This window comes from Ovis aries, chromosome 1 (assembly GCF_016772045.2).
Source record: "Ovis aries strain OAR_USU_Benz2616 breed Rambouillet chromosome 1, ARS-UI_Ramb_v3.0, whole genome shotgun sequence".
NCBI classification, from domain to species: domain Eukaryota; kingdom Metazoa; phylum Chordata; class Mammalia; order Artiodactyla; family Bovidae; genus Ovis; species Ovis aries.
Window position 1 is genome coordinate 102,552,031 of NC_056054.1, and position 72,089 is coordinate 102,624,119.

General features: G+C 42.6%; 2 protein-coding genes across 2 annotated transcripts; both read right to left on the reverse strand.

Annotated features, from left to right (window-relative positions):
- Positions 1-37,228: 37,228 nt before the first annotated feature.
- On the reverse strand, positions 37,229-38,358 carry LOC114113200 (late cornified envelope protein 3B-like). The gene is made up of 2 exons (XM_027965058.2): positions 38,312-38,358; positions 37,229-37,798 (listed from the first exon to the last, which is right to left on the reverse strand). The coding sequence occupies exon 2, from the start codon at positions 37,775-37,777 to the stop codon at positions 37,514-37,516; it is 264 nt and encodes an 87-aa protein (XP_027820859.1). The 5' UTR covers positions 37,778-37,798; positions 38,312-38,358; the 3' UTR covers positions 37,229-37,513.
- Positions 38,359-63,585: 25,227 nt separating this feature from the next.
- LOC101121728 (late cornified envelope protein 3B-like) lies at positions 63,586-64,741 on the reverse strand. The gene is made up of 2 exons (XM_012181512.4): positions 64,695-64,741; positions 63,586-64,148 (listed from the first exon to the last, which is right to left on the reverse strand). Exon 2 carries the CDS (start codon positions 64,125-64,127, stop codon positions 63,864-63,866), a length of 264 nt encoding a protein of 87 aa, XP_012036902.3. The 5' UTR covers positions 64,128-64,148; positions 64,695-64,741; the 3' UTR covers positions 63,586-63,863.
- Between the last annotated feature and the right edge of the window lie 7,348 nt (positions 64,742-72,089).

Genomic DNA, 72,089 nt, shown 5'->3' on the forward strand with positions numbered 1-72,089 from the left:
AAATGGACAAATTCTTAGAAAGTACAATTTTCCAAAACTGAACCAGGAAGAAATAGAAAATCTTAACAGACCCATCACAAGCACGGAAATTGATACTGTAATCAGAAATCTTCCAGCAAACAAAAGCCCAGGTCCAGATGGCTTCACAGCTGAATTCTACCAAGAATTTTGAGAAGAGCTAACACCTATCCTACTCAAACTCTTCCAGAAAATTGCAGAGGAAGGTAAACTTCCAAACTCATTCTAATACCAAAACCAGACAAACATGCCACAAAAAAAGAAAACTACAGGCCAATATCACTGATGAACATAGATGCAAAAATCCTCAACAAAATTCTAGCAATCAGAATCCAACACATTAAAAAGATCATACACCATGACCAAGTGGGCTTTATCCCAGGGATGCAAGGATTCTTCAATATCCGCAAATCAATCAATGTAATTCACCACATTAACAAATTGAAAAATAAAAACCATATGATTATCTCAATAGATGCAGAGAAGGCCTTTGACAAAATTCAACATCCATTTATGATAAAAACTCTCCAGAAAGCAGGAATAGAAGGAACATACCTCAACATAATAAAAGCTATATATGACAAACCCACAGCAAACATTATCCTCAATGGTGAAAAATTGAAAGCATTTCCCCTAAAGTCAGGAACAAGACAAGGGTGTCCACTTTCACCACTACTATTCAACATAGTTCTGGAAGTTTTGGCCATAGCAATCAGAGCAGAAAAAGAAATAAAAGAAATCCAAATTGGAAAAGAAGTAAAACTTTCACTGTTTGCAGATGACATGATCCTCTACATAGAAAACCCTAAAGACTCCACCAGAAAATTACTAGAGCTAATCAATGAATATAGTAAAGTTGCAGGATATAAAATCAACACACAGAAATCCGTTGCATTCCTATACACGAATAATGAGAAAGTAGAAAAAGAAATTAAGGAAACAATCCCATTCACCATTGCAATGAAAAGAATAAAATACTTAGGAATATATCTACCTAAAGAAACTAAAGACCTGTATATAGAAAACTATAAGACACTGTTGAAAGAAATCAAAGAGGACACTAATAGATGGAGAAATATACCATGTTCATGGATTGGAAGAATCAATATAGTGAAAATGAGTATACTACCCAAAGCAATTTACAAATTCAATGCAATCCCTATCAAGCTACCAGCCATATTTTTCACAGAACTAGAACAAATAATTCCCAAGATTTGTATGGAAATACAAAATACCTCAAATAGCCAAAGCAATCTTGAGAAAGAAGAATGGAACTGGAGGAATCAACTTGCCTGACTTCAGGCTCTACTACAAAGCCACAGTCATCAAGACAGTATGGTACTGGCACAAAGACAGACATATAGATCAATGGAACAAAATAGAAAGCCCAGAGATAAATCCACACACATATGGACACCTTATCTTTGACAAAGGAGGCAAGAATATACAATGGAGTAAAGACAATCTCTTTAACAAGTGGTGCTGGGAAAAATGGTCAACCACTTGTAAAAGAATGAAACTAGATCACTTTCTAACACCACACACAAAAATAAACTCAAAATGGATTAAAGATCTAAATGTAAGACCAGAAACTATAAAACTCCTAGAGGAGAACATAGGCAAAACACTCTCCGACATAAATCACAGCAGGATCCTCTATGATCCACCTCCCAGAATTCTGGAAATAAAAGCAAAAATAAACAAATGGGATCTAATTAAAATTAAAAGCTTCTGCACAACAAAGGAAAATATAAGCAAGGTGAAAAGACAGCCTTCAGAATGGGAGAAAATAATAGCAAATGAAGCAACTGACAAACAACTAATCTCAAAAATATACAAGCAATTTATGCAGCTCAATTCCAGAAAAATAAACAACTCAATCAAAAAATGGGCCAAAGAACTAAATAGACATTTCTCCAAAGAAGACATACAGATGGTTAACAAACACATGAAAAGATGCTCAACATCACTCATTATCAGAGAAATGCAAATCAAAACCACAATGAGGTACCACTTCATACCAGTCAGAATGGCTGTAATCCAAAAATCTGCAAGCAATAAATGCTGGAGAGGGTGTGGAGAAAAGGGAACCCTCCTACACTGTTGGTGGGAATGCAAACTAGTACAGCCACTATGGAGAACAGTGTGGAGATTCCTTAAAAATTGCAAATAGAACTCCCTTATGATCCAGCAATCCCACTGCTGGGCATACACACCGAGGAAACCAGAATTGAAAGAGACACCTGTACCCCAATGTTCATCGCAGCACTGTTTATAATAGCCAGGACATGGAAACAACCTAGATGTCCATCAGCAGATGAATGGATAAGAAAGCAGTGGTACATATACACAATGGAGTATTACTCAGCCGATAAAAAGAATTCATTTGAATCAGTTCTGATGAGATGGATGAAACTGGAGCCGATTATACAGAGTGAAGTAAGCCAGAAAGAAAGACACCAATACAGTATACTAACACATATATATGGAATATAGAAAGATGGCAATGACGACCCTGCATGCAAGACAGCAGAAAAGACACAGAGGTGTATAACGGACTTTTGGACTCAGAGGGAGAGGGAGAGGGTGGGATGATTTGGGAGAATGGCATTCTAACATGTATACTATCATGTAAGAATCAAATCGCCAGTCTATGTCTGACGCAGGATACAGCATGCTTGGGGCTGGTGCATGGGGATGACCCAGAGAGATGTTATGGGGAGGGAGGTGGGAGTGGGGTTCATGTTTGGGAATGCATGTACACCCGTGGTGGATTCACGTCAATGTATGGCAAAACTAATACAGTATTGTAAAGTAAAATAAAGTAAAAATAAAAATTAAATAAATAAATAGGATTGAAAAAAAACCAACAAAACAAAACATAGAGTATAATTTACAATGTTGTGTTAGTCTTAGATGTAGCAAAGTCAATCAGTTACACACACACATGCATGTTGCTAAGTCACTTCAGTCATGTCCTACTCTTTGTGACACTATGGATTGTCACCCATCAGGCTCCTCTGTCCAGGGGATTTTCCAGGCAAGACTACTGGAGTGGGTTGCCCTAGCCTTCTCCAGGGCATCTTTCTGACCAAGGGAGTGAATCCATGTCTCTTTAAGTCTTGGTAGTTGGGCTCATTACCACTAGTGCCACTTGGGAAGCCCATTCATATACCCACTGTTTTTTGGATTCTTTTCACATACAGGCCATTACAGAGTCTTGAGTGGAGTTCCCTGTGCCTTACAATAGGTCCTTACTAGTTATCTATTTTTATAGAGTAGTGTGCATATGTCTTTCCTAGTTTCCAAATTTATTCCCACCAGCTGCGTAGCCCCTGGTTACCATAGTTTGCTTTATGCATCTGAAGAGCCACATCTTAATCCGCACACTGGGATAGTTGAATGTTACTGCTGTTTAGTCGCTAAGTTGTGTCCAACTCTTTTTCAATCCCATGGAATAGAGCCTGCCAGCCTCCTCTGTCCGTGAGATTCCCCAATGAAGAAGACTGAAGTGGGTTGCCATTTCCTTCTCCAGGGGATCTTCCTGACTCAGGGATTGAACCTATGTCTCCTGCGTTGACAAGTGAGTTCTTTACCACTGAGCCACCAGGGAATAATGGCACCCAATTAATTATTTAGAGACAATGTTTATTTATTGTTTATTTGTCATTGCATTCGTAGCATTTAAACTGTTCCAGGAACATATTAAAAGTTAATAAGTAAATGGATGTTAATTAGTGTATCACGTGTAAAATATTGAATGAAACACTTCTAGGAGATGCACAAATCTATGTCTTGACCACAAGGAGATTATAGTCTGATTTGAGAAACATGGTAAACAAACATACAAGATATGAATGATAATATCACATACAAGAAATAATGTCACAGATGGACACATATATTATATACAAATACAGGAAAATAAAAAACAGAACAGGACATAGATGAGCACTACAAGGGTTCAAATGAATTTAGATGAGAATTTTTTGTGTCCTTCATGACTGCTCAGTTGCTCTGTTGTGTCTGACTCTTTGCAACCCCACGGACTGTAGCCCACCAGGTTCCTCTATTCATAAAATTATACAGGCCAGAATAATTGAGTGGGTTGCCATTTCCTCTTCCAGAGGATCTTCCTGACCCAGGGATTGACTCTGGCTCTCCCACTTCTCCTGCATTGACAGGTGGATTCTTTACCTGCGAGCCATGGAAGCCCATATGCACACTACTCTGTGTGTGTGTGTGTGTGTGTGTGTGTGTGTATTAGATAAATAAAGGACCTATTAACTAGTACAAGGAACTCGACTCAATATTTTGTAATAACCTGTAAAGGACAGGAATCTGAAAAAGAATAGATAGATATGTAAAAAATATAAGTTGTGTAACTTCTCTGAAGCCTCAGTTTCTTCATTTGTAAAATTTAGCCTACTCTATACGGTGGCAAAAGAAATTAAATGAGATAATGTGTGTAAATCCACTTAGCACAATGAGTACCCAATAAACTGTAGCTGTTATTATTGTACTTGGCTGCAATCACCAAAATGACAGAACGATCTCTGTTCATTTCCAAGGCAAACCAATCGATATCATGGTATACATCCAAGCCTATGCTTTGACCAGTAATGCAGAAGCTGAAGTTGAATGGTTCTATGAAGACTTACAAGACCTTTTAGAACTAACACCCAAAAAAGATGTCCTTTTCATTATAGGGGACTGGAATGCAAAAGTAGGAAGTCAAGAAACACTTAGAGTAACAGGCAAATTTGGCCTGGGAGTACAGAATGAAGCAGGGCAAAGGCTAATAGAGTTTTGCCAAGAGAACACATTGGTCATAGCAAACACCCTCTTCCAAAAACACAAGAGAAGACTCTACACAAGGACATCACCAGATGGTCAACATCGAAATCAGATTGATTATATTCTTTGCAGCCAAAGATGGAGAGGCCCTATACAGTCAGCAAAAACAAGACCAGGAGCTGACTGTGGCTCAGATCATGAACTCCTTATTGCCAAATTCAGACTTAAATTGAAGAAAGTAGGGAAAACCACTAGACCATTTAGGTATGATCTAAATCAAATCCTTTATGATTATACAGTAGGAGTGAGAAATAGATTTAAGGGACTAGATCTGATAGAGTACCTTATAAAATATGGATGGAGGTTCATTACATTGTACAGGAGACAGGGATCAAGACCATCCCCACGGGAAAGAAATGCAAAAAAGCAAAACAGCTGTCTGAAGAGGCCTTACAAATAGTTGTGAAAAGAAGAGAAGTGAAAAGCAAAGGAGAAAAGGAAAGATGTACCCATTTGAATGCAGAGTTCCAAAGAATAGCAAGGAGATATAAGAAAGCCTTCTTCAGTGAACAATGCAAAGAAATAGAGGAAAACAATAGAATGGGAAAGACTAGAGATCTCTTCAAGAAAATTAGAGATACCAAGGGAACATTTCATGCAAAGATAGGCTCATTAAACGACAGAAATGGTATGGACCTAACAGAAGCAGAAGATATTAAGAAGAGGTGGCAAGAATACACAGAACTGTACAAAAAGATCTTCATGACCCAGATAATCACAATGGTGTGATCACTCACCTAGAGCCAGACATCCTGGAATGTGAAGTCAAGTGGGTCTTAGGAAGCTTCACTATGAACAAAGCTAGTGGAGGTGATAGAATTCCAGTTGAGCTGTTTCAAATTCTAAAAGAAAATGCTGTGAAAGTGCTGCACTCAACATGGCAGCACACTTGGGAAACTCAGCAGTGGCCACAGGACTGGAAAAGGTCAGTTTTCATTCCAATCCCAAAGAAAGGCAATGCCAAAGAATGCTCAAACTACCACACAATTGCACTCATCTCACATGCCAGTAAAGTAATGCTCAAAATTCTCTAAGCCAGGCTTCAGCAATACATGAACCGTAAACATCCAGATGTTCAAGCTGGATTTAGAAAAGGCAGAGGAACCAGAGATCAAATTGCCAACATCTGCTGGATCATGGAAAAAGCAAGAGAGTTCCAGAAAAACATCTATTTCTGCTTTATTGACTATGCCAAAGCCTTTGACTGTGTGGATCACAATAAACTGTGGAAAATTCTGAAAGATATGGGAATACCAGACCACTTGACCTGCCTCTTGAGAAATCTGTATGCAGGTCAGGAAGCAACAGTTAGAACTGGACATGGAACAGCAGACTGGTTCCAAATAGGAAAAGGAGTATGTCAAGGCTGTATACTGTCACCCTGCTTATTTAACTTATATGCAGAGTACATCATGAGAAAAGCTGGGCTGGAAGAAGCACAAGCTGGAATCAAGATTGCTGGGAGAAATGTCAGTAACCTCAGATATGCAGATGACACCAACCTTATGGCAGAAAGTGAAGAGGAACTAAAGAGTCTCTTGATGAAAGTGAAAGAGGAGAGTGAAAAAGTTGGCTTAAAGCTCAACATTCAGAAAACTAAGATCATGGCATCCAGTCCCATCACTTCATGGCAAACAGATGGGGAAACAGTGGGAACAGTGGCTGAACATTTTTTTGGGCTCCAAAATCACTGCAAATGGTGATTGCAGCCATGGAATTAAAAGACGCTTACTCCTTGGAAGGAAAGTCATGACCAACCTAAGCAGCATATTAAAAAGCAGAGACATTACTTTGTCATCAAAGGTCCATCTAGTCAATGCTATGGTTTTTCCAGTGGTCATGTATGCATGTGAGAGTTGGACCATAAAGAAAGCTGAGCACCGAAAAATTGATGCTTTTGAACTGTGGTGTTGGAGGACTCTTGCGAGTACCTTGGACTGCAAGGAGATCTAGGTGTTCATTGGAAGGAGTGATGTTGAAGCTGAAACTCCAGTTATTTGGCCACCTGGTATAAAGAGCTGACTCATTTGAAAAGACCCTGATGCTGGGAACGATTGAGGGCAGGAGGAAAAATGGATGACAGAGGATGAGATGGCTGGATGGCATCACCGACTTAATGGATATGAGTTTGGGTAAACTCTGGGAGTTGGTGATGGACAAGGAGGCCTGGCATGCTGTGGTTCATGGGCTCGCAAAGAGTCGGACACAACTGAGTGACTGAACTGAACTGAACCACTTATTAATATGAAAATTAGTTAAGTCAAACCCAAGTATAATTCTTGTAACAATTGGGTTACAAGTCCTTTAACCCAATTTGTTACAGGACTTCCAATGAAGGTAAGTGACTGTGGACTGAGTTATTCACAAAACGTCATGGAGAAGGGTTCTGTGTTTGTTCTGAAGGATGAAGACACTTGGAAGGCAGAAACTCACTTGTTTATGCAGTTACTCAACTTTGTCAGAAGCCTTTTGTGGTTCTGGGACAGGATGAAGAGTGAGACCACAACTCTGCCTGCGTGGACCTTAACTTTTAGGGCAAAGAAAGTCAACAAAGTGAGCAGGAAAGTCAGATTACTCACATAGTAAAACGTGTTGTGATGAAAATAAAGAAGATAGATGTTCAGATGTGAACTGAAGTTTTATGGAGATTTTAGATGGGGACCAGAGAAGGCCTGGCTGAGAAAACACTATTTGAGCAGAAAAGGTGGGAATCATCTCACAGAGCAGGAAGGCGTATGATTACGGGGTTCCTACCTCCCTGGCAGCCTGAGGCTATGATGTTTAAGGAGTGCTCACAGTTATGCTGGCCACATTAGAACCTGTTACTACTAGGAGTGAGTGAGTGAGTGAAAGTCGCTCAGTCGTGTCTGATTCTTTGTGACCCTGTGGACTCTACAGTCTGGGGGTAGTCTTTCCCTTCTCTAGGGGATCTTCCCAACCCAGGGATCAAACCCAGGTCTCCTGCATTGCAGGTGGACTCTTTACCAGCTGAGCCACATGTAGCTTGGAATTCCCATTGTTTGGCATACAGGTTTGATGGTGAGATAAATCAGATACTATGAGCTGGGCATTTTTTCACTTAATCCTCACAACTCTTCCATAAGCTAAGTTTTTTTTTCTCTCTCACATTTTTGGGATAAGAAAACTAAGATATCATTATATTATTTAGCCATCTCAAAGTTGTACAACTTGTAATTGGTAGAACATGATTTTGAACTATGTATGTCTGACTCCAAAACCAGTGTTCTGAACACTGAGCTCTAATATATGATTTTGGAGGAAAGGTGAGCAAAGAAGGGGAGTAGTTTTCATGCTTGAAGTGGGAGGAGAAAGAATATCCAAGGCGGAGGTGGTGGTGTGTAGAAACACCATGAGAACACATCCTTAGAGAAAAGAGATGTAACCAAATGATTGCTAAACCAAGGAGTTGAAACTGCATATAGCTGTGGCATATGATGATAGGAAAATAGTTTTGAAAGAAATTCTTTAGAAAGATAGCATGCATGCATGCTAAGTTGCTTCTGACCGTTTGCCACCCTATGGACTGTAGCCCACCAGGCTCCTCTGTCCATGAGATTCTCCAGGCAAGAATGCTGGAGTGGGTCGCCATGCTCTCCTCTTGGAAAGACAGAAGTTCGTCTACATAACACTGACAGTACTCTGACATGACCCTAAGATCAACTGCTGCCAAGTCGCTTCAGTCGTGTCTGACTCTGTGCAAGCCCATGGATGGCAGCCCACCAGGCTCCACCGTCCCTGGGATTCTCCAGGCAAGAACACTGGAGTGGGTTGCCATTTCCTTCTCCAATGCATGAAAGTGAAAAGTGAAAGTGAAGTTGCTCAGTTGTGTCTGACTCTTAGTGACCCCATGGCCTGCAGCCTACCAGGCTCCTCTGTCCATGGGATTTTCCAGGCAAGAGTACTGGAGTGGGGTGCCATTGCCTTCTCTGTAAGATTAACTAGGCAGTGGTAATTAGGATGCTCTGGAGGAGGAAGTGAATGGAAGAAATATGGCATACCATTGTGAGAAGGCACAGCGGCCCAGGCTAGAAGTGAGGATCTTAATTTCGTACATGGCAGTGGGTGAGAAAAGGAAATGGCAGATGTCAGAAGAATAGGGAGAGCTGGGTGATGCATTGGGACTACAGAAGAGGAGGCAGCTGGGGTTCCCTCAGGCTTTGTGGCTGATGACTGGAAAATGATGATACCATTGACAAAACAGAGAAGTCAGGAGAAAACATATGTGGGGAGGAAGAGGGTAAGTTCAATCTAGGAGAGGTTGAGTTTGAGGTGCTAGCAGCAGATGACCTTGAGGCAGGATGTGGGGCTGAAACTCCAGAAACAGAATCCCTGAAACACATAGAAATAAGTCATGTAGAGATGAAAGTCAATTACTTGAGAATGAATGTGTTCCCACCTCTTCAGTGACAGATACTGGGAGAACAGACCTGGTTTGCACCACAACAACCTCAGTATAAAGAATAGAGACTGGTCGCAGAAGGCACCCAGTCAGAATGTGTTGGGTGAATGAATGAATGAATGGGCTAACAGAAAACCATGAGTCGAACAGAGGGAGAAACTGAACTCTTAGTGGGGAAGGTGAGTTCCAAATGAAGAGGGCAAAGAAGAATTAGAGAAACTATTCAGAGATTTTGACTAGACAATTCATAGGACTATATTGAGGCCTTAGAGTCTAGAATTCCAAGGGAAGGAGAACCAGGACAGTGCAGAATTTCAGAAGCTAAAATGTTTCATCCAAATCGGGTTAATTACACAAGACCTTTCCTCCTATTGCATGATCCATCTTGGACTCTTTAAACCATAGAACAGTTATAGTAAGAGATTCCATTTGGAGGGATAGCAGTTTCATCTTAATTAAGAGGAACTGGTTGAACAGGAAAACTGGCATTCATACTAAGTGAGGAAAACATCCTCCCTAATGACACTGCAGAAGATCAGAATGATTTGGCCCTGATAAATCTGAAATATGTCGGTTTGCCTCAGGACATGCGATAGTCCACCCTAGAAAAGCAAATATCTCCTCTGCTCCATAGGCATTACATCAGAGCAAGAGCTATGGCTCCCAGTGTATCTCATTTAATGATGTATCTCATTCTTAAGAATGCATTAGATCTATTGCCAATAATGCAACTATATCAGCTCTGCATGCTTAGAAACTTAGCTTGCAGTGCTTAAAGGTCCATTCTTCTATGGGTATGAAGTGTGATTACATGTACTGAAAGTCTGGAATTAAACTTCTCCCTCTATGCCTTCCCTCCATCCAGAGATTTTCTGTTCATTTATAACTTCAATTTGTCATTCATTAAAGCCTTATTAATCACTTACTATATGCTAGGTGTTAGTCACTCAGTCACATTTGACTCTTTGAGACTCCATGGACAGTAGCCTGCCAGGCTCCTCTGTCCATGGAATTCCCCAGACAAGAATACTGGAGTGGGTAGACATTCCCTTCTCCAGAGGATCTTCCTGGCCCAGGGATCCAACCCAGATCTCTTGCATTGCATGCAGATTCTTTACCAGGTGCTGTTAGTGGTAAGAACCCACCTGCCAATGCAGAACACAAGAGAGATGCAGGTTTGATCCCTGGGTCTAGAAGATCTCCTGAAAGAGGGCATGGCAACCAATTTGAGTATAGTTGCCTAGAGAATCTCATGGACAGAGGAGCCTTGGAGGCTACAAACATGGTGTCGCAAACAGTTGAACATGACTGAAATGACAGCATGCATGCATATGCTAGATACTGTCTGATACAAGAAGTAACTCTTCTCTAGTGGTTCAGTGGTTCACACAGAAAGGGGACCACTTATCTTGCTGAGGGGTTAGCAAAACCTACTGGTTATACTTAGTCCTGAAGGATGTATAGGAATTGGCCAGGCTGAGAAGACAGAAAAAAAGGTTTAAGTTAAAGTAAATAGCTTTTAGTGCAAAGGCTGGCAAGGTGAGTACATGTTTTGTAGCTGACAGTTTTGTAGCTCAGGGAAGCCAGGGCAGGTGTGATTATACAGCTGGTCATGGAATAGATAAGGCCTGGCCTTATGAAACTACCCATAGCTCCTGAAACTTTATCCTGGAGGCCTAGTGAACCATGATATTTTGGGACTCAGCAGGTCTCTCTTCCATGTTTTCAATCATGCTAAAGTTACCTTAGCTTAAAAAATGAGAACATTAACTTAATCTCCAGCTACCATGCCCATCTACCATTTTTTTTCTCTTAATGTCTTCTTCCAGTTTCAAAGAGTGCCATTCATTGTTTTATCTTTTATCAAATCTTCCTTAATCCCATTGAATAATGTTTATTCCACCAATCATTATGCTAGATGATCTCACTCCAGGGTCACCAAGTCATCATTCAAACTCTACATCCAATAGTCTTCTCTCAGTCCCTAGGATCTTAACTGTTTGTGCCCAATTGACCACTGTTGACCAGCTTCTATACCTCCCTTTGTGACACTGCCATTTCCTCAGTGTTGGGACTTTTTAATGATTTCCACTCTGCTATTCTCTCTCTTAGCTCCACCTCCAAATCTGCACATTATATTTGGAACCTAAAACCTACGGTTCAGTCCATAGCCATCTGATTTTTATTTTTATAGAGAAATCTCATTCATTTACTCATTCTGATACTTTTCAGTTCAGTTGAGTTCAGTTCAGTCACTCAGTCATGTCCAACTCTTTTCAACCCCATGGACTGCCGCATGCCAGGCTTTCACATCTAACATCAACACCTGGATCTTGCTCAGACTCATGTCCATTGAGTCGGTGGTGCCATCCAACCATCTCATCCTCTGTCGTCCCCTTCTCCTCATGCCTTCAATCTTTCCCAGCATAAGAGTCTTTTCTAATGAGTCAGTTCTTTGCATCAGGTTGCCAAAGTATTGGAGCTTCAGCTTCAGTATCAGTCCTTCCAATGAATATTCAGGACTGACTTCCTTTAGGATTAACTGATTTGATGTCCTTGCTGTCCAAGGAACTCACAAGAGTCTTCTCCAACACCACAGTTCAAAAGCATCAATTCTTTGGTTCTCAGCTTTCTTTTTGGTCCAGCTTTCACATCCGTACATGACTACTGGAAAAATCATGGTCTTGTCTGCTGCTGCTGCTGCTGCTGCTGAGTCTAGACGGGCCTTTGTTAGTAATGTCTCTACTTTCTAATATGCTTCCTAGGTTTGTCATACTTTTGTTGAGGGTCTAAAACTAATAAGTACTAGGCTCTTGGTTAGGATTTCAGACAGAAAGACACAATCTGGGTGACTCCCTTATGTGAATGTCTCCAAAATCTGCATTTCCAACTATGACATTTCCTGCAAATTACAGGTTGAAAGCTTCTGATTATCATGTAATACTTTCATTTGAATTATCTCAGACTTATGCAAGTGTGCTAAGTCACTTCAATAGTGTCCAATTCTTTGTGACTCTCCTGGACTGCCAGTAGCCTGCCAGGCTCCTCTGTCTATGGAATTCTCCAGGCAAGAATACTTGAGTGGGTTGCCATGCCCTTCTCCAGGGGATCTTCCCAACCCAGGGATTGAACCCATGTCTCTTAAGTCTTCTGCATTGACAGGCAGGTTCTTTACCAGCGCCACCTGGGATGCCCATACTAAATATAACTACCTGTCAAATTACATTGTTGTTGTTTTTGTTTCTGATTTTTCTGCTTCAGATGGTGGGGCCCCTGTTACCATCCACACTGAAAACTGCAGTGACAGCTTTGAGTCTTCCCTTTTCATTTTTGTCATGCTGCACAGCATGTGAGGTCTAGTTCCCTGACCAGGGATCAAACCTATGTCCCCTGCATTGGGAGCATGGAGTCTTAACCACTAGAACACCAGGGAAATCCCCTCTTTTCCTTGCTTTTGTATCTGACTAATCACCAAGCTAGGTGGCTTCTTCCTCCCAAATAGCTCTCCCTTTTGCCCTTTTCTTTTTACTCTATCACCATCATCTTTTAATCCTCAACAAGAAATTGGGCAGTGGGTCAGGAAGTAAAGGATTTAGGAAAAGCACCTGCCATGTGGTGCCAGGGGAGGCTGAAGAATCTTAATCCTTGCCTACAAGGGAAAACGTGGAAACAACTAGCTGTAAAGGGGCTATCATAAGTCGATACCATAACTGCTAGATAGCTCTTTATGCTGACATGCCTGGGAGCACAGTAACCCTAATTGTCCTCTTCCTGCCTTACATTGTCTTGTTGGCCAATGCTATACCTTCATCTTCACACCCTCAAGTTAACCATCATCCCTTCTAGTATTTTATACTGTCAATGCTTGTTTATTTTAATCCTCATTTTCACCTCCACCCCACCCAATTGCTACGTCAAGTCATTCTTTCTGGATTCCATTTCCTTCTTCCTGAAGTAACTACTTTGCTAGTTGTTTTCGCTACTATCTGTGAGTGTCAAAACCAATCTTTATCTAAAGATATTTTAATTCGTTCTTCATCCTTCAGTGATATTTTAGCTGGATATAGAATTCCAGCTTGGCAAATGTTGTCTCAGTTTGCTTTCAAGATATTTTCCCCCACTGTTTTCTGACACTAATGTTCGAGAAGAGTGCTGTCAGACAAAATTTTGCTTTTTTTGGAGGTGATCTGTTTCATCTCTCTGGTGCTCTTCACAACTTCCCCTTGAGATTTGTGTTTCTGAGGATTCGTGACTTTCATTAATTCTCAAAAAAGTTAAGCCGTCTCTTCAAATATTTCCCCTCACTCATTCTTTCTTTTATGGAACTCTTATTAGGAACATGTAGGACATTTATATGCTCTATTCCAGAAAACACTGCATTCTATATCATTTCAACATATCTATTCCAGTTCATGATTTCTCTTTGTAGCTCTTCTTAATATATCATTTGCCACTTGTTAGTTTATTCCAATATTTATTCTCCCTTCCTTTCACAATATTTAAACTCCTACTTTTTAGTCAGGTTCATGGCTGTGCAGAGTAAATATCCCAGGCTCTCTTGCAGCTAAGCATGCCCATGTGACTCAGTTTTGGGCAACAAGGTGCTGGTGGAAGTATTGTCAGGATACTTTGTTAAAGGATAGGCCCATGCCCTTTGCTCCTTTCCTACTTTATCTCTTCTTTCCTCTCTCTGCTTGGACTGTGTATTAATGGCTGGAAGTACATGCTGAACTAAAAGAACAAGTTTCATCCCCTATGAGCTGTAAACAGGAAGATGGAAGATGTATCAGTCCAAGATGGCTGTGGGACCATAATGCCAGTGCTGGTGGCCACACTATGGAATTTTATGTGAGAAACAAAACTAATTTTAGGTGAGAAACTCATAACTTGTTAAACCACCATCTTTTTTTATCTTCTGCATGTGTGTGTGCTAAGCTGCTTCAGTTGTGTCTGACTCTTTGTGACCCTATGGACTGTACTCTGCCAGCTTCCTTTGTCCATGGGATTCTCCAGGCAAGAATATTGGAGTGAGTTGCCATGCCTTCCTCCAGAGGATCTGCCCAACACAAGGATTGAACTCAACTCTTTTATGTCTTCAGCATTGGCAGGCTAGTTCTTTACCACCAGCACCACCTGGGAAGTCCTTTTTGTCTTTTATTTTTAGCTAAATCTAATCACTGATTTTGAAAAATTATTTTTTTAAATCAAAGTATATTTGATTTAGAATGTTGTGTTAGTTTCTGGTGTACAACAAAATGATTCAGTTATACATATACACATATATATGTGTGTGTGTACATATATATATATATTATTTTTTTCATATTCTTTTCCATTTTGGCTTATTGCAAAACATTAAATACAGTTCCCTTGTGCTATACAGTAGGACCTTTTGTTTATCTATTTTATTTATTGTTGTTCAGTCGTTCAGTTGCATTTGACTCTTTGTGATCCTATGGACTGCAGCTTGCCAGGCTTCCCTGTCCTTCACTATTTTCCAGAGTTTGCTCATGTCCATTGACTCAAGATGGTTTTAGAAAAGGCAGAGGAACCAGAGATCAAATTGCCAACATTCACTGGATGATCGAAAAAGCAAGAGAGTTCCAGAAAACATCTATTTCTGCTTTATTGACTATGCCAAAGCCTTTGACACTGTGGATCACAATAAACTGTGGAAAATTCTGAAAGAGATGGGAATACCAGACCACCTGAACTGCCTCTTGAGAAACCTGAATGCAGGTCAGGAAGCAACAGTTAGAACTGGACATGGAACAACAGACTGGTTCCAAATAGGATCACCCTGCTTATTTCACTTATATGCAGTATACATCATGAGAAATTCTGGACTGGAAGAAGCACAAGCTGGAATCAAGATTGCCGGGAGAAATATCAATAACCTCAGATATGCAGATGATACCACCCTTATGACAGAAAGTGAAGAGGAACTAAGGAGCCTCTTGATGAAAGTGAAAGAGGAGAGTGAAAAAGTTGGCTTAAAGGTCAACATTCAGAAAACTAAGATCATCGCATCCAGTCCCATCACGTCATGAAAAATAAATAGAGAAACAATGGAAACAGTGGCTGACTTTATTTTTTTGGGCTCCAGAATCACTGCAGATGGTGATTGCAGCCATGAAATTAAAAGATGCTTACTCCTTGGAAGGAAAGTTATGACCAACCTAGATAGCATATTAAAAAGCAGAGACATTACTTTGCCAAAAAAGGTCCGTCTAGTCAAGGTTATGGTTTTTCCAGTAGTCATGTATGGATGTGAGAGTTGGACTATAAAGAAAGCTGAGCACCAAAGAATTGGTGCTTTTGAACTGTAGTATTGGAGAAGACTCTTGAGAGTCCCTTGGACTGCAAGGAGATCCAACCAGTCCATTCTAAAGGAGATCAGTCCTGAGTGTTCATTGGAAGGACTGATATTGAAGCTGAAACTCCAGTATTTTGGCCACCTGATGTGAAGAGCTGACTCATTTGAAAAGACCCTGATGTTGGGAAAGATTGAAGGCAGGATAAAGGGATAACAGAGGATGAGATGGTTGGATGGCATCACCGACTCAATGGACATGAGTTTGGGTAAACTCTGGGAGTTGGTGACGGACAGCAAGGCCTGGTATGCTGTGGTTCGTAGGGTTGCAAAGAGTCAGACATGACTGAGTGACTGAATTGAACTGAACTGATTGAGTCAATGATGCCATCCAACCATCTCATCCTCTGTTGCCCACTTCTCCTGCCTTCAATCTTTTCCAGCATTAAGATTTTTCCCAATGTGTTGTCTCTTTGCATTAGGTAGCCAAAGTATTGGAGCTTCAGCTTTAGCGTTCATCTTTCCATTGAATATTCAGGGTTGATTTTCTTTGTGATTTACTGGTTTGATCTCCTTGCTGTCCAAGAGACTGTCAAGAGTCTTCTCCAGCACCACAGTTCAAAAGCATCAATTCTTTTGCACTCAGCCTTATTTGTGGTCCAACTCTCACACCCATACATGACTACTGGAAAAACAATAGCTTTGACTATTTGTAGTAATTCATATCTGCTAATCCCCAAATCCTAATTTATCCCCCTCCTACTCCCTTTTTTCTTTGTTTTAAATTTCTTATTTACTGTTTTAAATAATTAGAAACATATTTATTTTTATAATAGTTAACAGATAGTTCTTTTTTTCAGATAGTTCTTTAATCTGAAATTTTTTGGCAGTCTAATTCTGTTGTTTATAGAATTATGATATAATGACTTTCACTGAAGGTGAACTCATAATTCAAAATTACAAAACACATAAGAAAACAATCCAGTGTGAGTTTTTTCTTCAGCAGGACTTTATTTGTGGGCATCTTATATAGTTTTTGTGAAGACAAGTCCCTCTAGGATAATTTTGGGTTGGTTTCTGTCAAACAACCCAGATCACCTTCCTGGGATGAATTTTTATTTTAATTCCTTAAATAAGGGATTTTTCAGACCACATGTGTGGTATACTATGGAAGAACAGCAAACCAATATGAAATACAGACCTGTGGTTGTAAATGATAACCATAATCCCAGACTAAGGTGGGGCTTCCTTGATGGCTTAGTGATAAAGAATCTGCCTGAAATGCAGGAGATTCAGGAGAGAGGCAGATTCGACCCCTGGATCTGGAAGATCCCCGGGAGGAGGGCATGGCAACCCACTTCAATATTTTTGCTTGGAGAATCCCATGCACAGAGCAGCCTGGCAGGTTACAGTCTATAGGGTCACACAGAGGCTGATATGACTGATGTGACTGAGTACTCACTCAGGCTAAGGTGGACGAGCTTCCTTGTGTCTGCGGTATCCTTTCTTCTAGTCCACCTTTTTTTTTTTTTTTTTTTTAAACTGAGGATGCCCTTTGTTTGGTTCCCAACAACATCTCTTTCTCTTCATGACCTTAAATCTCAACCCTCTAGAGAATGAATCTCCTTCCCCTCAGGCAGCTTCCATATCCATTTTGGATTTCCTATATTGGTTTGGTTTTAAATTCTCCCTTGAATTATGAACCTTGAGAATTTTTCTTCTACTTTCTTGCAAGCACAGATACACATTAAAAGAATATTTACGCTATTTTACCTAACACTTGAGATGGTTATAACAAAGGGTTTTAGAGTTTTCTAATAAGAAATATTACCACAATCAGTAGTTGGCTTTTTGAAAGTTCCAGATTATCTCAGCTATGCTACAGGAAATTAAAGTAACGAATTTCTGCTCTTCTTAGGAACAAGTATGCCTTGGGGACTGCTATGGAGGGATCACCAGTATTTGTTACAAGAGAAACTAAAAGTGGGGCCAAGATCCAAGGACCAGCTGTTGATACTTATTCCATTGTTTAATAAGGCAGATATCATACACAACTACTAGACTCTAGGTTTCTTGAGGACAGTGGTTGCATCTTACATGTCTTGGTGTTTCCCTGTCTGCTTAGTGCTATGATTTGTATATAGAAGATGCTCAAAAACAACTGTTGATTGATAGTTGACAGGATGAGCTCTATAATTTAATCCTCACTTTGTGCTTTGTATTCATCAGAAAATTACAGCAAGGTGTGGTACATTCTTAGTACAAAGCAGCGCATTAACCTTGCACTCCACCCAGGCCAGAAACATACAGAAAATGGCTGGGCTCATTTTTGACATTATATCCATTCCATAACTAAGAAGGGGGCGACAGAGGATAAGATGGTTGGATAACATTGTTGACTCAATGGACACAAGTTTGAGCAAATTCTGGGAGATAGTGAAGGACAAGGAAGCTAGGCATGGGGTCCATGGGGTTGCAAAAAGTTGGACACAACTGAGCGGCTGAACAACAACAAGAAAGTAGAAATTATTGCTGCATCACCTGTTTAGTTAAAAATGTCTTTTTAAATTTAAGGATTCAGTTCAGTTCAGTTCAGTCGCTCAGTCGTGTCCGACTCTTTGAGACCCCATGAACCGCAGCACACCAGGCCTCCCTGTCCATCACAATTTCCTGGAGTTCACTCAGACTCACGTCCATCGAGTCCATGATGCCATCCAGCCATCTCATCCTCGGTCGTCCCCTTCTCCTCCTGCCCTCAATCCCTCCCAGCATCAGAGTCTTTTCCAATGAGTCAACTCTTCGCATGAGGTGGCCAAAGTACTGGAGCTTCAGCTTTAGCATCATTCCTTCCAAAGAAATCCCAGGGCTGATCTCCTTCAGAATGGACTGGTTGGATCTCCTTGCAGTCCAAGGGACTCTCAAGAGTCTTCTCCAACACTACAGTTCAAAAGCATCAATTCTTCGGTGCTCAGCCTTCTTCACAGTCCAACTCCAAAATTCACAATATCTTTAAAGTTTGAAATGATTATTAGAGAACCACTCATTCAGTGCAGAAAAAAGTCCCTCTATAGTAACCTGGTTAATGCTTAAACATACTAGCCATAGCATGTTAACTCACTCCCCCCCAAGATAGCTTATTTCATTTTGAAAATTTTAATAAGTTAGATAATCTTTGTATTGTTTTCTATAATATAGCTTTTTTCTTATTATTTAATAATTCTCTTCATTGTAGAAAATACAAGCATAAATAAGTTATTTTAAGAAATAACTTAAAATTCTATCCTCCACAGAAAATCATTTCTACACCTGGTTGTGTATTTCCCCAGATCTTTATCTATGCAAACTTTTTTTCTTTTACCAAAACATATTCAGGTTGTGAGTGCTGTTTTTCCAGTTGAACTTTTCACTCAATAACATATTACAGCATGTTTTCATGAGCACACACACACAGTGCAATGCAATAAACACACACATGTGCCATGTTCTGTTTAGTTGCTCAGTTGTGTCTGACTCTTTGCGACCCCATGGACTGCAGCCTGCCAGGCTCCTCTGTCCATGGGGATTGTCCAGGCAAGAATACTGGAGTGGGTTGCCATATCTTCCTCCAGGGGATCTTCCCAACCCAGGGATGGAACTCAGGTCTCCTGCATTGCAGGTGGATTCTTTACCAGCTGAGCTACCAGGGAAGCCCACATGAGAATGAACGCTCATCCATAGCACACTTTTGATGTCGGAATAATTTTTCATTTTATGCATTGTCCCTCATTTATTTAACCAGTTCCTATTGCCAATACCCATTGTCTTGCCTCCAGTTTGTTGCTGTAGTTAAATATGTTGTAATATAATTTATTCATACAACAAATATTTATTAAGCATCTTAACCGTGTCTTGCACTATGCCAAGCAACTTATCCTCAGAAGGAAGGATAAGTTTCTGTTCTCCATGATAATCTTTGAAGGAGGGCGACAAAGATTTCAAGTAAACAGATCACAAATAAGACAGTCATAAATAGTAATAATTAATATGGAGACAGTAAAACAAGGTAATGAAATACAAAGTGACGGAGTTGAATCTGTGATTTAGGTACAGAATACACATTGTCACATAACCACTGCATAGCCTCAGGTGAATCTGTGGAAGTGGAATGACTATATTTGGCACTAAGCTATTCTCCTACCATGGTGTAAAGGGCCTGCTTCTTGGCATCCTTACTGATGCTGGGTTCTGCACTGAGTCTCACTCCTGCTCCTCGGCCATCATGGGTCAGCTCAGGAGCAGCCATCAGCTCTCTATTTGCCTCAGCAGTATTGTCCCTCAAAACCACAGACCTTCATGCTTTATGAAAAACTTTCACATGCAAATCTAATGTATTCATCATTTTGTTTTCTTTTATTATGGACAATTTCAAAACCTGCATAATATGAGACAGTATAGAATAATGAGCCCCTAATTACCAAGCTTTCAGATTTTAAGAGAAACAACATGCCAATAAGGTTTCAGCTACTATGCCCACTTTCCATAAACTTTTTTTCTGGATTATTTTAGGCAAAGGTAAGACATCACATTCTTTCCTACCCATAAACACTGCAGTATGTACCTCAAAACATAAGGGCATTTTCTTTTCCTATACAACTTCAAGGTTATCACTATTCATAATGGAATTAACAATACTTTAATGTCATGCAACACCTAGCTCACATTTACATTTCCCATGCCTAGTCACTCAGTCCTGTCCAACTCTGAGGCTCCGTGAAAAGTAGCCTGCTGGCTCCTCTGTCCATGGGATTTTTCAGGCAAGAATAATGGAGTGCATTGTCATTTCCCCCTCCCAGGGATCTTCCAGACCTAGAGATCAAACTGATGTCTCCTGCATTGCAGGAAGATCCTTTACCAGATGAGCCATTGGAGAAGTCCTCACATTTCCACAATTATCTTTTTTGAATCAAGTTGCAAACAAGGTCCACATGTTTTGGTGATATGTCTCTTAACTTTCTTCTCATCTGTAATAGTCCTGCTCCTCTTTCACATCATTCACTTTTAGAAGAAACACTTATAGAAGAAACATGAGTTTCTTCTAAAATACATGAAGAATTTCTCATGTCTTCAGTTCAGTTCAGTTCAGTTCAGTTCAGTTCAGTCGCTCAGTCATGTCTGACTCTTTGCGACGCCATGAATTGCAGCACTCCAGCCCTCCCGTCCATCACCAACTCCTGGAGTTCACTCAAACTCATGTGCATCGAGTCGGTGAGGACATCCAGCCATCTCATCCTCTGTCATCCCCTTCTCCTCCTGCCCTCAATCCCTCCCAGCATCAGGGTCTTTTCAAATGAGTCAACTCTTTGCATGAGGTGGCCAAAGTACTGGAGTTTCAGTCTCAGCATCAGTCCTTCCAGTGAACACCCAGGACTGATCTCCTTTAGGATGGAATGCTTGGATCTCCTTGCAGTCCAAGGGACTCTCAAGAGTCTTCTCCAACACCACACTTCAAGAGCATCAATTCTTCGGGGCTCAGCTTTCTTCACAGTCCAACTCTCACATCCGTACATGACCACTGGAAAAACCATAGCCTTGACTAGATGGACCTTTGTTGGCAAAGTAATGTCTCTGCTTTTTAATATGCTATCTAGGTTGGCCATAACTTTCCTTGCAAGGAATAAGTGTCTTAATTTCATGACTGCAATCACCATCTGCAGTGATTTTGGAGCCCCCCCAAAATAAAGTCTGACACTGTTTCCACTGTTTCCCCATCTATTTGCCATTAAGTGATGGGATCAGATGCCATGATCTTCATTTTCTGAATGTTGAGCTTCAAGCCAACCTTTTCACTCTCCTCTTTCAATTTCATCAAGAGGCTCTTTAGTTCCTCTTCACTTTCTGCCTTAAGGGTGGTGTTATCTTCATATCTGAGATTACTGATATTTCTCCCAGCTACCTTGATGCCAGCTTGTGCTTCTTCCAGCCCAGCTTTTCTCATAATGTACTCTGCATATAAGTTTAAGCAGGGTGACAATATACAGCCTTGACATACTCCTTTTCCTATTTGGAACCAGTCTGTTGTTCCATGTCCAGTTCTAACTGTTGCTTCCTGACCTGCATCTAGATTTCTCAAGAGGCAGGTCAGGCGGTCTGGTATTCCCATCTCTTTCAGAATTTTCCACAGTTTATTGTGATCCACACAGTCAAAGGCTTTGGCATAGTCAATAAAGCAGAAATAGATGTTTTTCTGGAACTCTCTTCCTTTTCCGATGATCCAACGGATGTTGGCAATTTGATCTCTAGTTCCTCTGCTTTTTCTAAAGCCAGCTTGAACATCTGAAAGTTCATGTCTTAATTTCAGCTGATTGTTCTTTGCTGGTTTCATTTAACGTTTTTTGTGATGTCCCTGTATTTCCAGGTATTTCTTACAAATTGAGAATTAGATCTAGAAGCTTAAATTAAAGTTTGTTTAGTTTGCTTATTTATTTATTTATGGCACACATACATCAAAGGTGATGTTATATGCTTTTTTTGTTGTTGTTATGTACTTCTTATTGCACAGTACAAGAGGCACACACTGTTTAGAGGTTCTACTTAGTGATACTGAGATTGATCTGTAGGTTCAGGTAATCTGTAGGATGTTAGCACCACCCATTCATTTATTTTAAACTTCTCCGTAAACCTTTCACCTAATGCTATAAGCACATATTGATGTTTATTGCTAAACCCATCATTTCTCTAGAGGTTGATAAATGGTCATTTTCTAATTCTATCATTCATTCTTCACGTTTTAACTGCAGTTATTTATCAAGAAGAACTTTTCTCATCAACTATATGGTAACCTGAAATACAGTTTAGACAAGAAAAACAGGACCAATGCTAAATTCTTTTTCTTGATATTTTCAGAATAATGAGTTGGTGGCCTAACAATTTCCAAAGATGATTATTTAAAAAAAACTATCATTATTGACTAAAAGATTTCTCTATTTTTGATGTGCTTTGATCAATTGCAGTGATTTTTTTTCCCATATTTTAGTTTCTTTTTAGTTTATAGCCCCAATGTCTACCACTGCTTCCTTGCTTTCTGGTACTCTAAGATGTCCTGTGATCATATTGAGCCTCAACTGCCAGAGATCTAGTCTCAGACATTTCTCCAAGGAGTCCCACCTCCTTTTAGTGAGCAGTGGTATTTAGAGACCTTAATATGGGCAGTATGGATGAAAAATGCTCCCAAGTTTTTATTGTAGCTAGATCTTTTTGCGAGCAACACTCGGACTTTTTTTTTTTCAAGAAAAATCATGAATAATGATATTTCTATTCAAAATAACATTTTATAATACTATTTCTTTCATATTATTCTTGTTGCTTTTTCCTCTTATGCTGAAAATTTTTATCTTTTTTGTTTTCTTCTAGAATTTAGCTACACTATTACTTAATGATAATGCCAACATTACTACTAAAGATAAGATCATTCAATGCTATGCAAGGTTTTTTTGAGATACTTTTCATCCTTGAAATAGAAGTGTAGAGTCAAAATATTGTGTTTTAAAGTTACTTGAAATAATTCTTTTGTCAGTGTACTGCATAACTATACTCATGCAGGTTTAAACACATTTCTCATAGCTTGGTTTCACTGTTTAGATATTTCTGAATTTAAAATATTGTTTTTAATCATGAATTAAACATTTATATTGTTCTGAACTCAAAATTACAAAACAAGGTACATTCATCAAAGCCCCATTTCCTTCCTTGACCCATTTATCTTCCCTATACATAATCATTTATATCCATTCTAGGTTTAGCCCACAGTTTCTTTAACTCTTTATCTTATTTTGACACGTGTATGTAGGCAGGAAACCGATGATTATTATCTCCATCATAGAAGAAGTCCTAATAGCATTTCCCACTTCCAAAATCCAAATACTGTGCACCTTCCCCATGCCCCATACTCCCCCTACAGGCACCCTCAGGAGTTGCATCATGGAGACTCAGCCATCTGGCCACCGGTAGGTTAGACAGCCGAATTAAACAGATTGCTTGTTTCGGTATTTCTCCTCCTACTCTAGAATTATGCAAAATAAGTGTGCCAGCTATTTTTGGACTCCAGATGTTGCTTGGTATCTGGAGGTAGAGAAACACGTCGGTAAATATGTGTTGAATAAGCGTCTGTTAATTTGTGTGTGTTGTTAGGAAACAAATTACCCCTGAAGTTGTCATTTTCTGTTAGTGACTATGGTGACGTGGCATTGAGGTAGAGCAATGGAATTATCCTTGGGATCACCTTTCAGGAAAGTGTGGGGACCATTTTACAAAAGGCAAGTAGTTTTGAAGTCAATGAGGAGAGCGATTCAGGAAACGTGGCGGAGCCTGTGATGTCCCAGATTGTCCCAAAATGTAGTTTGGGTATATTTAACAATAAAAACTCATAAAAATATTTCATGAATTTAAAAATGACTGCCAGTTTATTATTACTTTTTCTTTCCAATTCAGTTTAATTTTAAATTGTATTGACAACTAGAAAAACAACAGGGACTCTAACTTCCTGAAAGTGGTGAGTGCTGAAGTATGACAGAGTGAAAATCCTATTGTATTATTTTTCGCTGAAGGGTTCCCCTCTGCCTCCGTCCAGCCGCACTAGAGACCCGGGGAAGCCAGAGGAGTGGATGTAGCGCTGGGTGAGAGACGCGTGCAACTTTCTTTAAAGATGAACGTTCAAAGCCCACGGAAACTTCTCCGCTGCTTTGTTCTGCTTCTCAAGGTACTGAGAGGCATAAGTTTTGTAGAAGAGGGCTTGATGGAGGCTCAGAATAGAGCCCAAAAAATGAAGTGGCTCTCCCAGCATAGATTTTCTGCCTAGAAAAGATCCAAGGAAGAGTCCCTATAATGTTTGGATTTTTGTTAGCTTGAAATAAGGTTTCAATGGCAGAGCATTTTGATGTCATAGGTAGTTCACATGTATACAATAGAGTTAAGGTGCTTATTTTGTAAACAAGGACCAAAGTGATTGTCAGTAGGGAGTAGTGAGGTGGTACAGTGGTTAAGAATCCGCCTGCCATCTCAGGCAACGCGGGTTCGATCTCTGGGTCAGGAAGATCCGTGGAGAAGGAAATGGCAAACCACCCCAGTATTCTTGCCTGGGAAATCGCCATGGACAGAGGAGCCTGGAGGGCTACAGACCATGGGGTCATAAAGAATCGAACACAACTGAGCAATTGAGCACGTGCGCAGGAAGCCGTGAGAAGCAGTGCTGCGGTTGGGGCGGGAAAAGTAACTTTGAGGTTAAGAACAGCCAGAATCTTAATTTGTTGGAGTGGAATGGGCCAGTCCTGACAGCCACCAAGGATTTGGGGGCTAGTTGAGGGCTGGGGTCCTCCCAGGCTCAAGTCAAGACCCAGCGAGGCTGCTCCCAGGGGGAACAGTCCCCCTTCTCTTTCCTTCCAGTTAAGAGGCTGCCCTTTTCTGCACAGCAGCAGTCTGGAGAGGTGGTCACTGACTCTAGGTGACCAGAGACGAGCAGTGACATCTTGTTTTTTCATTTATGGAATGATACCTTAAGCCCTTTCTTCCTCTGGCCCAGGCAGCATCAGGACTCCAATTGTTAGGGTTTTCACCCTGCCTAATTGCTTTCTTTTAAAAATAAAGCTATTTTATTATAATTAAAGTCATATGTATTTGCTAGACTTTTGAAAACTTTGGAAATGTGAAAAATTTCACAAATGTGAGTGCAGATTTGACAACATGGGCATACCCTATATGCTACATTTTCATATTACATCATGATAATGTGTCCATCTTTGAAGGTGGTTTGAATGATGGAGCAATAGTTCATCCATCTTGTGATGCACAATATTTTCATTAACTACTCTTCTGTTGTTGAATGTTGAAGCAAGTTCTACTTTATTGCTCCTCTAAAGAATGGCACACATTAACAACAGCAACAACAAAATCCATTGATTTAAATAGCACACACAGCATACTGCATTTTTCTAGAAATAGTTACTATTTTGTTAAATCCAATGACTTCAAGTTTTGGGTGACACCAGTTAGAATGGCTACTACCACTGGTGTGTGTATGTCCATTTTTTCACAACCTCAAGTGTCTAGAAACTGGTAATTACAAAAAGACAGGTGGAAAGTACTTTTTTGTTTATCAAAGCAAGTTGAACATATTGGCCATTTACAATTCTTTTGTTAATTGCCTTTGTTCTTTCTCGATTTTTCAAAATTGAGAAATAATTTTTATTCCTTAATATGTTATTGCTTGCATGCTAAGTTGTCTCAGTCGTGTCCAACTCTTTGCAACTTTGGTGGACTGTGGCCCACCAGCCTCCTATGTTCATGGGACTCTCCAGGCAAGAATACTGGAGTGGGTTTCCATGCTCCCCTCCAGGGGTCCTTCCCAATCCAGGGATTGAACCCGAGTCCTGTATGTTTCTTGCATTGGCAGTGGGTTCTTTACCACTGGCTCCACCTGGGGACCCCGCATATGTTACTACTTTATTGCATTTGTGCTTATCTAAGAATGATGTAGGAGTAATAGTATATAATAATATTAATGTGATTAAATAAATACCATAACCACTTTTGTTCTGTTGCTTTTTTTTAAAACTTTGTTGGAATAATTTTTTTTCAACCTGAGTGACTTTATTTATTTATTTATTTTTTACTTTACAATATTGTATTGGTTTTGCCATACATTGGCAGGAATCCACCACGGATGTAATTTTTGTCGGCTGGGGCTGCAAATTGCATGATCAGTTAGTTACAGCAGCTCCCCACTGATTGGAAGCTGATTTGGGGGATGGACTGGGGAACACTCACCTCAGGTGGCCACTAGGTGGCTCTATCACTCTTGCAGCTCTCCATCAGCCACCTTGAGGTCAGCTCACGTGAGTGTGTTGGTTATTTGCTTAGTCATGTACCCCGTGGACTGTAGCCTGCCAGGCTCCTCTGTCCATGGAATTCTCCAGGCAAGAATACTGAAGTGGGTTGCCATTTCCTATTCCAGGGGATCTTCCTGACCCAGGAACCGAAGCCAGGTTTTGTGCATTGCAGGCAGATTCTTTACTATCTGAGCTATAGGGAAGTCCCCGATTCCCTTTTCCTGTGCTCAGCAACCCTCCTCGTTACTGTCTTTGCCTTTTCCTGGAACTCTGTGCCCCTGAACAGATCCCACCCTGTGCTTTGGGGCTGGTGTGGATCCCTGTGGGTGGCTCTGGGAGCGTATGTGGCACTGAGATTTCTGGGGTCTCAAAGCATAGATGCATTGCAGTCAACACACAGGGCTGCAGTCAGCCTGCTGCTGGCCCCTCACCTGGTCCGTGCCACTCTGGTCCTGTTAGAACAAGCAGCTCAGCATCCTAAGCGCAAGTGAGTGTAAGGGGTAAGGAGGGCTGGGATGGACATTGTGGAAATATAAGTAGAGGGAGGTGAGTAAGTCCTCTGAGCTCACTTTCTAGTGAAGGAGAGAGGTCGATGAGCAGTCACAGATGCTATATAGTAGGACCACTAATTCTAACTGAACATGGGGGTTGCGGAGGGGTAGGGAGTCAGAAAAGAACTGATTTCATGAGGGAATCGACATTTGGGCTGGGTCCAGCAGGATGGGCAAAATTCCTCCAGGCCAAAGGGCACTCCAGACTAAGCTCTATGTCACACAAGCCAATACAAACTGTGGGACGGCCTCCAAGAACCACAGATGCTCCCAAGGTGGCCTGAGCACAGGCAAGAGAGGGCATAGCCACACATGGACCTAGAGGTAGGTAAGGCCAGAAAGGCTGGACCTTGGAGAGAGCACTGTGGGCCTTGGCCTTGTTATATGGGAGGCACACATCCTTCAGAGGAAGGATTCAGGCCTTTTCCCTCACTGGGACTGGTACAGGCTGTTTCATTAGCTTGGCCAAAAATTTTGTTTCTGTAACATCTTACAGAAAAATGTGAATGAACTTTTTGATCAAATATATAGGCAGAGGACTCTTCTTTCCCCTCTCCTTGCCCTGCAACTTTCCAGATTATCGAAAAATGTAGTCAGGACAGCACTTGGGCTTTGAATGACCTTGGGGGTGGTTGCTGCAAAAGTGAGGACCAGTAGGAAAACCAGTAGGAAACCAGTAGGAAAACCACCAGCCCTCCAGAGCACTTGCCATTTAGAAGTTAGAAAAGGGAGAGGATCCACCCTCCACTGTCGTCTCCTAGACGCCCTCCCCTCCCAACCCAAACCGCCCACAGTTCCAGTCTTGTCCACTTCCTAAATGGTTCCTGAATTGGCTTGCATCTCTCCATCTCTGCTTTCCACTGCCTCACCTGGTCACAAGCATCTCCTTTGAGCTGCACTGTGGAAGCCTTCTTATGCCCTGTTCCTTCTGTTCTTGTCTCTACCCCCCTCCCCAAGGAAGCCAATTATTGAGCAATAAAGAAAAGTATAGATAAGATTAGAGTGCTTTAAAATACTCCAATAGCTTTTGGAATAAAGCCCAAGCTCCCGACCTTGGCCTCCAGGTCCTCAGTGATTTTGCTCCGTCAGCCTTGCTCCCTAGTCTTGCTCTCCCCAGTCCTCATCATGTTCTCCACACTAACCCCTTTTCTCTTCCTGGATCATGATGATGAGTCTGTTTTTATTTCATGGAGTCTCATTGATGGTTTTGATGAGAGATCTAACCTGAGCCATGGAAAGTCTTATCTGCCGTTAGATCAATGGGAAAGAGGAGAGGAGGGAAAGAGATGGACTGGGGCATTGCCTGGCACAACATGAGAAGGACTCAAGTGAGGCTCATGGCTCTGGGGATGAGGAGAAGGGAGAAGTTGTGTGAGTTCTCTCGGAGGCTGACTTACTGATTCCCTAGGGTTTAGGGGTTGGCTGGATGTGAGGGATGGGGAACCCCAAAATGTCTTTGGAACTTCCACGACTGGAAACTGAGACTTGGTGTCAATGCAGAAATTTGGAAATCAGGAGGCAGAGCTGGCATGAAGGGAGAAGATGAGATCTGAATTCCATTTACTGACCAATTGCTGGTGTTTTAATAATAACAATAACAACAATAGTGATGAGATGACAACTACTATTTGCATGCTTGCATGCTAAGTCACTTCAGTGGTGTCCAACTCTTTGAGAATGGACGGTAGCCCACCAGGCTCTTCTGTCCATGGGATTCTCTAGGCAAGAATACTGGAATGGGTTGCCATGCCCTCTTTCAGGGGATCTTCTTGACCCAGGGATCAAACCTGCTTCGAACCTGCATCTCTTATGTCCCCTGCATTGGCAGGTGGGTTCTTACCACTAGCGCCACCTGGGAAGCCCAGCTGCTCTTTACTAAATACTATCTCTGTGTTAGACACTGCTTTTTTTGTTTGTTTGTTTGTTTTGGCCGCACCATGTGGCATGTGGAATCTTAATTCCTGGACCAGAAATCAAACCCAAGCCTTCTGAATTGGAAAGCTGAGTCTTAACCACAGGTCCACCAGGGATGTCTGACACTATGTTTTTTGATACACTGATCTAATTTATTTTTCGCAGCCCTCACTCACTGTGAGGGGGATGCTAAAAGTATCATTCACTTAGAGATAAAGGATTGGAAGCTCAGAGAAGTTAAACAATTTGTCCAGGCTCACACTTAACAATAGCAGAATTTGGGAATAAAATCTGTGCATATTTGACTCTCTATATATGGGTTTCCCTGGTGTCTCAGATGGTAAAGAATCTAGCTGCAACGCAGGAGACCTGGGTTTGATCCCTGGGTTGGGAAGATCCCCTGGAGGAGGGTATGGCAAAGCACTCCAGCGTTCCTGCCTGGAGAATCCCCATGGACATAGGAGGCTGGTGGGCTAGAGTCCATGGGGTCGCAAAGAGTTGGACACGACTGAGCAACCAAGCACACACACATATTTGACCCCAAAGTTCTTAGACAGTTCCCTTATCTCTGCAGTGACTCTAACATTCTACACACTTAAAAATCTCATAAACGTAAAGGTTTACATGTCTAAGGTTGCACTTGTTAGTGTTGCTTTGAATCAGTGCTTCATCCTGTCACCCTTCAGGTCAGAAATGAACTAACACCACCGTCCACTCTGGAAAAAGCCCGAGGTCAAGGGTCACCCTTGGCTGTTCTCTTTCCCTAACCTCTCAGCCTCTAGTTGTCATTTCTGTCGCAGACCACTCAGTCACTGAGCTGTGCGCCAGACCCCTCTTGGCTGTTCTCCATGCCTGCCCTCTGTTCTGTCATGACCATGTTCTGCTCTGCGCCCTCTCCCTCTGCCTCTAATGAAAAGACCCAGGAACAAGGAGGCAGTAAGGAGATTAAGGGTGACAAATTGAATGAGGAATCCTAGGAATAGAATCTGAGGTTAGGAAGGGAACAATGGCTCTTACAATGGGATAAAGTCAACGTTGTAGTGCAGAGGCTAGGGTCATGCACAGGGATGACCAGAATTGGGGGCGTCCCTCTTATTTAATTTTCTTTTTCATGGGCCTGGTGACTTGCTGTGTGCGGCACAGCCCGTGACATCCTCCTCATGCCCAGACTCCAGCATCTTCCTGGACAAGGGTTCAGAGTAAAGAGGAGAGCGCTGAGCAGCCTGGATTGGAGAGGGCCCAGTGGGGGAAGGATGGATTGTGTCCTATTAACAATGCCTCACTGCTTCGCAAGGCTACTGACCACCATCACATCCAGCACATCCAAACCTGAACGCTTTTCCAGACTGAGGTCTTCCCCAAGTTCGTGAAAGCTGCACTGGTGTCTACTAAACATCAGGTTTCTCAAACAACCGGAAATATATCTTTCTCTGAGGCCAAGTTTTTCCATCCTGGAACATCAATGTGTCTGTATTTATGAGTGTGTTATGTGATGTGTGTGTTAGCGTGTTATCTGAACCATGACTCAACATCCTCTGTGCTTCCTGGCTGAGTTGTTGTTGTTGTTGTTGTACAGCCGCTCAGCCATGTCCGACTCTTTGCAACCCCATGGACTACAGCACAGGAGGCTTCCCTGTCCTTCACCGTCTCCTGGAGCTTGCTCAAACTCATGTCCATTGAGTCGGTGATGCCATCCAACCATCTTATCCTCTGTCATCCCCTTCTCCTCCTGCCTTCAATCTTTCCCAGCATCAGGGTCTTTTCCAGTGAGTCGGCTCTTTGCATCAGGTGGCCAAGGTATTTATTGGAGCTTCAGTGTCAGTCCTTCCAATGAATATTCAGGATTAATTTCCTTTAGGATTGACTGATTTGATCTCCTTGCTGTCCAAAGGACTCTCAACAGTCTTCTCCAGCACCACAGTTTGAAAGCATCAGTTCTTTGGTGCTCAGCGTTATTTATGGTCCAACTCTCACATCCATACATGACTACTGGGAAATTATAGCTTTGATTATATGGACATTTGTTGGCAAAGTAATGTCTCTGCTTTTTAATACGCTGTCTAGGTTGCTCATAGCTTTTCTTCCAAGGAGGAAGAGTCTTTTAATTTCATGGCTGCAGTCCCCATCTGCAGTGATTTTGGAGCCCAGGAAAATAAAGTCTGTCACTGTTTCCATTGTTTTCCCATCTATTTCCCATGAAGTGATGGGACCAGATGCCATGATCTTAGTTTTTTGAATGTTGAGTTTTAAGCCAGCTTTTTCACTCTTTTCTTTCACTTTCATCAAGAGGCTGTTTAGTTCTTCTTCACTTTCTGCCATTAGAGTGGTATCATCTGCATATCTGAGGTTGTTGATATTCTCCTGGCAATCTTGATTCCAGCTTATGCTTCATCTAGTCTGGCATTTCACATGATGTACTCTTCATATAAGTTAAATAAGCAGGATGACAATATACAGCCTTGACGTACTCCTTTCCCAATTTTGAACCAGTTAATTGATCGATGTCCAGTCCTAGCTGTCACTTCTTGACCTGCATACAGGTGTCTCAAGAGGTAGGTAATGAGGTATTCTCGTCTCTAAGAATCTTCCACAGTTTGTTGTGATCCACACAGTCAAAGGCTTTCATGTAATCAATGAAGGCTGAGTACCACCTAAGAAGTTTTAGCAATTGGGTAGCAAATAGTCTGCCCATGCTGTGGATCCAGAACATGCTGTAGTGTGAGTCCCATACCTGCATTCGCATCCTCAAACAATCCTGTCTCAGCCAGTCGAGCAGGGCTGTGTGTTTCAGAGTAAGTCTGACATTAATTCCATCTTGTGAATTATTTTTGGTACTTTTTTGTTCCTAATGTCTAAAGAACTGGATTTCCATGCATGCTAGAAAGTTGATTTCTAGTTTGCTGTTTCCCAAGGGCTTTCGGTTCAGTTCCCTTAGTTGCTCAGTCATGTCCGACTCTTTGCGACCCCATGGAGTGCAGTACACCAGGCCTCCCTGTCCATCACCAACTCCCAGAGTTTACCCAGACTCATGTCCATTGAGTCGGTGATGCCATCCAACTATCTCATCTTCTGTCCTCCCTTTCTTTTCCCACCTTCAATCTTTCCCAGCATCAGGGTCTTTTCAAATGAGTCAGCTCTTCATGTCAGGTGGCCAAAGTATTGGAGTTTCAGCTTCAACATCAGTCCTTCCAATGAACACTCAGGACTGATCTCCTTTAGGATGGACTGGTTGGATCTCCTTGCAGTCCAAGGGACTCTCAAGAGTCTTCTCCAACACCACAGTTCAAAAGCATCAGCTTTCAGCTTTCTTTACAGTCCAACACTCACATCCATACATGACTACTGGAAAAACCATAGCCTTGACTAGACAGACCTTTGTTGGCAAAGTAATGTCTCTGCTTTTGAATATGCTGTCTAGGTTGGTCATAACTTTCCTTCCAAGGAGTAGGCATCTTTTAATTTCATGGCTGCAGTCACATCAAGGGCTTTAAAGATCTTTTAATTCTATGAACTTACTGTGGACTTACTGTGCCAGTTTGGCTTTAGTTCAGGCACTATTATATCTTTATTACAGTAAGTCCCCTACATAAGGACCTTCAAGTTGTGAACTTTCAAAGATGCGAATGTGCATCTGGTTCCACAAAGGAACCAGAGCCTGTGCCATCAATGTCAGACATAAGTGACATTGCAGCCTGACCTTTGTCTCCTATTGTGACTATCCTTCAGCTCTACCATCTCCCAACTCCTCTCTCTCCTTCAGTCAGTAACTCTTCTTGCCTGTTCACTCAATGTCCACCCCTATGTACTAGCTGTTGTACTGTACTATTGTACTTTACAAGGTACTGTACTATAAAATGTAAAATGTTTGATTTTTGTGCGTTTTTTTCTTTTTTTATGTACTATCTTTGTGAAAAGCATTATAAACCTATCAAACTATGGTACTATATAGCCAATTTTGTCAGTTGGGTAGATAGGATGTCTTTATTGGATTTATAAACAAATTGGAGTTAAACGAATGCACTTAGAATGGAATTCATAAGTGTGTAGGAAACACTGTATTTTTTTGTGGTAAAATATACATAGCAAAATTTTACCATTTTAACCATTTTTAAATGTATATCCACCCATCTGTGGATGGACACTGGGGTTTATTCCACCATTTTGTTAGCGTGCAAAGTGCAGCTATGACCTAGGTTGCACAACTGTCTGTGTCCCTGTTTTCAATTCTTTGGTATATACCTAGAAGTGAAATTCTATGATGTCTTATTGGTTTTCTAGTTTTTTTTTTTAAGGACTATCCTGGCTCAAATCTGGCTGATCGTTTCTGATTTTCTGTTATTTCACAATTCGCAGTCTTGATTCTCATGTAAAGAGGTGATTTCCATAGGTGATAAGGAGATGTGGTCAGTTGTTCAATGGCTGGACTTTCTTTTAAAATTAGGGACCCAGGAATCCCACTGCTGGGCATACACACCAAGGAAACCAGAATTGAAAGAGACACGTGTACCCCAGTGTTCATCGCAGCACTGTTTATAATAGCCAGGACATGGAAGCAACCTAGATGTCCATCAGAAGATGAATGGATAAGAAAACTGTGGTACATATACACAATGGAATATTACTCAGCCGTTAAAAGGATATATTTGAATCCGTTCTAATGAGGTGGATGAAACTGCCTCCTATTATACAGAGTGAAGTAAGCCAGAAAGAAAAACACCAATACAGTATACTAACACATATATATGGAATTTAGAAAGATGGTAACCCTGTATGAGAAAGAGCAAAAGAGACACAGATGTATATAACAGTCTTTTGGACTCTGTGGGAGAGGGAGAGGGTGGGATGATTTGGGAGAATGGCATTGAAACATGTATATAATATCATATATGAAATGAATTGCCAGTCCAGGTTCGATGCATGATACTGGATGCTTGGGGCTGGCGCACTGGGATGACCCAGAGGGACGGTACAGGGAGGGAGGAAGGAGGGGGGTTCAGGATGGGGAACACGTGTATACCTGTGGTGGATTCATGTTGATGTATGGAAAAACCAATACAATATTGTAAAGTAATTAACCTCCAATTAAAATAAATAAATTTATATTTAAAAAAATAAAATAAAATTAAGGAGAGCACCTTCCTTCCCCAGATGGGTGCTCTTGCAGTTATGACTTATGTGGTTTGGAATCTTAGTGATATAGAGTTAAAAAAGCAATATTAAACACACTGAGCTGGATTGGAAAAAAGCAGTTTAGAAAGAATTCTATTAGTTGCTATTTATATATCGATGGCGTCACTGAGTCTTCAGGGCTTCTTGTAGGCTTTCTCTAGTTGCAGATGGTGGGGGCTACTCTCCAACAGCAGCGTATGATCTTCTCATTGCAGTGTCTTCTCTTGTTGTGGAGCTTGGACTCCAGGGCATAGGCTCAGTAGATGTGGCGCCAAGGCATGTGGGATCCAACCCAGGCCTCAAGCATTGGCAGGAAGATTCTTAATCACTAGACCCCCAGGGAAGTCCCCTATTACTTGCTTTGAAGCAAATCAGGATAATACGCTGGTTGCTTTGATGGTCCTGCTGCCAAGTTGTGTGACCTGGGCAAGTTAAGGAAACATGCAATGGTTATGTGTCCATAGCTGAGAGAGAACCGACATCCAGGTCTTGTCAGAAGCATTTGAGGATCTGTATGCCAAACAATTAAAACTATGCCTGGCTCACAGTAGGTGCTAAATGAATATTTGATCTCAGGATTATTTTCGTTTTTAAGACCAGCACCATCTCCCATACCACTTTTCTCTTTTCCCAAATTTTCTTAGGTCAGATGTTTGCATGCAGGGTCTGCATCCTATTCTCCACATCTAGAACCACTCCAGTTTTCACTTTCACCATTTAACTGCCCCCAGATCTTTACTGAAGAAGTTGAATTAGTAGTTACCCATGAGGGCTTCCATTCCTCCTCTCGTCTCTCAACAACTTTTCTGCTGATTTTGGATCCTTCATCTCCCAATCCCTGTCTCTTCACTGGGGATCCTGGAATTGCCTTTTATGTTCTGGTGGTGGTGGTGGTCACCTCCCTGAAAAGTCTGCTTTGGAGTCAGAGCTCTTCTCACACCATTACTTAGTGGGCAATAAGGCCTTTCTTTGGTGTGGGGTCAAAACCAGTAACCCCTGCCGGGGTCCAGCCCCGGTGGATCTAGGGTGATTCGAAGGTGGGGGGACAGAGTCAGCGTCTTTGGAAAAATACATATTTAATTACAGATATATAGAGAGATTAGAAACGGATAGTGTAGTAGGAAGATTAGTGGAGAAAAAGAGGCTGAATAACTTGGATTACGTGGAATAGCATCCATGCTCCAGATGGGAATTCAGCCAGAAAAACGAGGGCAAGAAAGAAGCGACATAGGGGAATCAGTCTTTCCGGAAACTGATCCAAATTCTTTATTTTTGGGTTTGCTTATATACCTTTTGTTACACATAGGGATGAATACAGAGTCACGCGGGAGTCAGCAGTCCTGACCTTTATCAAAATCAGGTGCTTCACATAAATGTATAAAAAAGGTACATCATCTTCTGGCCATGAGACCTGCTGACATTTTATGATCCTTTCTTTCTGATAACCAAAAACTTATTTCTTCCAAGGGTGTTTTTTCTTAAACCAGGCACCACCCTCCAAATAAAGTTACATTCCTATAGGGTGAGGGTGTAGTGAGTTACAATCAAGAAAGGAATTTATTTAACCCAAGGTTAACATGATTAATCTTAAAGGTTAATACTTATTTCTCCTATATGTTAGTTATATTCATTATAAGGGTAGGGAATATGGAGATTTAGCAGCAAACATCAGCCCAACAAGTGAAAATCCTTTCACCAATGTTCTCCTTAAGATCTATTTAGTCTTAAGATAGTGATAAAGTTACATTTTTACATAACAAGGACACAGTGATTTATAACAAAGCACAGTGATCTATTACAAAAGAGAAAATCCATTAACTCAAAAAGTCTAGTATTGCTAACATCAAAAACTACTGTATTTCCTTTTCTATATTCCAAATACATCGATTAATATATTCCCAGGTGCCTAAGGATATGGAGGCCTGGCGGCAATCATTGACTCAACAAGAAGAAAAAGCCCTGTGCTAATTAAGACTCTCAAAATACTCCAAAACTCTCTGTGCTGTTTATGGTTGAGAGGTAGTAAACAATCATGTGCCTAGTGGCAGCAGTATGGATAATCCTGTCGCACAAGCTAGTCTGTCAAGCAGAGAGGTTTGACCTGAGACATCCTTGTCCCACCCAGAGCAGGGAATTAGCAGCAATTATTGACACAACAAATGAAAAACCCTTCACCAATATAATTCCTAACCAACCCACTATACTAATAATTTCCAACTCCCCAAAAGAATTTGCCTTTAGTAAGTCTAAAACATCTCATGCCTCTCAGATTGGGAGGCTGTAAACAATCACATGTGGCCAGATGAACCTATACAGGTGGGCTAGATAACCTTCAGAGGAGTCCGTAAGCTGAAACACTCTTGTCACGCCCAAGAACTTTTATTGCCTTGGAGCTGCACGTTTACTCCTTCTCCGAGAGAAACGGTTATGGGGGAGAGCCCCCTGTAAAGTCAGAGGTGTAGGTGAGAGCATAAAACAGACTCTGGTTTTGGGGTTAGATGCTCGGGAACAGGGGGTTTCCTGAGGCTTGATCACGCCTTTGCGTATGCCAAGCCTCCTTCCTCATGACCTTTGCCATGGGCGGAGTTCCTCACGCTGGCCCCTGGCAAACCCCTCTCCCCTTCCTGAACCAACATAAAGTTTTCCTACAAGCCCTTTTGGAGGAGTTGGAGCTGTTAATTTTTCTGGTCTAGAATCAGTGTATTATTTCTTATGCAAAGTGGTGGTGGCTGGAGGAGCAGAGGGGAGAGAGACTCACAGAGTAGCCTGCTATTTGTTTAGCCGCTCAGTCATGTCCAACTCCTTCTTGACCCCAAGGACTGTAGCCCACCAGGCTCCTCTGTCTGTGGGATTTCCCAGGCCAGAATACTGGAGCGGGTTGCCATTTCCTTCTCCAGGGGATCTTCCTGGACCCAGGGATTGAACTGGCATCTCCTGCGCTGGCAGACGGATTCTTTACCATTGAGCCACCAGGGAAACCCAAATAAGTCTCTTGTAATCCCATGGATTGTTGCCTGCCAGACTCCTCTGTCCATGGGGTTCCCTAGACAAGAATACTGGAGTGGTTTGCCATTTCCTTTTCCCACAGAACAGCCTGCACTGCAGCAAAGTCACAGACAGTCTAGGATGCAGAGAAAACAAAAACTTTATTCTTTCATAGGGTCAGACAGGGGTGATGACAATCAAGGGGGCAGATACTATAATTTCCTGCAGAGATGAGCTGGAAACCCCGTAGGCTCCTGGAGAGTGGATAGCAAGAGCCACTGTGGAGGGCTCAGCCTCTCTTCAGGAGCATCTCAGCACTGGCCAAGGGCTCGGAGACTGGGGTATTGGGAGGGAACACACTAGGCTGACAAAGTCTTTGGATTCTTGTTTCCTCTGAAATCGCATGTCTCAGCATCAAGAGGCCAGGTCAGCAGCAGCCTCCAGATCCCTGGCCACAGCCAGAGCGCCCGGACTGCAGACCACCGTCACCATCGCAGGAGTCGGAGCTCTGGCGCCGGCAGCGGTGGGACCTGCGGCGCCTGTGGAGGCCCAGGCAGCAGCCGCCCTCAGAGGTGGGGGCACAACCTGAGGAGGCTGGAGGCAGACACTGTGCTGGGCTCTTTGGGGGACACTTGGGGGAGGGGCACTTGGGAGGGGGCTGGCACTGCTGCTGGTTCTGCTGGCAGGACATCTCGGCGGGAGGTCAGTGAGCCTGGACACATTCAAGGAGAAAAGATTAGTGCACAAGCTCCAGGCCACTGTCTCCCCTGTGAGTGGTCTTACTAGGGCCTATACTCCTAATCCTAGCTGCCTCCTGAGCTGTGATGTTCAGGAGAAAAATAGAAATAGATCTCAAGTTCAACTGACCTGGCAAGACAGTTCCCTCACTCTACTCCCAGAACCATGCTGTCATCCTCTAAGTGGGCCCCATAGAAACACAGAGGCAAATACACCACACTGGGAAGTGACCCCTGGAGGATGTCTGTGTGTGTGTGTGTGTTTCAGAATGATGAGTGGGGAGATGCTGAGAGCCAGGGTTCTGGTGTGTCCTAGACCCTGATTCCTCCCACAATGTTGCTTACTGTCCCCTGCCCTGCCCCCAGCTGCTCTCCAAAGTCTGATTCTTGCTGCCTCCACAGACACCTCTGCTTCACTCTTCCCCACCAACCCCAAGTTTGTCTCCGCCACACTCCCTGCTGAGGCTCTGTCCCCTCCAGTCACTCACCGCTGCAGTGGAAGCAGGAGAAGGATGCTCCTGAGGAAGCTGTGGATGCGGAGCCCAGGGCAGGAGCCCTTTTATTCTGTTCCGGGTGTGTGATGCACGGCACGAGCATCCTGCTGCTTTCACAACCAGGGGGAGGGTGACACACACTCCCATCCTGGGTTTCCAGCTTCTTCCTGCATCCTCGCCAAGATGTCAGGTGAGAGGGAATCAGGAAACGTGGATGACGACTCCCTAGGTGTGTTGGGGACCTGCCGTTTCTCCTTTCATTCATGCAGCTCAGATGCTTTAATTTCAGCTCTGCCTCTTGCATCTTTGCTGAATGAAGAAATGTGAGGCTGTAGAGATATATGTGACCTATTTCCTGACCTTGAACATTTCAAGTTTAAGTGGACAGACTTCACAGAAACAAACACGTATGTCTGACACCATGTGATTTGTCCTGTGATACAGTTGTCTCCAAATGCCACTGTCTTATTTCTGCATATTTCCAAGGGTAATGACATTTTCAGATGTAATTGGCTCCTGACATCTGGAGATAGAGTGGTCTGAGACCACTGGACCCTGGAGATGAGATGTGTTGGGCAACAGATGTAGGATGGGATGCAGAGAGACCCCTTAAGAGAACTAAGAGAGAATTATATAAACGAACAATTTAAGTATCGAAAGGACTCACAATAGTTGAGATCACAAGACTCATGAGAAAAATCCAGTTTGTCCATAGTTAGTTTCCTGTGAGATACAATGATATTGATTATAAAAAATAAAATGATCTACCAGTGTGAAATGCTTCAGATGATTGATGAAAGTCATGCAGATGATTTGTTCAATATGATGCTGTTGATGAGGCTGCTGATGATGGTGATATTATATACATCACATTTAATAGAATAGATCTGAGAGTTTCTCAGGTTTGTATAAAACCTGAATCCCATTTTTCCATTGCATTTTTAAAATGATTTTCTTTATCTATTTATTTTTTTGGCTGTTCTGGGTCTTCGTTGCTGTGCAGGTGTTTCTCTAGTTATGGCGAGCAGGGGCTACCTTCTAGCTGCTGTGTGCTGACTTCTCATTGCAGTGGCTTCTCTTGTTGCAGAGTACAGGTTCCAGGGTGCACAGGCTTCAGCAGTTGCAGCCCCTGCACTCTAGAGCCCAGGTTCCGTAGTTGTGGTGCTCAGGCTTAGTTGGGCTTTCCAGGTGGCTCAGTGGTAAAGAATCCACTGTCAGTGCAGATGTTGCAGGAGATGCAGGTTTGATCCCTGGATCAGGAAGATCCCCTAGAGGAAGGATGGGCAACCCCCCCCCCCCCCAGTGTTCTTGCCTAAAAAGTCCCATGGAGAGAGGAGCCTGGCAGGCTAGAGCCCATGAGGTCCCAAAGAGTCAGATGTGACTGAGCACCTGAGTACACATCCAAGAGCTTATTTTTTCCATGGCATGTGGGATCTTCCCGGACCAGGGGTCAAACTCATGTTTCCCACATTGGCAGGATTCTTTGCCACTGAGCCACCAGGGAAGCCCCCCTCCTGGATTTTTTTTTCAAGTACTAGAGATGAATTTGCCATTGATTTCATCTCTACTATCACAATAGCTGCATTTTGCTGTTTGTTTCCAAAAGAATACATTCAGAAGTACAACAGAAATTTAATTATTTATATTTAAATTAAACACATTTTTAAATGAAATATTTTTATGGTAAATATATGTGATTATTTTCTGTATTTTCTTGCTTTTAGGTACAAAATTCTGTATACAGATTTGCACTTTACAGCTTACCTACTTTAAAGCCTGGGGGTTCCCTATTTTATTTTGAGTTGTGTATGGCAGAATGAATTGCAGTGGTATATAAGGAATAGTAACTTGGGGATGAGGGAATGGGAAAGGGTCAGAGTTGTCACTGACCTTCCGTGCTGATATTCTCCTGTCTTAAGAAGGCATCTCTTGTTGAAGGGATAAGTAGGCTTAGTCCTAGGACTATGCTGGAGTATCCATTTCCCTCATGTTGTTGAGGACCCACCAATTGATGGTGCATTCGAAGGAATTACTAGTGAATGGTGGAACTGGTCCTTTCTCACATGAGACTAGTGATAATACTGAAGTGGGACATACAGTATTGAAAACCTCATAGCTAGCTCGCCTAGCTTTGCTGGTGATGGAGGCTAAGAGAATGCTAGGCAGGAAAATGGCCGTTCTAATGATGGCATGGTCCTAGGGAGCTCAGAGCTTCTGAAGTGTCCATCGTGGTTCCTGGTCTGTGACTTTGGATGGAGATACCACCTTTCCTCTTTCTTCTCACAGGTGGATATTTGCCTTGAGTCCCTTCCCCTTACTAACTGTCCCACCAACCCTCCTATGTAATTCCTTCTCCTTTAAGTCATTTCCTTTACTTAATAAACTTCTGTTGAGCATCATCTATATTCCCCATGCAAAGACCACCAGGAGTGCACATACAGTAGAACAAAGTTATGTTGATTGGCTTGCTGCAATGATACAGTACATGATGGGGAAACATTAAGAGGTGCTCGCTAAAGAATTTGGGTTTGTGTTAGGTAATTTTGGGGTAGGGCTCAAGTGAAGTGAAAGTTGCTGAGTCATGTCCGACTCTTTGCGACCCTGTGTACTATACAGTCCATGGAATTCTCCAGGCCTGAATACTGGAGTGAGTAACCTTTCCCTTCTCCAGAGAATCTTTCCAACCTAGAGATCGAACCCAGGTTTCCTGCATTGCAGGTAGATTCTTTACCTGCTGAGCCACAAGGGAAGCCCAAGCGTTCAAGGAAATGAAGTTTTCTTTTGGATGGGGTACTAAAAGAAAACAGAGGTACTTCTGTGATAGGGTATCTTAATAATTTTTAATGAGAAAACAGAAGCAATGGGACAAGGCTAAAAGCTAATTGAGTTAGACATTATGGGATTGAGTTGAATTGAATTGAGTATGAAATTGAGAAGAGTATGAAAAGATGAAAAGATATGACACTGAAAGATTGAATACCCCAGGTTAGTAAGTGCCCAAAATGCTACTGGAGAAGAGAGGAGAAAGAGCTCCAGAAAGAATGAAGAAGCTGAGCCAAAGCAAAAATAATGCCCAGTTGTGGATGAGACTGGTGATGGAGGTAAATTCTGATGCTGTAAAGAACAATATTGCATAGGAACCTGAAATGTTAGGTCCATGAATCAAGGTAAACTGGAAGTGGTCAAACAGGAGATGGCAAGAGTGAACATCGACATTTTAAGAATCAGTGAACTAAAATGGACTGGAATGGGCGAATTTAATTCAGATGATCATTATATCTACTACTGCAGGCAAGAATCCCTTAGAAGAAATGGAGTAGCCTCCATAGTCAACAAAAGAGTCTGAAGTGTAGTACTTGGGTGCAGTCTCAAAAATGACTGATCTCTGTTCATTTCCAAGGCAAACCATTCAATAGCATGGTAATCCAAGTCTAGGCCCCAATCACTAATGCCAAAGAAGCTGAAGTTGAATAGTTCAATGATTACCTACAAGACTTTCTAGAACTAACACCGAAAAAAAAAAAAAAAAAAGGATGTCCTTTTCAACATAGGGTACTGAAATGCAAAAGTAGGAAGTCAAAAGATATCTGGAGTAACAGACAAGTTTGGCCTTGAGTACAAAATGAAGCAGGGCAAAGGCTAGTAGAGTTTTGCCAATAGAACGTCATAGCAAACATCCTCTTCCAACAACACAAGAGACAACTCTACACATGGACATCACCAGATAGTCAATACTGAAATCAGATTGATTATATTCTTTGCAGCAGAAGATGGAGAAGCTCTATAAGAGCCAGCAAAAACAAGACTGGAAGCTGAATGTGGCTCAGATCATGAACTTCTTATTGCAAAATTCAGACTTAAATTGAGTAAAGCAGGGAAAACCACTATTCATTCAAGTATGACCTAAATTAAATCCCTTACAATTACACAGTGGAAGTGACAAATAGATTCAAAAGATTACATCTGATTGACAGAGTGCCTCAAGAACTATGGGCTGAGGTTTGTAACACTGAACAGGAGGTTCACTAAAACCATTCCCAAGTAAAAGATATGCAAAAAGACAAGATGATTGTCTGAGGAGACCTCATAAATAGCTGAGAAAAGAAAGGAGGTGAAAGACAAAGGAGAAAAGGAGAAATATTTCCATGTGAATGCAGAGTTCCAAAGAATAGCAAGGAGAGATAAGAAAGCCTTCCTAAGTGATCAATGTAAAGAAACAGAGTAAAACAATAGAATGAGAAAAACTCAGTTCAGTTCAGTCACTCAGTTGTGTCGGACTCTTTGCGACCCCGTGAATCGCAGCACGCCAGGCCTCCCTGTCCATCACTAACTCCCGGAGTTCACCCTGACTCACTTCCATCGAGTCACTGATGCCATCCAGCCATCTCATCCTCTGTCGTCCCCTTCTCCTCCTGCCCCCAATCCCTCCCAGCATCAAAGTATTTTCCAATGAGTCAACTCTTCTCATGAGGTGGCCAAAGTACTGGAGTTTCAGCTTTAGCGTCATTCCTTGCAAAGAAAACCCAGGGCTAATTTCCTTCAGAATGGACTGGTTGGATCTCCTTGCAGTCCAAGGGACTCTCAAGAGTCTTCTCCAACACCATAGTTCAAAAGCATCAATTCTTCGGCCCTCAGCTTTCTTCACAGTCCAACTCTCACATCCATACATGACCACAGGAAAAACCACAGCCTTGACTACACAGACCTTTGTTGGCAAAGTAATGTCTCTACGTTTCAATATGCTATCTAGGTTGGACATAACTTTTCTTCCAAGGAGTAAGTGTCTTTTAATTTCATGGCTGCAGTCACCATCTGCAGTGATTTTGGAGCCCCCACAAATAAAGCCTGACACTGTTTCCACTGTTTCCCATCTATTTCCCATGAAGTGATGGGACCAGATGCCATGATCTTCGTTTTCTGAATGTTGAGCTTTAAGCCAACTTTTTCACTCTCCTCTTTCACTTTCATCAAGAGGCTTTTGAGTTCCTCTTCACCCTCTGCCATAAGGGTGGTGTCATCTGCATATCTGAGGTTATTGATATTTCTCCTGGCAATCTTGATTCCAGCTTGTAATTCTTCCAGCCCAGCGTTTCTCATGATGTACTCTACATATAAGTTAAATAAGCAGGGTGACAATATACAGCCTTGATGTACTTCTTTTCCTGGAACCAGTCTGTTGTTCCATGTCCAGTTCTAACTGTTGCTTCCTGACCTGCATACAGGTTTCTCAAGAGGCAGGTCAGGTGGTCTGGTATTCCCATCCCTTGAAGAATTTTTCACAGTTTATTGTGATCCACACAGTCAAAGGCGTTGGCATAGTCAATAAAGCTGAAGTAGATGTTTTTCTGGAACTCTCTTCCTTTTTTGATGATCCAGTAGATATTGGCAATTTGATTTCTGGTTCCTCTGCCTTTTCTAAAACCAGATTGAACATCTGGAAGTTCACGTTCACGTATTGCTGAAGCCTGGCTTGTAGAATTTTGAACATTACTTTACTGGTGTGTGAGATGAGTGCAATTGTGCAATAGTTTGAGCATTCTTTGGCATTGCCTTTCTTTGGGATTGGAATGAAAACTGACCTTTTCCAGTCCTGTGGCCACTGCTGAGTTTTCCAAATTTGCTGGCATATTGAGTGCAGCACTTTCACAGCATCATGTTTCAGGATTTGAAACAGCTCAACTGGAATACCATCACCTCCACTAGCTTTGTTCATAGTGATGCTTTCTAAGGTCCACTTGACTTCACAATCCAGGATGTCTGGCTTTAGGTGAGTGATCACACCATCGTGATTATCTTGGTCTTGAAGATTTTTTTGTACAGTTTTTCTGTGTATTCTTGCCACCTCTTCTTAATATCTTCTGCCTCTGTTAGGTCCATACCATTTCTGTCCTTTATTAAGCCCATCTTTGCATGAAATGTTCCCTTGGTATCTCTAATTTTCTTGAAGAGATCTCTAGTCTTTCCCATTCTGTTTTTTCCCTCTATTTCTTTGCATTGATCTCTGAAGAAGGCTTTCTTATCTCTTCTTGCTATTCTTTGGATCTCTGCATTCAGATGCTTATATCTTTCATTTTCTCCTTTGCTTTTCACTTCTCTTCTTTTCACAGCTATTTGTAAGGCCTCCCCAGAAAGCCATTTTGCTTTTTTGCATTTCTTTTCCATGGGGATGGTCTTGATCCCTGTCTCCTCTACAATGTCACAAACCTCAGTCCATTGTTCTTCAGGCACTCTATCTATCAGATCTAGCCCTTAAGTGTATTTCTCACTTCCACTCTATGAAATTATATGAAATGTATAATCATAAGGGATTTGATTTAGGTCATACCTGAATGGTCTCGTGGTTTTCCCTACTTTCTGGGAAAGACTAGAGATCTCTTAAGGAAAATTAGAGATACCAAGGGCACTTTTCATGCAAAGCTAGTCACAATGAAGAACAGAAATGGTATGGACCTAGCGGAAGCAAAAGATATGAAGAAGAACTGTACAAAAAAAGTTCTTAATGACCCAGATAACCACGATGGTGTGATCACTCACCTAGAGCCAGACATCCTGGAATGTGAAGTCAAGTGGGCCTTAGGAAGCATCACTATGAATAAAGCGAGTGGAGGTGATGGAATTCCAGCTGAGCCATTTCAAATACTAAAAGATGATGCTGTGAAAGTGCTGCACTCAATATGCCAGCAAATTTGGAAAACTCAGCAGTGGCCACAGGACTGGAAAAGGTCCATTTTCATTCCAATCCCAAAGAAAGACAATGCCAAAGAATGTTCAAACTATCACACAACTGCACTCATCTCACAGGATACCAAAGTAAGGCTCAAAATTCTCCCAGGTAGGCTTCAGCAATACGTGAACCATAAACTTCTAGATGTTCAATCTGGTTTTAGAAAAGGCAGAGGAACCAGAGGTCAAATTGCCAGTATCTGGTGGATCACAGAAAAAGCAAGAGGATTCCAGAAAAGTATCTACTTCTGCTTTTTTGACTACACTAAAGCCTTTGACTCTATGGATCACAATAATCTGTGGAAAATTCTTAAAATATGTGAATGCCAAACCACCTTACCTGCCTCCTGAGAAATCTGTGTACAGATCAAGAAGCAACAATGAGAATCAGACATGGAACAACAGACTGGTTCCAAATTAGGAAAGGAGCATGTCAAGGCTATATATTGTCACCTTGTTTATTTAACTTATATGCAGAGTACATCCTGTGAAATGCCAGGCTGGATGGAGCACAAGCTGGAATCAAGATTGCTGAGAGAAATATCAATAGCCTTGGATATGCATATGACATCACCCTTATGGCAGAAAGTGAAGAGGAACTAAAGAGCCTCTTGATGAAGATGAAAGAGGAGAGTGAAAAATTGGCTTAAAACTCAAACATTCAAAGGACTAGGATTGCGGCATCCAGTGCTATAATTTCATGGCAAATAGATGGGGAAACAATGGAAACAGTGACAGACTTTATTTTCTTGGGCTCCAACATCACCGCAGATGGTTACTGCAGCCATGAAACTAAAAAGACACTTGCTCCTTGGAAGAACAGCAACCTAGACAGCATATTAAAAAGTGGAGACATGACTTTTCTGACAAACATTCTTTTGACAAAGTATAGTCAAAACTATGGTTTTTCCAGTAGTCATATCTGATGTGAGAGTTGGAGTATAAAGAAAGCTGACTGCAGATGAATTAATGCCTTCAAACTGTGGTGTTGGATAAGACTCTTGAGAGTCCCTTGGACTGCAAGGAGATCCAACCAGTCCATCCTAAAGGAAATCAACCCTGAATATTCATTTGAAAGACTGGTGATGAAGCTGAAGCTCCAGTATTTTGGCCACCTGATGCAAGGAGCCGACTCATTGGAAAAGACCCTGATGCTGAGAAAGATTGAAGGCAGGAGGGGAAGGGGATAACAGAGGATGAGATGGTTGGATGGCATCATGGACTCAATGGACATGAGTTTGAGAAAGCTCTGGGAGATAGTGAAGTACAGGGAAGCCTGGCATGCTGCAGTCCATGGGGTCACAAAGAGTGGGACATGACTGAGTGACTGAAGTGAACTGAAAGATCTAATTCAAAGAGAAGGAGCATTTCTTTATGTTGGCTGAGAAAAGGGGATGCTGGTCATTTTTGCAGTTTGGCCAACATCTGATTTTCTTGGTTCTCAGAGTGCTCTCTCTCTCTCTCTCTCTCTTTTTTTTTAATCTTACTCCTTTATGGTCAGAGTTGACTGTCTGATGTTCTCTGAACTTGTTTTTATTTGACTGAAGAATATATAGCTTAACTGTTAGATCTAGGGCAGCTTATTGACAGAAATCTGCTCTTTTCTCAGTAACAATTATAGGCCAATCACCATGATCCCGTCACTTCATGGCAAATAGATGGGGAAACAGTGGAAACAGTGGCTTGCTTTATTTTTCTGGGCTCCAAAATCACTGCAGATGGTGATTGCAGCCATGAAATTAAGACACTTACTCCTTGGAAGGAAAGTTATGACCAACCTAGACAGCATATTAAAAAACAGACATTACTGTGCCAACAAAGGTCCATCTAGTCAAGGCTATGGTTTTTCCAGTAGTCATGTATGGATGTGCAAGTTGGACTATAAAGAAAGCTGAGCACTGAAGAATTGGTGCTTTTGAACTGTGGTGTTGGAGAAGACTCTTGAGAGTCCCGTGGACTGCAAGGAGATCCAACCAGTCCATCCTAAAGGAGATCAGTCCTGGGTATTCATTGGAAGGACTGATGTTGAAGCTGAAACTCCAATATTTGGTCTCCTGATGCGAAGGACTGACTCATTTGAAAAGACCCTGATGCTGGGAAAGATTGAGGGCAGAAGGAGAAGGGGATGATGGAGGATGAGATGGTTGGATGGCATCACCGACTCAACGGACATGGGTTTGGATGGACTCCAGGAGTTGGTGATGGACAGGGAAGCCTCGCATGCTGCAGTTCATGGGGTTGCAGAGTCAGACACAGCTGAGCGACTGAAGTGAACATCATGATCAGTGGGAATAGAGCAGTGAGAAGGAGGGTATGGTATCTTCCTTAAGGGAGCCTCTAGCAGACTGAGCAAACATAAAAGAATTATTTTATCAGCTATGAAAGTGAAAGTTGCTCAGTTGTGTCCAACTCTTTGTGACCCCTTGGACTATACAGTCCATGGAATTCTCTAGGCCAGAATACTGTGTGGGTAGCCTTTCCCTTCTCCAGGGGATCTTCCCAAACCAGGGATTGAAGTCAGGTCTCCCGCACTGCAGATGAATTCTTTACCAGATGAGCTACAAGGGAAGCCCAAGAATACTGGAGTGGGTAGCCTATCCATTCTCCAGGGGATCTTCCTGACCCAGGAATTGAAGTGGGGTCTCCTGCATTTCAGGCAGATTCTTTACCAACTGAGCTATCAGGGGAGCCTGTGCCAGCTATAATGGTCCCTGTACAGAATTCAAGTGACAAGGGGCACATCAAAAATAAGCTGTTGGGGTTTAGACTTTGCTGCAAAAATGAATGAGTGTTTATATCTCTGTATGTTGTGGTGATCAGATGCAAGGCTTGTTCTCATGAAAAAAGTAAGCATGGAAGCCATTTCTCCACCATGGATGGCAACCCCGAGTCATTGGTGGGGGTAGGGCTTGGGCATGGAATGTAGGGGAAAGGGTGCAATAGTGGAGGAGTGAGGAGGGAGCAATTTGTGAAAAAGTAACACAAGTCACACATTTTGGGATAGTTTCAAAGGATCAAACTATCCTTGTCCATGACTGTCAATGGGCAGCTTTCCATGTCCTTCATGAAACATCAGTGGAGGACTCTCACCCAGGCTTTGCCCTAGCCCCATCCCTGTCTGCTTGTCTTGGATGATTCCACAGAAGACCTGGAGACAGAGCTCATTAATCTCACCTCCACCCTGGTGAGTTGCTCCTGTCTCACATCCCTTCTTTTTCTCATGAGATCAGGTGCTCTGCAAGCCCCACAAGCAGAGCTGACATCATGTGATGACAGAAAACAGTCATAAGATCATGGCCTGGTCACTTCCCCCAGAGTACCTGGGCAACTCCCTGAGAGTCAGTAATCTCAAGAGACCCATCCCGAGGAGCCTTGGCTTCCTATGGCCCAGAGACATTAAGGAAATAAAGAGATGGGTGTGACTGGATGAATCTTGGGACAATTTCATGACTTACTCATTACAATTGGTAATTATAGGAACAGGAGATGCAGGATCTCAAGTTTAACTCCTTGGAGTGTATTTTGGATGTTTCATATTGGCAGTCAAGGATGAATCAACAAACGAAAAATCCTTTGCTTACAACTCACAGTTGCTGCTCAGTTCTGGCTCCTCCCACCCCCACAGTTCCTTCCATGGCAAGCAGCTGAGTCTTTCTTTTTCTTTCTTTAATAATTTTGTTTGTTTTTGGTTGCACTGGGTCTTCATTGCTACGCCTCCACCTTCTCTAGTTGTGGCGCATAGGCGCTACTCTCTAGTTGTAGTGTGTGAGCTTCTCCTTGGCTTCTCTCATTTCGCAGAGCAGGCTCTAGGCACATGGGCCTCAGTAGTTGCAGCTCATGAGCTCAGTAGTTGTGGCGGGAGGACTTTGTTGCCGCCCAGACCAGGGATCAAACCCGTGTCGCTTGCATTCCAGGGCAAATTCTTAACCACTGGACCACCAGGGAAGCCCTCTTTAAAAAGAATTTTTTTTTTAAACTGGGCTAAAAGTCACAAAATGTAAAACCATATTAAACTTGTACCATATTAAACTGTACAGTTCAGTGGCACTAAGTACATTCACTTTGTTGTGAAACTCTCACCATCACCTATCTCCTGAATCTTTTTACTTTGCTAGAGTGAAACTCTGTCCCCATTAAACAGTAAGTCCCCATTCCCTCTCCCCACCCCCACCCCTGGCCCTTGGCACTTATCAATGTACTTTCTGACTCTATGAATTTGCCCATTCTAGGTATCTCATATAAGTGGAATCAAATAGTATTTGCTGCACATAATGTATATTGGAATGCATTTTTAGAAGTTAACTTAATATATGTCCTACAAACAGATAAAATTGGGATAGGTAGCCAGAAACTACCTCACAACTTCAATGCCAATTCGAAGGTGTGTTTTCCCAAAGTTCTTATGATCCTAATTTCCTCCTGAAGCTATGGCAGCCCCCAGAGCAGAGGCTCAGCAGAAAGGACAGCAGGTGGGCCTGGGGCCCTGAGCAGGGACTTCTGGGACATTTGGCAGGGACTCGATACTCCTAGTTTTGCTCCTTGACCTCTTGGGGGGATTTTATTGCCTCTAGAGGTAGTAAGAAGGCAAATAATTGTATGTGACTGCATCAACTTTTGAAAAAGACTTTATTTCAGTGCTTGTGGCTCTGAGACCACAATTTAGGGAAAACTTCTGAACAAACAGGAGTCGGGAAATAGAAACTAAATTGAATGGTGGGAACCTGACTCCAGAGAGAAGAGACCAAATCTTGGAGGTCTTTTCCTATTTCAATTTGCAGGCAGAAAAATGGGTGGAAGTTGGAGAGGGTAAGAGTGGCAAGTCTTATTTAAGGGAAAGCGTCTTACCTCTCTAACCCCAGGCCCTTTGCATCTCTATGGTATTGAGGGTTTTTAGCTGCGGCATGTGGGTCACATAGGTTCTCGGCTGCAGCACTTGGGCTGCTCTCTGGTTTGGTACGTGGGCTCCAGAGGCTAAGAGCTCAGTAATTCTGGCATGTGGGCTCAGTTGCCCTGAGGCACATGGAATCTTGGTTTCCTGACCACGTATCAAACCCACATCCCCTTCACTGGAAGGCAGATTGTTAACCACTGGACCACCAGGGAAGTCTCCACGGTGTCAAGAGTTTTGAGGAGAGAAGGAATCCAAGAACTTCCAACACAATTCAACTGTTCCTCAGTCTTCCTATGGCTCTGCCATTCTTGCTTGTATTCATTTATTTATAAAAATCATTAATTTTTTCAAACCACTAATATTGAGATGACAGAACATGCTGTGCTGGGCAAAGGGGATTAAAAAACAAGATGCTACCCTACCTTTAGATTTCACAGTGTAGTAGGGCCAGGAGGCAAGTAGTGAAACAAACATAAACCAACAGAGGATGTTGCAATACACATCTGGGGAGTCCTCAGGCTGTAGGTCAGAGTTTTGGGGCATCAGTCCCTTGTTCCTCTGCAGTGACTCAAAGTGAATGAGTCACTGAGATGTTGTCATCTGCTGTCACTCAGGATGGTTGATGATGAGCAGAGATGTGGAGACTACTCTGTCCAGGCACAGTAAGTTCAGGCAGGGCAATGAAGAGGAGCTCATAGAATGCAAGAGGCATCTAGTGGTCCACCAGGAGGAAGAGATAACGCTAGTGTGGAGGGGAGAATGAGCTGTGAGAGCACTGGAGGTTTTTAAGACACTGGGGGCAGAATAACAGGGTCATTAAGCCTGTCTACTCTGAAGACAGAAACTGCCAAGTTTGAATCCCTCTCTTCTCTTCATAGCTATGTTAAGGAGGAAGCATCCTTCTCCTTAAGGAAAGAAAAAACTGTTCATATGGAAGTACAATGAACCAGAGCTGTCACAGGTACAACTTAAGATGGGCATAAGAAACCTACAAAGGCATAGTGACATGTCTTGCAAATTAATGAACCTTTAAGGGCTATTGTGTTAGGATCTTAGTGACTGCAGTATTGACTCTAAGAGAGCCAGAGGTAGTCACTAAGGGAAAACAGTGATTCAGATTGGCTGGGATGGCTAAGAGATTAGACCAAGGATGAATGCTAATTGACGGGTGTGATGATGAGTCTGATAATGATAATAAATGTGAACACCTCCTGTAAAGAGGACCAAGGTTGTGAAAGTGCAGTTACCTCAGCCATGTAGTGTTTCCTTTCTGTAATAATAGACATATATTCCCCACTGAATCATGATGCATTTAAAATACCAAAGAATGGGATGAATTATTTATATTTCAAATATATCTTAAAATGATTGATTCTGATAAAACATTATTATTGTATTAATTGCATCTGATTATTCTGACACAAGAAATGCTATATAGCATGGCCATCTTGTTTTAGTTGTTCCATATATTGTAACCGAGTAGAAAACCAAGTAGAAGTGCTTTCAAGATACTTGTGCCAATGTGATTTTTTTGCTGAGCCTTGGGGACTGACTAAGGAAGACTGGAAGGGGAGGAAGACAGGCCAACCTAAGACAAATGTGTCACCATTGATACCAGCATCAATCCCCTTGTCTTATTTAGCTCTCACCATTGGTATGGAAACAAGCAGATATTAGATGTCCTTTTTTGTTACCCTCCAACCAACAATACCTATTCTCAAAGATTTACCTTTGATGAGAGTCTTCACTGGGTTTAGCAACCATTTACCAGTATCTATCCAATGCCCAAGGATGAGAATCCAGCTGAATATAAAACCACCTTTGTCTAAACCTGCTCCCTTGCAAGGAAATCAGAGGAGGCCTCCCATAACCCACTGGAATGTAAGCTCCCTGAGAGCAGTGATTTTTGTCTCTTTTGTTCCTCACTGAATCAAGTACCTAGATGAGTACCACATAAACACTGGGTGAATGAATGAATGACTGAACAAATGGACTTGGGCTTGACCAGGGATGTTCCCAGGTGAAGATGGAAGAATCTGTCTCTCTGTAACTGCAGAGTACTCACTTGCCAGGGGGCAACTTTTAGTGATAGAATCATAACTGACATAAATTCTGGCTACCCTTTTCTACCCTAGTGTCTCAATATAAGTTTATTTATTTATTTATTTTTGGCTGCATTGGGTGCTTTTTCTTCTTGTTGCTGACAGAGTATTTCCTCTAGTTTCAGAGAGCAAAGACTACTCTTTGGTTGAAGTGCATGGGCCTCTCATCGCGGAGGCTTTTCTTGTTGCAGAGCATGAGCTCTAGACACACAGGCTTCAGTAGTTGTCACTTGCTGACTCCAGGGCACTCAGGCTTCTGTAGTTGCAGTGGATGGGCTCGTTAGTTATGGCTTGTGGGCCCTAGAATGTGCAGGCTTCAGCAGTTGTGGTTCTTACACTCTAGAGCACAGGCTAAGTAGTTGTGGACCATGGGTTTAGTTGCTAATGCTGCATTTGGACTCTTCCTGGACCAGGGATCGAACCCATGTCATCTGCATTGGCAGGCAGATTCTTATCCATTATACCACCAGAAAGTCCTTCAATATAAATTTTATTGATTAATTCTGGTCTTATTTCTCTTCATCTCTAAGTAGATTCACAAAGACCAGGAATTCTGGTGGCAATAACCTCAGATATGCGGATGACACCACTCTTATGGCAGAGGGTGAAGAGGAGCTAAAAAGCCTCTTGATGAAAGTGAAAGAGGAGAGTGAAAAAGTTGGCTTAAACTCAACCTTCAGAAAACAATCATGGTATCCGGTCCCATCACTTCATGGGAAATAGATGGGGAAACAGTGGAAACAGTGTCAGACTTTATTTTTTGGGGCTCCAAAATCACTGCAGATGGTGATTTGCAGCCATGAAATTAAAAGACGCTTACTCCTTGGAAGAAAAGTTATGACCAACCTAGATAGTATATTCAAAAGCAGAGACATTACTTTGCCGACTAGGGTCCGTCTAGTCAAGGCTATGGTTTTTCCTGTGGTCATGTATGGATGTGAGAGTTGGACTGCGAAGAAGGCTGAGCACCAAAGAATTGATGCTTTTGAACTGTGGTGTTGGAGAAGACTCTTGAGAGTCCCTTGGACTGCAAGGACATCCAACCAGTCCATTCTGAAGGAGATCAGCCCTGGGATTTCTTTGCAAGGAATGATGCTAAAGCTGAAACTCCAGTACTTTGGCCACCTCATGTGAAGAGTTGACTCATTGGAAAAGACTCTGATGCTGGGAGGGATTGGGGGCAGGAGGAGAAGGGGACGACCGAGGATGAGATGGCTGGATGGCATCACGGACTTGATGGATGCGAGTCTGAGTGAACTCCGGGAGTTGGTGATGGACAGGGAGGCCTGGCGTGCTGCGATTCATGGGGTCGCAAAGAGTCGGACACAACTGAGCAACTGAACTGAATTGAACTGAACTGAAGTGAGTCCTTTAGCCTGATTCTAGAGATCGCTAGTAGATGTTTCCAGCAGCTGGAGCTCTGGGGCTCTGATATCAGTGGAAGCAACAGAGCTGTGAGGAGTCAGGCAGCAGCTGCCAGACTGGGATCCCAGCAGGAGACTGGCAAGGGGGTGGCCGCTGAGGTGAGCACTTTGGGGGACATTTGGAGGCTAGCACTGTTGCTGGGCATCTCAGCAGGGGTAAATGGCCCTAGAGAATAAGATACGCATTGTATCGCTAAAGCTTCTGATCCTCTCTTCTCTAATGAGCTTCATAGATCGTGTGTTCTACTTTTGAGCTGAGAAATGTGGGAAGGAAATGAAACCCGATTTAGAGTTAGTCTGGAAAGATTCTCTTCTTTCTTTGGCCTTTTGCTAGGAAAACACACCGACTCTCTTTTAAGTAGAAACAATGTCTTGTCTCCATGTAATCACGAAGGAGAACAAATCCTTTTAGGTAAACTTTTCTTGAGAATGTCTGGTGGGATAATGGCTTGGAACCAGTCTAGGAAGAGGATGAAGGCACACTGAGGACATGTGGCCTCTGCAAGCCACGGAACTGTGGAAAAATCCCATAATGATGCTCATTAACCCCATACTCTTCCTGCTTCCTCTCTTCTGGACCCTCTGCTTCCCTCTCCTCTGATGGAGTCCTGGGCTTGTCTTCATAACCCTGCTAGTTCAGGTCCACCCTAGCTGGACATTCTGCTGATTTCATAGAAGCCAGAGGAAGCTGGCTCTGAATAGGCTGTAGACTGAGTTGCCCGGAACAGGAGCTCCTGGGCTAGTGTTTCACAGCTTGAGTGTGTTGTTGGGGAAGGGTGACAGCATCAAATATTCCCAGCCCAGCTCTGGGCATTAGACAATGTGTTTGATGAAAGGGAACCAGGAAACCTACATAGGTACTTAACAGAGGCCGTGTCCCATGTGCATATTTTACAGTGGATATGAATAGAGTTGAATATGACACATAACCTGACTTACAGTAATTAACTAACTGGATAGACAAGTAAATAAGCAGTCTGTTACCATGTTGGTAAGTGCTGTAGTATAAGTTAGTTAGTGTTAGTCATTCAGTCATGCCTGACTCTGCGACCCAATGGACTGCAGCCCACCAGGCTCTTCTGTCCATGAGATTTTCCAGGCAAGAATACTGGAGTGGGTTGCCATTTCCTTCTCCAGGGGATCTTCCCAACCCAGGGATTGAACCCAAGTCTCCTGCACTGCAGGCAGATTCTTTACTGACTGAGCTACAAGGAAACTACAATTCCTAGTTCTTTGCATATCCTAATTTTCCTGCATGTTCTTTAGGGAAATCAGGTGTGTAAATGTAATCATCTCTTGCCTTGTAGGGTGGTGACTGAACAGAGGACACTGGACATTCAGGGTGGGCTGTGTGTGTAAAATGGATAGCAAAATGAAGAAGGGGAGGTGGGGGCCCCAGAGAGAAGCTTACTGGAAAGCAGCATGGAACCCGTGGGCAGAAAAGGAGTGGAGATAAATCAGTGCTGGACTGGAGGGCAAGTTTAGAGAAGGAAACTGCAATAATTGGGGTGATAAGAATCACAGTTCACCTGTGATAAAATCAAGATCTGAGGGAATGTGTGTTCTTCATCTGAAGACCGTAAAGCAAGGAAGACTCCTAACCATACAGAGTCAGCAGTGATTCGATTCTTCTGCTTGAACTAGTTGAGGAAGGTATGCAGACATGAATGACAAGGCTGGCTTGGATGGAGATGGTTTTGTTGAATGTATTATGAGGTCTATGGTAGTGTTGGGTGCATCTCGCCTACTGGAGCTGACCTCATAGGATCGATGTTTTGTGTATGATCCACTGCTGCAAGCTGAATGTTATTTCCCCTGTGAATTTCATTTTAATTTTAGAGATGAATTTCTCATCCAATTACTCTCTAATATTAAAATAAATATATTTTGCTGTATGTTTTTAAGATAATTCACAGTCAGGATTATAACCAAATGTTATACATATTTGAATTAAATTAAAGTTATATTTTTCAATGGAAATTAAATTGTGTTCACGACAGGGAGGGATGCAATCTTCATCTTCCCATTCTGCCTGGCACTTGAGAATGTAGCAGTGCCAAGACTTACTTCAAATTGCCTGTGGGAGCATAACTGCACTGTGCCACAGGGAGGGAAACTCACTCTAGATGTGGATGGTGGGGAGAGTTTGGGCATTTACATCCTCATCAGCCTTTTTCTCCTTCCAGCATGGGAGCTAGTTTCAGGATCTACAATTGAGTTGACATTTTACTCATATTGTTGAGAGTTCTCTCAGTAGATCATAGACTGGAAGGAGGCACTTTCTCATGGTAGCTAGATGGTAGGGCTGAAAATAACTGTAGTTGAGTGGTGTATTTGCTTCTTAGGAGTAAAATCTCTTGTAACTGGGATTCAAAATTGGGGAAGAAGTTCTGAAATTTCTGAACATTCCAGAACTGTGTGTGGAGCCTTCATTCATCTTCATGATGTGCAGTGGGGATCTGTGGGCCTTTCTGTGGCCCCATCCTAGACTGCATGACTTGGGGGTGATGTTGCTCATCAGTTTAATCTCACTTTCAAGGAGCTCCCATTTCTCAGTCTTCCATTTCTCATCAGAGTGGAAGCTCCATGGGCCCAAATTTGAGCATATGTCCTGTGATGACAGACCAGTGGCTGGGAGACCATAGCCTGGCCACTTGCTCCAAACACGAGAGGGACTCTCTGAGGGTCACCTCGATGAGGGATGCCGCCCTTGGAGCTCTGGTTTCCTGGGGTGGAATTTGGCCTGGCTGGATAAATCCTGGGGGATTTCATGGCTTGGTAGTGCCAATGGGATGATGCCAACAGTGGTGGAGATGCCCAGGTTTGGCTCCTCAGAAAGCATTGTAATCAGGCCATATGAATTATTGGTTGTTGTTCAGTCACTAAGTAACATCCAACTCTTTGTGACCTCATGGAGGAGCACGTCAGGCTCCTCTGTCCTCCACTATCTCCTGGAGTTTGCTCAAATTCATGTCCATTGAGTCGGTGATGCTATCTAACCATCTCATCCTCTGTTGCCCTTCTTCTTTTGACTTCAATCTTTCCCAGCATCAGGGTCTTTTCCAATGAGTTGGCTCTTCCCATAGGTGGCCAAAGTATCAGGGCTTCAGCTTCACATCAGTCCTTCCAATGAATATTCAGGGATTATTTACTTTAGGATTGACTGTTTTGATCTCCTTGCTGTTCAAGGGACTCTCAAGAGTCTTCTCCCAGCACAATATTTTGAAAGCATCAATTCTTTGGTGCTCAGCCTTCTTTATGGTCCAGCTCTCACAACTGCACATGACTATTGGGAAAACCATAACTATTGACTATGCAGCCCTCTGATACCAAAGTAATCTCTGCTTTTGAATACACTGCCTAGATTTGTCATTCAGTTCAGTTCAGTCACTCAGTCGTATCCAACTCTTTATGACTCCCTGAATCGCAGCACACCAGGCCTCCCTGTCCATCACCAACTCCCGGAGTTCACTCAGACTCATGTCTAGGTCAGGAAGCAACAGTTAGAACTGGACATGGAACAACAGACTGGTTCCAAATAGGGAAAGGAGTATGTCAAGGCTGTATATTGTCACCCTGCTTATTTAACTTATATGTAGAGTACATCATGAGAAACGCTGGGCTGGAAGAAGCACAAGCTGGAATCAAGATTGCCGGGAGAAATAGCAATAACTTCAGATATGCAGACGACACCACCCTTATGGCAGAAAGTGAAGAGGAACTAAAAAGCCTCTTGGTGAAAGTGAAAGTGGAGAGTGAAAAATTTGGCTTAAAGCTCAACATTCAGAAAACGAAGATCATGGCATCTGGTCCCATCACTTCATGGCAAATAGATGGGGAAACAGTGGAAACAGTGTCAGACTTTTATTTTGGGGGCTCCAAAATCACTGCCGATGGTGACTGCAGCCATGAAATTAAAAGACACTTACTCCTTGGAAGAAAAGTTATGACCAACCTAGATAGTATATTGAAAAGCAGAGACATTACTTTGCCAACAAAGGTCCATCTAGTCAAGATTTGTCATAGCTTCCTTTAAAAATAAATGATAATCTGAGCAGTGAAAAATATTTCTCTGTTTACTGAAAAACACAGCTCCTGCTCAGTTCAGGACCATCCCATCGCCAAAACCATTAGCAAGTCTGTGACAAGCAGCTGGGTCATTCTTACAAAGGATAGGATGAGAGGGTCTACAAATGCCACCTGGTCTTCTAATTTAAGACATTTTCCTTTCTATTCTCTCCTGAGTCCTAACCCATCCTTGAATAATATTTTCACATTTTGAGATATACAACACCTCTCTATGACCATGGGGAATGTTCCAGAATATTCTAGGATTTCCGGATCAGAGAGGTTTTTATTGCTATGCTGAAAGTACCAAAGCTGAAAAGAAAATGTCCATGCAAGTTCATCTTCTAAACAAACTAGAGAGGCCCAATCTCATCCCCCCAGGACTTGTTCCGAAAAAGCAGAGCTGCTCTGGCCCCTACAGTCACTCCCACCAGACTGGCCCAGGATGTACAGCAGAGAGCTGACAAGTGGATTATCTTCTGAGGCTGAGCAGTGTGTCCCTACCCCCTACAGGAGGGCTGGACTGTGCTGGGGGAGGGGAGCATTAGAGACAGAGGTTGTATGCTGAATTACATTGAGCTTCACTGACTTTTTTGTCCTAGATATGGAATCTGCCTGAGATAGTATTAAGAGAAATTTGGCACAGTGCAGAAGACAGTGACTGGATGAAGATAAAAGTTCTTTCTGTAACTCACTGAGCTCAGCTTGTTTAATAAAGCAGTTAGAAGGCCCTCTGAAGATCTCCATTCCAAGGCTTTCTCTGAGCTCTTTTTCCTTTTCCACTATGAGCCAACCAGGAACATAATCCCAAGGACTGGGCCATGTTCAACAGGTTGTATTTAGGACAAACTTCCTTTTTAATATTATTAACCATTACTCCAAGAACTCACCTTGAGCTTGCCAGGTAATTCAGATGGTAAATAATCCATTGCAATGGCAGGAGACCCAGGTTCAATCTCTGGCTCAGGAGGATCCTTTAGAGAAAAGAATGGCAATCCATTCCAGTGTTCTTGCATGGAGAATCCCATGGATAGAGGAGCCTGGTGGAGGGTGGGGGGGCTACAGTCCATGGGATTTCAAAGAGTCAGACATGACTGAGCAACTAACAGTAGCTTACTTAATGTTTTCACTGGAGCTTCCCAGGTGGCTCAGTGGTAAAGAATCCACCTGCCAATGCAGGAGATACGGGTTCAACCTCTGGATTGGGAAGATTCCCTGGAGAAGGAAATGGCAACCCACTCCAGTATTCTTGCCTGGGAAATCCCAGGACAGAGGAGCCTGATGGTCTTCAGTCCATGATGTCACAAAAGGGTCAGACATGATTTAATGGCAAGCAACAACATACAACAATTACTCCAAGAGATCAATATTTTATAGTCAAGAAACTATGAAATGCTGTATAAGACATCAACCCTGAGAAACTATATGTTTTCAAAGCTCATCTCTACCAAGCCCCAACCCCCGACCAGGTCCTCAGTTTGTATGAGTCTCCTGCGGGTGACTAGGAACTCGTCTTCTGTGTCCTTGGGCATTGTTTCAGGTCACTGTGGGGATCTGGAGATGCTGAGGAATGGGTGGACCCACTGAGTGGTGAGGCTGGGGGGCTTCAGGTACAAAGGACTGGCAGAGAGCAGGTGGGTGGGGCTGGAAGAGACAGTCATTAATTCACAAAGGTGTGCACCTTTACCTTCTGGCACCTAGAAGGGGGAGCCAAGCAGTTACCAAGAGGGGGGAAGGGTTTTGAAGATCAGAGAGGATGAGATCCCTGGAACAGCCTAGTAGCTTCAGTGGATAGGGACTTCTTAGAATATCAAGTTCCATGAGATGGAAGAGACACAACTGAAGGATTGGAGGGTGTGAACATCTGTGTGTCGCTCACCTGCCATCCATAAAACAGCATGAAATCTTTCTGGTCTCTACTCTCACTGGCTACCTCCTTCATCTCTTGACCCCAATTTCACCCCGATCACATTTTCTCATAACTTCTTGCACATCCTGACAGTGGGGAGGAAAGTGGACCTGAAAGATCTGTACCTATGCCTTGAGTAGGAGAGACAGCTTAATGACTGCTCCTGGGTCCTCAGGGTCCTTCTGGCATCTGGGAGAACACAGAGAGATCTCCGCCTCACTCACCACAGGGTTCAATGTTATGGCAGTTGGAGGGAAAGGGAACAGGAGCTTTTCTGATGGAAGGGATTTGGAAGCCCCCCAGATTGTCCAGATACATGTCCTTTAAAACTTTCTGTGAGCCTATCATTTCTTATTTTTCTTTTACTCCATATTCTTTCCCTCCCTCCCTCCCTCCTTCTCTAACATATATTGAGCTGACTTGGGTCCTTGTAATCTTCATTCCTGGGCTTCCCTGATGGTTCAGCAGATATAGAATCTGCCTGCAATGCAGGAGATTCAATCCCTGGGTCAGGAAGGTCCCTTGGAGGAGGGCATCGCAACCCTCTCCACTATTCTTGCCTGAAAAAGTCTATGGACAGAGGAGCCTGGTGGGCTACAGGCCAAAGGGTCGCAAAGAGTCAGATACAACTAAACACACAGACCATCAACAATCTTCATGCCTAGGTCCTCCATACCTTCCCGGGCCGTTGCCAAGAGTTTTCTTGCGAAGAAAGTCATAGGACTCCTCAAATACCTTTTGCCTCAGCTGTACCATGTATGTGTGTGTGTGTGTGGGGGGGGGTGGTCCTCGGGCCCTGGGTCAGAGCCTTTGGGCATCAGTCCACTTCCATCTGCAGTGACTCTAAGGGGATGTTGCATCCAGATGTTGTCACTTGGGATCACTTGGGGCTGATGGATGGGATGAGGACCCTGGCCCATGAGAACAGTACTTGGACAACTGGCAGGAACAGAGGGGTAGATCTTTGGTGGGTCCATGGGCAGTCAGCCCAGATGGTGATGCCAAGAGGAGCTCACAGAACCCAAGAGTCCTCATTAGAGGGCTGAGGTCTTGCTGGTGCTGAAGGAGGATGGGGCTTGTTGGGCATTTATCTAGAGTCAGATATTCTGTTTGTGTTTGCATTCTGGCTTCTCCAGTTAACAGCTAGTATCTGGGAAAGGCGGGGGGGGCGGGGGCGGAAGACAAAAACTATAAAGTGATAGAGGCACGAGAGACAAAAGATGTGAGGAATAAAATAAGAGATAGAGACAAGAACTCTGCAGAAGGCGTAGTGACACAGTTTGTCAATTGGTTAAGACTCCGATTCCACGGTAGGGGGCACGGGTTCTATTCCTGGTCAGGGAAGATCCTACACACTACATGGTGGGGCAAAATAATAATAATAATGATAATAAACTGGTTGGTTCTTTAAAGAAAAAAAAAAGACATATCTAAAGGCCACTGTGTCAGTGCCTTAGTGACTGTGCTATTTATTCTAGCTCCAGAAATAGTATAGGGGAGGGAGGGATTCAAGGTGGCTGGGGTGGTTAAGGGAGATTAGCTCAGCTGTGAATCACACTGACTGGGTGTGGTGATGACGAGGGTGATAATGGTGAGTAGCAGTGATTACCCAAATGTTTTGGAAATTTCAATTATGTAAGCTGTTTGCTATTTTGCCATTGCACCTTTTATAACATTGGAGATGCATTGCTCTCTGAAACATCACATTTAAGAAGAGGACACATCCTTTCAGTCCCAATGATTATTAATTAAAATGATGACAAAATATTATTATTTTCTATGAACATTTATGAAAAGTATGTGTCTGCTTATCCTTGTACAGGAAGACCTGATGTGCAGCCATCCCTTTTCAGATGATTAGAAAAGAATATTCATGGGAAGAAAAGAGCACCTCTAAAAAGGTATTTTCCCACTGGGGCTGTGGAATAATGGAGTGGGGCAGAGAAAGGAATGAGGATGAGGTCTGCTCGTGCACTAACATTATTCCAGTGGTTTGTAACAATCTGCCCCCTCTCCATTCTTGACTGCTGTCTTTGAATGTGGAAGCTAGCATATGTTCGATGTCGTTTTTTGTTACCACCAAAGCCACTATCTCAAAGCGTCAATATTTTCTCCAGGCTAGATGTTTCCTCTGGGTTTATTAAGCCAGCACCAGTGTCCACTCACCCTGAGTAACAGGCCAACTGAGAAGAGAGTCACTCGGTTTCACTCGACATTGTGACGTTGTGTATAAAACAATCAGCTATTGCCTGTAGACCCATTTGAACACAAGTTCTCAAGAGAAGAAATGTCTCTGATTCTCAATCATATCTCCGGTGCCTAGAACTGAGCACATAATAGCTGCTCAATAAAAATGAACTGAATAGATAAATTGGCCCAAGGAAAGGACCTGGAGTGACCTTGATGAGCTTTGGGGAATCTGATTTTCTCCACGGCTGGGCTCCATGTTAAAGATGTTCTCATGTTACTTCTAGCTTCCCAAGACCCCCTTGGAATGCTAGCTAGGAGCTTTCCTGGTTGACCCTGCTCCCTTTTCTCTCTCCTCTCTCTCCTTTTTAAAAACACAGTTTTAATTCAACCATAGCTGTAACTCTGTAGGCTCTTCGGGTGGCAGTTTGAGGTGCTTCTGAATCTCCACGTCTTCTTCCGCAGCCTCTGTCAGGTGGCATGCTCTAATCCTCCAGTTTTGTTCAGCTTGTGGAATAAGGTTTCCAGCCTGCACAGGGCTGCAGGGCCTGCGGTCTCCTGCTCGCGCACCTTGCATTCCAGGTTTGCAGGCTCTATCAGGCGAGGCACAACTCTTCCCTGGGAGCCAGCAGGTTAGCCACTTCCAGGAGCTACCTTGCCCTGCGGAAGGCTGAGCACTATGCTGATTTCTAACCCATCTAAAACTAATGGCCAGAGCTGGGACTCCTGCTCCAGGGAATCATGTCTCATTTGTTAGATGGAGTTGGTGTGTATCTGGAATTAATCTCCTCTGAGACTTTTTGACTTCCAAATTTTAGAAGTTAACTTCCAGGTTTGATAAAATCATTTCATAATTTAAGGTTGCAAAGTTATCCAGTTTTGCCTGCCCGCTCAGTTCCTAACATCAATTTCACATAATATTTACAATTGACTGTAGCTTCAGTTCTGACATTGTCTGACTTTTCAGACAATGTCAAACTGAGATGTTACTCTTGGCTCACACTTAGGAACATTATTTCAGCCTCAGAAATGTCTGAGTTTCACAATTTAGGCTAAAACATAGTACTTTATTTAGCTTCATGATAGTGCAGAATTCAAATTTAATCAATTATATAGAATTCCAGCAACAATTCTCATTTTCTCTTTTTCCTAAAATTCTGATTTCACATGCTTCAGTCATCTCATTAACTAAACTCCCAGCCACACCATTTCCTCTAGACCTCATTCAATCCTTCACTTACCTTTCATCTCCCCCTGCATTTTCATAGAGTCGGTGGAGTTAACTTTCCTTCCTTAGATGTATCTTCTTCCTCTTTTTTTGTAAATTACTTTATTTATTTTAATTGGAGGCTAATTACTTTACAATATTGTAGTGGTTTTTGCCATACATTCATATGACTCAGCCATGGGTGTACATGTGTCCCCCATCCTGAACCCCGCTCCCACCTCCATCACCATCCTATCCCTCAGGGTCATCCCAGTGCACTGGCCCTGAGCGCCCTGTCTCATGCATCAAACCTGGACTGGTGATCTGTTTCACATATGGTAATATACATCTTTCAATGCTATTCTCTCACATCATCCCACCCTTGTCTTCTCCCACAGAGTCCAAAAGTCTGTTCACTTTCGTTGCCTCTGGAGTCACTGTTTCTTTATTTAGGACTCAGAAACAGCTTATTAAAATAACAGAACTCCCATATCACACCCTGGCAATTCCCAGGTTGTATCAGGACCCATTGCAGGTTTCGAGGGAAGTTAGTCCTTTCACTGAGAGGTGCAGGACCTAAACCAATAGGTCTCCATTCCAGCTGAAAACTCATGGTCCTTCATGAATGGAGGCGGAAATGAACTGCTCTCTTCTCCTGATCCAGAGCTCAGATTCTGCCTCCAGAACATTGTGTGGATTGTGTTGGCCACCGGGGGATCTGGGGAGGGACAGAGTGAAATGACACATGAGCCACCTGGAAATGAGGAAGAAAAGCTTTATTTTTTTCACAGGGTCAGGCACAGGCTCTGCTGATCATCAGCAGGTGCAGGAGGTGGGGACCTGTGAGATCCTGGAGATCAGACAGAAGGAGCCCTCCAGAGAGAGCTCTGAACCCTGTGCAGGAGCATCTCCTGGCTCAGTCTGGGCGAATGAGAATGGGGTGTCCAGGAAAGGATGTCTCAGGCTGGGGCTTTTCCTTGGCACTTGGGTCCTTGTTTCCTCTGAAATCACATGTGTCAACATCAGGAGGCCCGGTCAGCAGCAGCCTCCAGATCCCTGGCCACAGCCAGAGCGCCTGGACTGCAGACCACCATCACCATCACAGGAGTTGGAGCTCTGGCGCCGGCAGCGGTGGGACCTGCGGTGCCTGTGGAGGCCCAGGCAGCAGCCACCCTCAGAGCTGGGGGCGCAGCTTGAGGAGGTGGGAGGCAGACACTGTGCTGGGCTTTTTGGGGGACACTTGGGGGAGGGGCACTTGGGAGGGGGCTGGCACTGCTGCTGGTTCTGCTGGCAGGACATCTCGGCAGGAGGTCAGTGAGCCTGGGCAAAACAAAATCACCTTGTCAGCCTGGAATCCACAGTCCAGTGTTTCCCCACTCTTGGTTTCCTGATCCCTCTCTTGTCAGGCCAGCTGCTTCTTAAGACAGGGCCGCAGGAGGGAGAGGAACACTGATGTGGAGTTAATTTGATCATGCAAGTTGCCTCCTATGTTGCTCTCCGCCCAGGATCCCATGGTGCCAATCTAACTGAGCATCCAGACTTTTGTATCTCAAAGGAAACACACAAGGGATGTACCCATTTGAGGAAAGTATTCTGAAAAGTGATTATCACAGGAACCGTGTGTAGACATGAATAGAAAGAGCATGGGAAGTGTCATGAGCTCCTGTGAATTTGCAGTTCCCAGAATTCTTGTCTCATCCCAAAGGAACTCCTTCCTGACTCTTACATCACACCCCTGGCTACCTTCTCTGCAACCATTCTTCTGGGATTTCATTTCAGGCCCTTTTGGTTTCCACTTTTCTGCTATGATCTCAGGGTTCCTTTCCAGCATCTCGGGTAGAGTTCCATTCCCTGCTGGATACTCACCAGGTGCCAGGAAGGAGGAGAAGTCTGTTTCTGAGGAGGCTGTGAATGGAGAGCTCAGGGCAAGAGCCCTTTTATCCTGTGCTGCGTGTGTGATACATGACTTGAGCATGCTGCTGCTTTCACAATCCAGGGGAGGGTGACAGTCTGGCATGTTCCCAGGACTAGACCTCAAGCCCTTTTCCTGGGCACTTACATAATGTCCACCTAAGGAGTTTCCATCAAGAAGTGTGGTGACTGTCCACACACCTCCTGCTAGGGCAGCTAGGAGCCTGGCAACCTTCCTTCCTTCCTTCATTGTTTCAGACCATCTGCCTCCATTCAGATTCTGACTCACCTTCTTTCCTGGGAATAGGTACAGTGATGGAAGAATTCTGTTTTGTTTTGTTATCCCCCTACCCCACCTCCCTCCGCTGCCATGTGGCTGGTGGGATCCTAGTTCCCTGACTAGGGATTGAACCTGTGTCCCTGTTTTGGAAGCTCAGAGTCTCAACCACTAGACTGCCAGGGAAATCCCAGAATAATTGTTATTGGATCATGAGTCTACCAAGACAGACACACAGACAGACAAATTAATAGATCATAGAAAAAATTCCAAGTGGACCATGTTTCCTGGCTGCCCCAGTGACCAGGACCTTCAGAATAATCCACTGCTGCCTCCTGAGCTCCTTGCAGTGAGATACAGGCATGGGAAGGGGACTGACTGTACCTGTATCCTGTCTAGGAGAAGTGAGCCCCTCTGGTGACCTCATGGCACCAGGCAGCAGCAGGCAGCTTCATGCATGGGAGCAGAGCCAAATTAGGTGTTGATGGACAAATAAACAAATTGACCTGAGCTGAAAAAAAGTTGTTGGTGCAATCATCTGAACTCAAAACTATTTGCACACTTAAGGAGGGAGATGGGAGGGATGTTCAAGAGGGAGGGGACATAAAAAATAAAAAGAGATCTGATATAACATCTGCAAGGGCACAGGTCAATCATGCATACATTAAAATTAATGTAAAATGAGAAATAAAACTCTATATGGTTAAAAAATTACTATTTGCACACTTAACTCTATTTTACTATCTACCATTAAAATATATAATTAAGGCTGTAAGCTTTAATAATCCATAGCTAATTTAAACAAGTTTTGCTATTATAATAATATTATATCATGGTCCTATACTTTCTTACAGGGCTTCCCAGGTGGTGCTAGTGGTAAGGAGCTTGGCTGTTGATGCAGGAGACATAAGAGACTTGGGTTTGATCCCTGGGTCCAGAAGATCCCCTGGAGGAGGGCCTGGAAACCCACTCCAGTACTCTTGCCTGGAGAATCTCATGGACAGAGGAGCCTACCAGGCTATAGCCCATAGGGTTGCAGAGAGTCAGACACAACTTAAGCGACTTAGCACACATATTTTCTTACAGAGAAGAACGTTCATGGCCTATTAACTAGCAAAAAGCAGGTGATAAAGCAGTGCACATGGTTAAGTGATTTTTTTTTTTTTTTTTGGCCATGCCTGGCAGCATACAGGATCTTAGTTCCCTGACTAGGTATCAAACCCATGTCCCCTGGATTAGATCGGAGTCTTAACCATTGGACTGCCAGAGAAGTCCCAATTAAGTGAGATTTTGAATGAAGTCTTTTTGTAGAGGAAGGTCTGTTATTCTATATGACCATTAAAACCTCTAGGAATGGCTTCCTGCCTTTAGAAAATTTTGTTTTTCTCCCTCTACTCAACACTCACCCAACACTAAAGCCTAGGACACCTGTACAGTATTTCAAGACCCTGTGCAGGAAGGACTTGGCATGGAGTGGACCTTCAGAGTGTTAGCCCAGGATGGAGTTGGTGAAGATGGTGTGGAGGGAATTGTGGCCTCACTGACCTTCTCCTGTCTCCAGAGTGAGGTTCCTGACAGCCCTGAGGCCTTGCTTTCAGTCCCAGCCTCCCTTTCAGTTTGACCACTATTTGCCTCACTTCACTGAGAGCCCTACAACTGGATACTGGGTTGCAAAGGGGAAAATATGAGCTATGAAAAGAGGCATTATTTTTTCTGTTGGACTCCATGGTGAGGATGCAGAAAGAGAAGATAGAAGGCAACTCATATTCATTTTCATCAGCTTTTTTGGATGGGGAATCCCTTCAGTAATGCCATAAACTATGGCTACTCTCCCTCCTGGTGCACTGGGGAAGTCTTACTATACAACTTGTGTCCCAGCGTGATTACTCAGTCATGTCCTAATTTGTGGCATAATATAGAGATAAGTAGTCAGCCTAAAGGAAGTGGTGCTAACATCACTCCTGGGGTTCCTCTGAAGGTCCAAATTGACCTTGGGGGATGACCCGGAGGGGGATGTCCCCCGCTGTTTCTTCTCCTGCAGACCAGATTCTCCTATTAGTAGCCCTCCTTCTTCCTGAATATTTCTTCTCATCTAGTCATTAATCCCCAAGTTTCTACATTCAATAGACTTTAATGGTGTGTCAGCTGTGGGTCAGGGACTGGTCTCAGCACTGGGAGTACAGCTATGAAGGAAACATAGCCTGCCCTCACAGGATTGCCAGTCTAGCAGAGAGGAGGGACACCATGATGAATTATAACTGTCTATAGATTAAAGAGAGATTGTAGGTGCTGTGGCAGGTATAAGGATAAGGCCTGAATCAGTCCAAGCTTCAGACCTCTGCAAAATGTGAATAGTTTTCCTCTTTGACTTGTTCAATAGAAGCAAGTACAAGGCTCTTTTTGGTCCAAATGAGTACAATCTCTATCTCGAGTCATTAGCCAACAACAGCTGAAAGGTAATAGTAATCTCAGTGGTGGAATAAGTTCCAAAACTTCTGGGTGGCTTTCAGTGTAAAGATTTCTCCATCTTCCTTAAAATGTAAGTGGGGACTCCCCTGGTGGTCCAGTGACTAAGACTCCACATTCCCAATGCAGGGGCCTGGGTTCAATCCCTGGTCAGGGAACTATATCCCACATGCTGCAGCTAAAGATCCTGAATGCCTAAACTAAAACCCAGCACAGCCAAATAAATCAATAAATATTTTTAAAAACATCAGTGGACTTCTCTCTGGTTTCCTCCAGGCTCCATCCCTCGTTCCTTGTCTTATGGGCACCTGGTTTAGTCCTGGAGTTGCTGCTCTCCCATTTTATATCCACCTCAGGGAGGAAATCCCTCTTCACAGCCCCTTACATTTCTCCCAAACAGGCCTTCAGATGGAGCAGATGTCCTTGATGATGGAGGAATGGCTGTGAGGCCATTAGGACAGTTCTGTGAGGACCAATGTGAGTAGCTCATCTTCAGGAGCTGGGCATCCTGCAGTGTGGAGCTACCAGAGAGAATGCACTTTACTTCTGATGCTTCTTCCTTAAAATGCAGTTGGAAGCATTAAATCTCAATTCATCAATCAAGTCCATCATCTTACATAAGAAATGAAACAAAGACAAACTTCTTCCTTCTTTCAGGGATGGGACCAGGAGGTGACAGAACTGTGTGAAGCTTCTGTGACCAGTGGCTCAATTTCTTTTAGGGAAAATGGTGCAAAGGAGTGTGAAAATGCCTCCCAATCTTCTAATTGAGGATATTTCTTCCTAGATTCCACATATCAAATTTCCTCCCCAGATGGTGTCTGACACTTTGAGGATGTAAAATGCGTCCTCATATGGAAATATTGAAAATATTCCATTGGATTAAGACCTTAAAATGATATTGGTTTGGGATTTTTCTTAGTGTTGTATATATTTTTTATTGTTTTGGTTTTACTTTTTAGTTTAACTCTCATTTTATATTGGAGTAGAGTTGATTTACAATGTTGTGTTAGTTTCATTTATACACATATTTATTCTTTTTCAGGTTCTTTTCTCATATAGGTTATTACAGAATATTCGAGCCCCAGCCCTAAAACCATTGCATCTAAATATCCTTAACTTCTAAAGAGCGCATTGGAAGAGTCCCAGATTTCCTCTATGTATATTAAGAAACTGTAGAAGTATCTCTCCCATTAACACTGTCATATGAAAATAGAATGCCAGGAATTTTATGAGAAATGTCAGAACAGAGGATGATTTTCCCAGCAGACTGTCAAGGAGGATGGACATCAAGGATGTGAGCTGGATCAGGACAGGATGAGCTGGGTGGATATGCGGTGATGAGAGCTGTCAGACTGGCTGGTATGGCCATGTGACACTCACCTTTGGAAATTCCAGGAAATAGCGTGGAGACACTTTGTGACTGTTTAGATGGTCATTTCCATATACTGTTATTTGGCCAAATGTATGTATTATAGTCTTATCTTGTACTCACAGGCTGAAAAAAACAGCTGATATTTAGATTATACATTACATGAGATACTCATAATTTGTAAAATTATGTGTCTTTTGGTAAATGTAAAAAAAAAAAATACAGACAGTCCAGCAATGCTAAGGAGAATATTGAAATAGTTGAGACATTATTGCATTCACATCAGACTAAAGGGAAAATAAAAACATATTATCATCTCAATAAATGCAGAGAAAGCATTTGAAAAAAATCCAACGTCAATTCATGATTTTTTTTTTAAATCTTTGAGAAAGACAATGAATCTTGTAGGGATTCCTTGGGAACATCCCCAACTTTATAAAGAGCATCCTCAACTTCACAATATTTTCATACTTGATATAGACAATGAATGTTTTTCTCCTAAAATCAGGAACAAGGCAAGGGTAGATCTATGGAAAAGAACATAGGGTTCAAAAATAGACCCAGTATAGAGGATTAATTTATTTTAAACAAAGGTACAGAGGTGATTGAATGGAGGAAGGACAGTCATTTCAACAAATGATGTTGAAACACTTGGCCATCTCTGTGTTAAAAAAGAATTAAAATTTACTTTATGCTATACACAAAAATTAACTCAACAAGGATATTAAACCAAAATGTAAAACATAAAACTTCTAAAGTAAAACATAATAGATGATCTCTTATGACATCGGGTTACACAAACATTTTTTAGATATGGCAAAAAAGGAGTCATTGAAAAAGAAAACCTTGATAAATTGAACTTTACCAAAATTAAAAACTTTAACTTTTCAAAAGACATTGTTAGGAAAATGCAAAGAAAACTCAGAGACTTGGGGAAAATATTTGCAGAACATATCTTACGGAGTTATGTCTAGGATATAAAAAAAATACTTGAAAACTAAAAATAAGAAAACAGAAAATAGACATTCATATCAATAAAGAAAATGCATGGATGGCAAATAAGCACAAGAAAAGACACTGAACATCATTTGTCATTAAGGAAATGCAGATTAAAAGCAAAATGAGATACCACTCTATACACATTAGAAGGGTTAAAAAAAATAACTGACAATACCGCATACTATGAAGGATGTGGAGCATTTAGAGCTCTTAGACATTGCTGGTGACAATGGAAAATTATACAACCAATTTGGAAAATAGTTTGCCAGTATCTCATAAATAGAAATGTATACTCACCATTTGCCCCAGAGCCATATTCTTAGGTAACTGGCCAATAAGAAATAAAATTTATGTTCAGAGAAAAACCTGTAAGTCAATGTTTATAGTGGCTTTGTTTGTGATTGCCCTGAATTGCAAATAAACCAAGTGTCCTTCAACTGGTGAATGGATTAAAAATCCGATACATCCATGCAGTGGAATGCTACTTAGCAGTAAAAAAGGAATGAGCTACTACTATATGAAACAAAAGAAATGAATTTTAAATACATTTTTCTATGTGAAAGAAGTCAGGCTTTCAATGTCACCCGTGGTGGATTCATGTCAAAGTATGGCAAAACCAATACAATATTGTAAAGTAATTAGCCTCCAATAAATAAATACATTTAAAAAATCAATGTCTCATATTATATAGTTCTAATTATATACCAACAAAGGTCTGTCTAGTCAAAGCTTTTTTTCTTCCAGTAGTCACGTATGGATATGAAAGTTGGACTATAAAGAAAGCTGAGTGTCAAAGAATTGATACTTTTGAACTGTGGTGTTGGAGAAGACTCTTAAGAATCGTTGGACAGTAAGGCGGATCCAACCAGTCCATCCTAAAGGAAATCAGTCCTGAATATTCATTGGAAGGACTGAGGCTAAAGCTGAAACTCCAATACTTTTGCCATCTGATGCAAAGAACTGACTCATTGGAAAAGGCCCTGATGCTGGGAAAGATTGAGGGTGGGAGGAGAAGGGGACGACAGAGGATGAGATGGTTGGTTGGCATCACCAACTCAATGGACATGAGTTTGTGTAAGCTCTGAGAGTTGGTGATGAACAGATAGGTGTGCTGTAGTCCATGGGGTCGCAAAGAGTTGGACACGACTGAGTGACTGAACTGAACTGAGTTATATGACATCCTGGAAAAGATAAAACTATAAAGACTAACAATAGATTGGTGGTTGCCCAGGGTTGGGATGGGGGAGGGGATATATTGGGGCGATGGACTTGTTCCATGTCTTAATTGTTGCAGCAGTTGCCTGACAGCAGTTATCTGTTAGTTAAAGCCCATGGAATTGTATACTCCAATGAGTGATTTTTTTAGAGTGTGTAACATACACCTTGACTTACCTGGTGGCTCAGTGGAAAAGAATCCTTCTGCCAAGGCAGAAATTCAGGTTCAAACCCTTGGTTGGGAGGATCCCCAGGGGAAGAAAATGGTGACTCACTTCAGTATTCTTGCCTGGAGAGTGTGGACGGAGGAGCTTGGTGGGCTATAGCCCATGGGGTCGCAAAGAGTCAGATACGACTTAGTGACTAAACAACAACAAAATATACCTCAAGGAATCTGACTTAATAATAGAAAAAATTTAAAACAGTACTTTTTAGGAATATATACAAATGTGACAAATATATATTAAAAGGGAAGAAAGAAGGAACATTAAGCACAAAATTCAGGATTTTGGTCATGTCAGTTGGCTGGGACATGGGATGACAGAGAACTCAGTAGGTCCATGTAATTTACTATAAAGTTATTATTTCACTTAGGTGGTAGACTTTTGTATGTTTTTATTTAAGTGATTGATAGATAAATTAAGAGGGAACATATGTGGACCAATGACCAGCATACATTAAAAACCAAGGATTATTGTTCCAGTCTACACCTAATATCTGATAATAAGAAAACTAAAGGACATAAACTCCAAGGAGAAATACCTTCCCAGGATACCACTTTGGGCCTTACTTTTTTCATCTTCCCCTTTTCACAACATCAGTCATAAATTGCCTATGAGAAGGGCTACTCTTTGCTTGTTTATTTATTACTAATATGCGTGGCTCAGAAGGCTTGCTTTGGAGCTGGACCTCAGATAAAGCACTTCCTGCTCCAGAGCTCACATACACATTACTAGGTCACAAGATCCTCATTTTAGGCCAACCAGGTCAGTTTCTTCTCCATGTTAGTTTCTTCTCCATG

Bases quoted from the DNA above. Each gene is read 5' to 3' on its own strand.
- LOC114113200 (XM_027965058.2), bottom strand. From the start codon at position 37,777: ATGTCCTGCCAGCAGAACCAGCAGCAGTGCCAGCCCCCTCCCAAGTGC.
- LOC101121728 (XM_012181512.4), bottom strand. From the start codon at position 64,127: ATGTCCTGCCAGCAGAACCAGCAGCAGTGCCAGCCCCCTCCCAAGTGC.